Source organism: Arvicanthis niloticus, unplaced genomic scaffold (genome assembly GCF_011762505.2).
Source record: "Arvicanthis niloticus isolate mArvNil1 unplaced genomic scaffold, mArvNil1.pat.X pat_scaffold_351_arrow_ctg1, whole genome shotgun sequence".
Taxonomy (NCBI): domain Eukaryota; kingdom Metazoa; phylum Chordata; class Mammalia; order Rodentia; family Muridae; genus Arvicanthis; species Arvicanthis niloticus.
Window position 1 is genome coordinate 2,726 of NW_023046005.1, and position 70,636 is coordinate 73,361.

At 44.5% G+C, this 70,636-nt stretch overlaps 4 protein-coding genes and 1 pseudogene across 8 annotated transcripts; all 5 read right to left on the reverse strand.

The window, feature by feature from the left end:
- Positions 1-1,885: 1,885 nt before the first annotated feature.
- Positions 1,886-6,456, reverse strand: LOC117701954 (matrix remodeling-associated protein 8). 4 transcript variants are annotated; one of them, XM_076706339.1, is made up of 10 exons: positions 6,318-6,456; positions 5,395-5,415; positions 4,985-5,278; positions 4,635-4,736; positions 4,042-4,512; positions 3,549-3,707; positions 3,430-3,469; positions 3,281-3,357; positions 3,128-3,208; positions 1,886-3,012 (listed from the first exon to the last, which is right to left on the reverse strand). In XM_076706339.1, the coding sequence occupies exons 1-10, from the start codon at positions 6,364-6,366 to the stop codon at positions 2,759-2,761; spliced, it is 1,548 nt and encodes a 515-aa protein (XP_076562454.1). In that variant the 5' UTR covers positions 6,367-6,456; the 3' UTR covers positions 1,886-2,758. The 4 variants fall into 4 exon arrangements, with proteins under 4 accessions (XP_076562454.1, XP_076562453.1, XP_034349248.1 ...); XM_076706338.1 differs by having other exon boundaries at positions 4,985-5,287; positions 6,318-6,455; XM_034493357.2 differs by having other exon boundaries at positions 2,799-2,966; positions 6,318-6,455.
- An 8,679-nt stretch (positions 6,457-15,135) lies between these two features.
- LOC117701955 (small ribosomal subunit protein mS38) lies at positions 15,136-16,628 on the reverse strand. The gene is made up of 4 exons (XM_034493358.2): positions 16,477-16,628; positions 16,123-16,210; positions 15,401-15,846; positions 15,136-15,304 (listed from the first exon to the last, which is right to left on the reverse strand). Exons 2-4 carry the CDS (start codon positions 16,175-16,177, stop codon positions 15,203-15,205), a joined length of 603 nt encoding a protein of 200 aa, XP_034349249.1. The 5' UTR covers positions 16,178-16,210; positions 16,477-16,628; the 3' UTR covers positions 15,136-15,202.
- A 20,144-nt stretch (positions 16,629-36,772) lies between these two features.
- LOC117701950 (cyclin-L2-like) lies at positions 36,773-48,191 on the reverse strand (annotated as a pseudogene). The gene is made up of 11 exons (XR_004605904.2): positions 47,890-48,191; positions 47,402-47,476; positions 47,078-47,186; positions 44,894-45,014; positions 42,567-42,631; positions 40,139-40,238; positions 39,712-39,816; positions 39,484-39,625; positions 38,882-38,990; positions 38,708-38,800; positions 36,773-37,786 (listed from the first exon to the last, which is right to left on the reverse strand). The product of XR_004605904.2 is annotated as a cyclin-L2-like (transcript).
- A 3,672-nt stretch (positions 48,192-51,863) lies between these two features.
- On the reverse strand, positions 51,864-56,635 carry LOC117701951 (large ribosomal subunit protein bL20m-like). The gene is given in 5 exon segments (XM_034493354.2): positions 51,864-52,218; positions 53,877-53,954; positions 56,320-56,430; positions 56,514-56,528; positions 56,530-56,635. Coding segments are annotated over 5 exon segments (450 nt in total). The 5' UTR covers positions 56,602-56,635; the 3' UTR covers positions 51,864-52,044.
- A 7,095-nt stretch (positions 56,636-63,730) lies between these two features.
- LOC117701949 (ankyrin repeat domain-containing protein 65-like) lies at positions 63,731-68,136 on the reverse strand. Its single transcript, XM_034493353.2, is given in 5 exon segments — positions 63,731-66,280; positions 66,954-67,304; positions 67,306-67,489; positions 67,579-67,769; positions 67,910-68,136. Coding segments are annotated over 4 exon segments (1,101 nt in total). The 5' UTR covers positions 67,910-68,136; the 3' UTR covers positions 63,731-65,905.
- Positions 68,137-70,636: the final 2,500 nt, after the last annotated feature.

Below are 70,636 nucleotides of genomic sequence, written 5' to 3' on the forward strand. Positions count from 1 at the left end.
CAAGACAGGGTTTCTCTGTGTAGCTTTGGCTGACCTGGAACTTGCTTTCTAGACCAGGCTGGCCTTGAACTAACCTTCATACATGCAGTGATGGGCATGTCCAGAATGACACACATATAAGTAAGTTACTAAGTACTTAAAAGGTTGTTGGGAGCCGACTTTTAGCAGAAAGCGGCTAGATCATCTTTGCAGCCATCTGGAACCATATACCCTGATAAGAGATTTGGTTTTCAATAGCCTACAACAGATGAAGCACACTCTGATATTCCACATATTTTGTTTTGCTGTTTACTGCCCCCAGCTGCAAGGCGCACGTGGTAGTCACGCCTGCAAGGTGCACGGTGCACGTGCTATCCATGCTATAGATGCCTGTAAGGCTTTCATCATATCAACACCTGCAAGGCACGTGGCAAAAGCGTATAAATACCTCAGAATTCCCTTCAATAAATGAGACTTGGTAGAGACTTGATCAGACTTTCTGTCTTTCTTCATTCTTCGTGTCTCTTTCCCTTTATCCTCTCTCTGTCTCTCTCTCTCTCTCTCTCTCTCTCTCTCTCTCTCTCTCTCTCTCTCTCGACCCTGACCCTCGGACCAGAGCGGCAGCTTGGGCCAAGACACAGTGGTCGCCAAGCGTGGAGCGGAGCAGGCCCACAAAGCCGGGCAGTACGGGCCGCGACAAAAGGTGAGGGGTTGATGGCTAAAAAAGAGATGACTCAGTGGTTAAGAACACTGGCTTCTCTTCCAGAGGATCCAGGTTCAATTCTTAGCACCCATATAGCTGCTCACAACCATCTGTAACTCCAGATCTAGGGAATTCAAAACCTTCTTCTGTCCTCCATGGGCACTGCACACATGAGGTACATAGACATACAGGCAGACAGAAATATAGATAGATAGAGAGATAGAGATAGAGATAGAGAGAGAGAGAGAGATAATTTTTTTCAAAGGCTTTTTAATATACTTGTTTTAATTTTATGTGCATTGGTAGTTTGCTTGCATGGATATCTGTGTGAAGGTGTTGGATATAACTCCTTGGGAATGGAGTTACAGACAGTTGTGAGCTGTCCTGTGGGTGCTGGTAATTGAACCTGGGCCCTCTGGAAGAGCAGCCAGTATTCTTACCTGCTGATCCATCTCTCTAGTCCCAATTTTTTAAGGGGTGGGGGAAGAGGTCTATGGCTTCTTTTAGCTGCTTTTTCACACAACTCTGAGTCTGCTGAGGTCACACAGCCAGTGCCTAGTTTTAACTATCCCCAGGGGAACAGTACCTGAAAACCAACACCTGAGCCTATTGACCAAGGCTTGGCTCTTAGGGCTCTTTCTGCCCAAATCTCCTCAGATTTGTATCCTTGGGGAACATGCCCGCCTATCTTTTACTGTCTTTCTTTTACTCCATCTCAGCATCTGCGCCTCTCTCTCTCTCTCTCTCTCTCTCTCTCTCTTGTTTTTTTTTTTTTTTTTTTTTTTTTTTTTTTTTGAGACAGGGTTTCTCTGTATAGCCCTGGCTGTCCTGGAACTCACTCTGTAGACGAGGCTGGCCTCGAACTCAGAAATCCACCTGCCTCTGCCTCCCAAGTGCTGAGATTAAAGGCGTGCACCACCACAGAACTGGGCTAACAGCATTTCCTTCTATGGCCAATCTCTGCCCCCCCCACCATTGTATACCTCCCCCTTCCTTGTATACACACACACACTTCAGAAAAGGAGCTGAAAGCCCTTCATCATGGAAAATGGGTTCCTGTGTCATAGAACGTAGACAAAGTCCTTCTACCTAAGGGGACAAGGAAGGACAGTGGAACTAAAACAAAGGCTATGGGAACATCCTGGGGTTCCCAAGACCCAGACATGTCCTCCCTGAACAGAAGGAGAGCAGCAGGTCCAAGACTAAAAATCAGATATATCTTTTATTATCACATGAAAACTTCCCCAGCAGGAGCGAATGACAGCTGTTTGATGTGACAGTACAGGCCCTTCAGAGCCCTCTTCACCCCATCTTCAGCCAAAACAAAGGACAAATGGGGCCCCAATCCCAGACTCCAGCCTAGGGAGGGATGTCAAGGCCAAGAGTCACACGGTACTAAGTAACTGCTGGTGCAGCTCTCAGAAGACATTCAGCAGAAAGGAATCAGAAGCAGAGAAAGGGCCATGGACCAGCCCCAAGTTGCCCAAAGCAGCAAGGAGGGCACATGAATCAGAACATATGACAGCAGGGCTCTGAGCAAATGCACAGGCATAGTGCAGTTCAGGAAGACCCCCAGGACAATGGCTAATGTGTTTAACTGGTGGCTAGGAGTCTTAAAGATTTATTTATTTTTATTTATATAAGTACACTGCAGCTGTCTGTCTTCAGACACACACTAGAAAAATGCATCAGATCCCACCACAAATGGTTGTGACTATATTTCTGGGTTCAATTCCCAGCATCCACATGGTGACTCACAGCCATGACTCTGATACATTGAGTACTAGGCACCATGTGGTTGCTAGGAATGAACCCAGGACCTCTGGAAGAGCAGTCAGTGCTCTTAATCTCTGGGCCATCTCTCCAGCTCTAGGAGTCTTAACTAGAATCCTTAAGTGTCTTCCTAAGCCTAGCAGTAAGAGGCCATGAGGGACTTTGTATTTGGTGGATATTAACAAGGTGGATCTTTGGTGGATTTTTGTTGTGTTGAAGTTGGGGATACAGCCTTCAGTGGGTACAGGTGACTGAAGGGCAGCAATGACACTATACCAGAGTCCCTAGGGAACCCACCGTTGCTCACCAAGATGAGGGTGGTGATTCTAGGAAGTGCAAAGTACAGGCAACTGCTGTGCCAAGTTTAGGCCAAGTTTCTAGGTAAGTCGGACCAGCCGCTGAGAAGAGCCAGGAATACCGCAGGAGGGTCAGGGAGATGTCCTTTGATACCGAGCTGCTGGCCCAGCCAGAAGCTCGGGGTCCATTTATTTGCAGTACTCCTTCCTGAACTCTGGAAGCCAAGAAAATGGCTAATGTCTGTTCTCTGTCCCTTAGTCCTAGTGGGAAAGTCAGCAAAGACATTTGATATGACTTCCCAAGGCCTTCACAGGAAAATGGCAGGGGTCCCTGGAATGGGTAGTCTCATGTGGGGTGAGGGGTAAAAGTGCTCACCTTTATCCAGGTCCACATCCTTGGCAGGCAGGGGACTGTGGGCCAGCTCAGCCCTCTCCTTCAAGATGTTGTTTTTGTAATCTGGTTGGGGGGAAAAAATAAGTGCCACCCAAAAACATACTTCCCCTGGACCCTTGTGGCCCTCGCCCTTACCTAGCTGGATGTCCTCAGTCCTATATGGAGCCTGGTCCCTTGTGGCTACAGCAAACTCCACCATGTTCACATCCTTCCTAAAGGGAGACAGCAGTTTAGGAGGTCAGGGCAAGGCAGGTCTGGGAGGAGAGTTGGGAAGGTAAACTCACCCCTTTGATTTCCCAGCTTTTTTATCTGAGGTCTTGCATCCTGTGAAGAGAGAGTTATTGGGTCAGTCCCACTGTCCTCCATTAATCTGGGCCCCTCTGATCTAAGGGTCCAGCCTCACCTCCACTGTGACGATGGCGTGTAGCCAGGACTACAGTGATGAGCAGCAAGATGAAGAGCAGTAGGGTGGCCAGCACATAGCCCAGTTGCTGGAAGAAATGTGAATGGTCCTCTGGGACAATGACATTGATGATGCTGTGGCCTCGGGCCAGGGTGGGATCTAGAGGTAAGTAGCAAGCATCAGAAAACCTCTGCAAGCCAGGTGGTGGGGGTGCATGCCTTTAATCTCATCACTCAGGAGGGAGAGGCAGGTGGATCTCTGTGAGTTCAAGGCCAGTCTGGTCTACAGAGCTAGTTCCAGGACAGCTGAGAAGAAACCCTGTCTCGAAAAACAAAAGCAAAAATAAGAAGGAAGAGGAGGAGGAGCAAGGGGAGAGGAAGAAAGGAAAGGAAAGGAAAGGAAAGGAAAGAAGGAAGAAAGCAAGCCTCCGCAATACCTTTAGCACTCTAGGTCACAACAGGGCCCCTTCTCAGGCCGCAGGCTGTACACACACCTGGGCTAGGAGCACTGTTGTGACCAGACCCATTGCCAGGAGAAGCACGAGCTGGTGGTTCAAAGGCAGGCTCCGTGACCTGTAGGTGGAAGACTCGGCGCTCGTGGAGGCCACAGTAGTGATGGTGCAGGTGGCAGGAATAGATGCCCTCATCACCCGGCTCCAGCTCATCTATATGTAAGGAGAAGTCACCGCGTGCAAAAGCATTGGTGTTCACTGACACGCGATCACGCAGGAAGGGTGGTCCGTAGGCGCGGCGCTCGCCAGATGCATACAGGTCAAGCAAGCGGTCAGCGCGGTCGTGTGGCACCCCAGGTAATTGTCGGTCCCAATGGACCACCTGCTGCGCCTCCTCTAAGTGGTGGTCAGTCCACACGTGCGCACGGTTCACGCAAGTCATCAGTGCCGGCGCGCCATGGGCCACCACCAACACTTCCTTCTCACCGTCCCAGTATGCGCGACTTAATAGGGCTGCGGATGCATTGAGAAAGGCAGTCAGATCACCTCACAGAGGTGAAGAGGGTGAAGATTGGGAGTGCGGGGTAAGGAGGATAGGGATGGAAATAGCAAAGAAGGGTAAGGGACACACTCACGATCGTCTGTGACCTCAAGGCGCACAGCCAGGCTCTCATCCAGGTGGCAGTAGTGATGGTGCAGATTGCAGGTGTACACCCCTTCGTCGCTTCTCTCCACAGCTGCTTGGCAGAAGATAACCTTTGCTAGAGGAAACCCATCCTCCTCGTGGCCCCGCCCCTAAAATGTCCTATCTCCTCTGTGGCTCCGCCCATCTAAAGCTCCAACATTCAGAAGGTCTCTCCTGTTCTTTCCTACGTATCCACCCTCAACCTCTCAGCTCCCTCCAGCTACCCACTCCACCCTCACCCCTGCCGCCAAGGTTTCAACTTCTGCCAAAGTTTCAGCCCACCATGGTTCTACAGCGTACCGCGGATGAGCAGCGAGAAGTTGCCGTCGTGGAAGGCAGAAGGCGACAGCAGGAGGCGGTCGCGATCGCGCGGCTCGTACACGCGCTGTTCACCCGCCGAGTACATATCCACAAGTCGGCGCCGTTGGCTGCCCGGGCCATCGCTGAGGTCCCAGTGGACCACGCGCTGGCGATCAGGCAGCCGATCTTGGGTCCACACCATGCGCGGGCTCTGGCAGCGTAGTACCGCCGGGGTTCCGGCTGCCAAGCTCACCGCAGACTCAGACACAAGAGAGTTGCTGGCTGCTGCGGTCCCTGAAGGCCCTTGTTGGGAAGGGGGAGTCAGTGGCAGAAGTCGAGATAGGAGGCAGGATTAGGAGAGAAGTGGACCCTGAAGGAGTCTGGCCCACAGCTGGGTTAGGGATACTGACCTGAGGATAGGACTGCAGAGCCTGCAAGAAGAGGAGGAATAAAGCTCTAGGTATGTTAAACCTTTGCACCCTTGGGGGCCTCCTGCAGTCATGGCAGTTTATTGCCATGTTACCCACTTAACAAGTTCTGGTAAAGAAGCTGCAGGAGTCGTCCACCTTCCTGGCTACACAGACAGCTCTGGTGAGTGGGAAACCAGACATCTGGCAGTGAGTAGTAGGAAAGGATGTGACTTTCTGCAGGCTTGTTCTGAAGTGTGAACTTGAAGTAGCCATGGCTACATCATAGCAACAAGTCCACCCGAACTGCTCCAGCACGACGCTGAGACAAACAGAAGCATCTGTGCTGAGCCTTTAGGAACTTTCAGACCTCAGGCATTCATAGCCCTGTTCTACCCTCCCCCCCCCCCACACACACACACTGGGTGCAGTATGTATCCCTGCTGGCCTTTCTCAAGAGCAGAGACCCACAGTCCCAACAGATGACATGGGGAGTCGATCTGATCTGACACCACTGGCCCAAGATACAGCTGTGGAGAAGTGGCTGACGGCCCAGGCTTTTAAGAAAAATGTGCCTGGTCAGCAGGCCAAAGTGGGCAGGCCTGGGGGCTCTGAAAAGGGGAGGCTGGAACAGATTTTACTAGCCCCTTAGTTGTCAGCCCCACTCGACTTCCCTCTCCACATCAGGGAGAACTGAATCCTGAGCAGCTGACCATGGAGCCAGGGTACTCCCTCACATCCTCCCCATTTAGGCTCTCTGGGATTTGACAGTACCTGCAGGCTTCGTGCTCCCCTAAGTGAGTTGCTATTTTGAGCACCCCTGCACAGTCCTTTTCTTTGATGGGGGTTCTCCACCCCTCCCAACCTAAACCCAGACAGTTCACCCACTCTCTGTCCCACACACCCAGTCCCACTCTCACACTCACTCTGAAGAAGCACCAGTTCCCACAGCAGGACGCAGGATAGCAGTTCCATGGCGCCTGCGGAGACGGCACCGTGCTTTGTCTTACTCAGCTCTAACTCTTCAGAAAAACAGCCGACCCCCTCTCCCTGCCAGCACCCGCTGACATCACGGAGCCCTGGGCTGGGCCTGTGCCCCACCCCACTGCGCTGCTCTACTGCTTGGCCTCCCCCATCTTGACCTGGCCTATAATGCTGCAGACACCCTGTCCGGCCCCAGTTGGTGGGAGGGTCTGGGTAGACCGCTGGGCCAGTCACTGGTCAGTCCTGGGGAGGGGCAGTAGCTCAGTCCTGGGACAGAAGAGGAGGCCTGGATGTGAAGATTCCTGAGGCCATGTGAGTGCCAAGCATCTGGTAAACTTCCTGAGCTTCAGCAGAACCGGTGTTTGAGGGTGAATGATCTGTATCCCCTGCTCTCTGACATTCTCCTATGTGATCAGCCAGCTCAGAGAACCTGGGCTTCTTTCTTGTACTCTCCTGCCACATCGGGTGACTTCCAATTTCACTTTAGCTGAAGATGGTTTACTATGCCCTTCTCTGGGACCATAGTGAGCTTCCTGGGGACAACATGATGGCAATGTGGTCAGTTATCTTTAGGATCAAGAACAGCCAAACATTCAGTCAGGCATGTTGGCCCACACCATTAATTCAGGACTTGGGAGGCAGAGGTGGGTGAATCTCTGAGTTTGAGGCAAACCCCGTCCGTCTTCATGGTGAGTTCCAGATCAGCCACAGCTGCAACATGATGTTATCTTTCTCAAACAGAACAGAGAACAGCCAACCAGGGAAGTGAAGGACAGGAGCTCTAGGCACTGAGGACGGAGTGTGAGTTTGCTCACTTTCCTTCATGACCTGATGACTGGGGCTGTCCACTTTCTTAAGGCAAAACCCTAGAGTCCTGAGGCTGAGACTGGATTACTGTGATCTGGGAAACCTCCACTTGGAGAAAAGGGGAGTGGAACTCTCTCAACAGAAAGCACAAATTTGAAGCCCTGGGGAAAACAAAGTCATATAAACAAATGGGAAATAACAGAGTAGCACTGTGTTTCCAGCCTGCTCCTACTAGTTTAGTAAACCTCAGAACAAGAAAGGAAAAGAATCCAAGAAAACCACAGAAGCCCTTAACTAGTGTAGGCCTCCTCTTTGGATATAATCAGTACAGGGCCCTATCCCTGCGGGTTGGGGTGGGGTCCCCAAGTCCTCAGCCAAGCCAGAACCCTCAGCCTAGCTGGCTCTTGGAGGGGAGGGGACAACAGGGAGGACCAGCTGTGAGGCTCTAGGAAGCCCCTCAGGACTTAAGGGGCCATCTCCTCTCCAGGATCTGGGCCAGGCAGAGCATAAACTTGGCCCCCAGCTCTTCCCTGGGACTCTTATTCTGGGAAAAAAAAAAAAAAAAAAAAAAAAAAAGTTCTACCCAGCAGGCCATTCCCCAATCCTCCCTTTCTGGCTTCCCTTATGTTTTCCTAAATAGTGTTGCCTTACTTGCTACAGTGTCTGCCTCTGCCCCACACTCTCCGCCTTGACCTCTGCCTCTGATCTCTGTCTCCCCTCTTCACTCTCCCATGGTTATCCTAGGCTGTCCCTTTATCCTGCTTCTTCTCATGGAGGGAAAGTGTTCAGGAAATGATAGACACATTTCCAGATAGAGAACTGAGGAAGAGTCGCTAGAAGGAATCTGTTCTATACCTCTGCTAAGGTCTTCTCTTTGCAGACTCCCTGATCTCAGGGCTCCACTTGAGGTTTGAGGAAACTCTCGGAAACTGCAAATCCCAATAACCCAGTCTCAGGTCACAGGCCAGATGCTGATCTATCTATAGGAGACTCCCCAGAGACAGGCATATAGACCCTGGCCAATACCTTCCCTCCATCCTATCCTCTGCTTCAGGCCAGAAGAGTCACGATGGACAGCAGAAGTCTGTTTGCTCTCTTCCAACTACCTCCCCCCCCCACCACCGCCACATCCTTAAGCAGGAAATAACCACAGATGAAAACTGGAGCCAAGCAGGCAGCCTGGGCTGCTAACCAAGCCACCTGCCCCTCCCATAGTTAAGGGCATGAGCTACTCCGGCTCCTTCCCTTTGTCCCTTGCTTCCCAGACCCACCTAGAATCTTTGTCCCTCTAGGAAGAAAACAGATCAGGACAAAGCAAAACCACTGACCTCATGTCCAAGCCTCAGCCAATCCAGAGCCCTAGACCTAGGGCTTAGGGGTGTGGCCAGACAAGGGGTATCAACCAGTCCACTAGGCACAAAGACTAAGAATCTGCTGTTGGCTCCTATTCCTGGTGATTTGACATTCCAGGCAGCCAGGCTCGTTGGGCAAAAAACCACAGGACCAGAGATTCAGTCAAGCCCAACTCCCCCACCACAGGCTTCTTAAGGTCGAAAGTAATATAATCAGACCAGACACAGGCACAAACTGAGTTTGCTTATGCATCTACTGTTATTCATCCGTAAAGACCCACATTGGTCTTTATTCATCCAGCACCTACCAAACACCCACTGTATACCAAGCACTCAAGATTTAATGCTAAACTAGATGGTATACCAGTCCCTGCCCCGTTGACAGACCAACATACTTACCTTTTATAATCAATTTATTTATTGAGAAGGGTCTCTACATAGCCTTGGCTGCTGTGGAATTCACTATGTAGACTAGGCTGGACTTCAATTTACTGAGATCCACCTGCCTCTACTTACCAAGTACTAGAATTAAAGTCATGCACCACTACACCTGGCTTATGATCTTTAAAAAATATGGTGTGTGTGGGTATGGGTGTCGTATGTATGTGTACTACATGAAGTGCAGTCAGAGGCCAAAAGAGGGCATTAGATCCTCTTGAAACTGCAGCTACAGGTAGTTGTTAGCTGCTTTTTGGTGCTGGGAATCAAACCTGGGTCCTCTGGAAGAGCAACAAACACTCTTAGCCACTAGACCACCTCTTATGATCATTTCTAAATAACAGAAGTGGGATGGGCATGGTAGCACATACCTGTGACCTCAGCATTCAAGAGGCTGAGGCAGGATATCACCATCAGGAAGGTGAACCTGTCTTAAAATAAATGCCACAAGAATAGGTCTGGACCGTCTGGATAGTGAGTTGCCTGATGGCACATTAAAATACTGAGACAGTTTAGAGCTGCCATGGACAGACAAGGAAAATGGTCCCTATCAAGTCTTCATGGTTAGTCTAATTCTAAGAACCCCCAAGACTATGAACATTGGTTCTGCACCATAAAGTCCCCTGTGTGACTGTGAGCAGCATAGTCATATGCATACTTCATCAGGCTGCATAACATTAAAAGGTGAGAGAATGTCCCTGCACTGGCGACAGAGCATCTAGCAGAGCAGATGCAGAGAGCAACTCCCTCCAGTAGCTGTCCCTCCACCTAGGGGTAAGAGTCCCACTGGGTGGGCAACAGGGCAAGGTCTGAGGGTGGCCTTTGGAAGTCCTAGTCTGCAGCCAAGACAAAATATCTTCATCCCTACAGCTTGGAGGAATGAGATTCTGTAGTGATGTCGGTGGTCTAAAAGTGGGCCACCAGACTTCGGGGATACTCTGACTTCAGGCTTTTAAGACCCTGAGCAGAGCCAGACTGTGGATTGTAAGGAAACAAATACGACTTGTACAGTGGTAGGGGGTCAACACAACTCCATAGTAGGAACAAGTACAAATTTCATAGGGAATGATTTTACCAGTATCTACACCCCCTGGTTCTCAATAAAGATTGAGTAAGATGAGGGAACTAACATGGGCAAACTGCTGGGTCAAAAAAAAAATCCATCTGGATCTTGCTAGGATCTGTATGAACCCCTCATGTCAAAGAGCTGAAGACCAGAAGGTCCATGTATACCCCAGACCATAACATTCACCATTCTACCCTCAGACTGGTTCAGGAGATTTTTGTGAAGGAGTTGAACCCAAGCCTTTGTACATAAAAGCAGACACTCCATCACTGAACTGCATCCCTGGACTGTTCTCTATGAGCTCTGACCCATTTCCAAGAAGTAGTCACTTGCATGCATATCTGTTGTTTCTTCAAGGGTCCAGACCGTTTTCCCCATTGCATTTCCTACACCACAGGCAGACTGCTCTGTGGACCCCATTCCAAAGGCCTGGGTATGTCTTTGAGAAGGACTGTCAGTTGCTAGGGTTCTGTTACTCTGGGAAATCCAGGAGCTGCTGACCAGCTGAGAAAGACCGAGACCAAAAAACAAACAAACAAACAAACAAAAACAAACATAGAAAATTATTTCAAGGGCCAAATTTTTTATGCAGGCAAAACGTTAAGAAACCAAGACCAGGGCTAGAGAGATGGCTCAGTGGTTAAGAGCATTGACTGTTCTCTCAGAGGTCCTGAGTTCAATTCCCTGCAACCACATGGTGGCTCACAATCATCTGTAATAGGAATCTTATGCCATCTTGTGGTGTGTCTGAGGACAGCAACGGTATATCCACATACATGAAATAAATAAATCTTTTAAAAAAGAATTTATTTATATATTATGTATACAGTGTTCTGCCTGCAGGCCAGAAGAGGGCACCATATCTCATTATGGATGGTTATGAGCCACCATTTGGTTACTGGGAATTGAACTCAGAACCTCTGGAAAACAGCCAGTGCTCTTAACCTCTGAGCCATCTCCCCAGCCCATAAATAAATCTAAAGAAAGGAAGAAAGAAAAGAAAAGAAAAGAAAAGAAAAGAAAAGAAAAGAAAAGAGAGAGAGATAGAAAGAAACCAAGACCAACACTTTCAACAGTCAAGGTAGACCTTATCCAGTAGTTTCTGCTTTAGTGTCTTCTGCCCTGTAGGTCAGTGAGGCCAGCTGATGGTGCTCCATTGTTGAGGACAGGCATCTATGCTGCCATTGTCCTATGCTGTGATATATATGTCTTTACTGAATCATCCATCAGCTGTTTTTAAAAATGTTTTTTAAAGATTTATTTATTTTTTATTTATATGTGTACACTATAGCTGTCTTCAGACACACACCAGAAGAGTGCATCAGACCCCATTACAGATGGTTGTGAACCACCATGTGGTTGCTGGGAATTGAACTCAGGACCTCTGGAAGAGCAGTCAGTGCTCTTAACCACTGAGCCATCTCTCCAGCCCCAAAATGCTTATTTTTATACGAGTGTTTTGTCTGCACGTATGTATATTTACTACATGTATGCCTAATGCCTGTAAAAGCCGCAGGAGGGTGGCTGATCTCCTGGAATTGGAATTACAGACAGTTATGACCCACCGTGTGCACACTGGGAATTGAATTGAGGTCCTCTAGACAAGCAGCAAGTGCTCTTAACTACTGAGCCATCTCTCCAGCCCCTCATCAGTTTTATTTTTATTGTTGTTGTGTTAGGTATGCATATACCTTTAATCCCAGCACAGAGGAGGCAAAGCCAGACTGATTTGCATAGTGAGTGCCAAACCAGCCAAAGCTTCATCGTGACACATTTTATAAAATGAAAAGCAGAATCCAGGCATGGTGACACAAGCCTTTTATCCCAGCATTTGGGAGACTGAGGCAGAGAGATCTCTGTGAGCTGGAGGGTAGAATGGTCTACACAGCAAGAACCCAGGGCTTCAAGCATGCTCCAAAAGCACTTGACTACTGAATGACATTCCATCAGTTTATTTTTCGTGTACGCCATGGGGTGTGTGTGTTATGGTGTACATGTGATCAGAGGACAGTTCGGCATCTGGGGATGGAACACAGGTTTTCAGGTTTGGTGGCAAGTAACTTTACCTGGTAAACTGTTTTGCTAGTCATAATCCATCAGTTTTAAAAAGAGAACAAAGCAGAGGTAACTTTTGGGTGTGCTGGACCTCATTCTATAGACCATGCTGGCCTCAAACTCGAGAGATCAGCCTGCCTCTGCCTCCCATACCCGGCAACCTTGAATTTCTAATCACTCTTTGAGTACTGAGTCTCAGATTCAGGGTTTTGTGAATGTTTGGCAAGTGCCTACCAACCAAACTTACACCTTCAACCTGTACTAGAGTTTGTAGTACTAGGAGTCAGTACTGCTCCTCCAAACCCCAAGCTGAGTTTATAGGGACCTCCCTAGGCTTCTTGATCTGGGATTCTGTAGCTCTACACTGCTCAGTTCTCCTAGTAAAAGTAGGTTGGAGAAAGAAAGCCTAAGCAGCAACCTCAGTCCTAGACACAGGAATATTTTCCCAACTTCCAATCCTAACCCTAATTCATGTCCTTGCCAGGACAACCCAAGCCATGGACCATGGTCCAAGGGAACATCCTCCTTCTATGTTTTTCCTCTGTATAGGACATACTGTCCTTGCCAGCCACACACTTCCCCGACAGTAGGAAGTGAGACCCATTGGAGAATCAGGCTTGCTTCATACAGCTATACACACAGAAGTACAATGCCCTGGCCAACATTACTCAGCAGAGCTAAGGACTGTTGTATGTGGAGACGCTGAACATTTACTAGTTAAGAGATATACTAGGTAATTAAATATGCTGGCAGAGCAGGCATGTGGTGGGGATAAGCTCTCAAAAGACCACACTGAGGTAGTTATTAGCTTTTAGTCTTGGCATTAAGAGTTGGGGTACCCAACATGGTTTGAAGACCACTCTTACCAATCCTGGCCTGGCTGGAATCTGAACTCTGACAATGCTAGGAGTGGTCAGGTTGAGAAGCTGGGAGCAGAACCAAATCACAAGCCTCCCTTCATAGCATTTTCCCAGAACAGGGAGATACCAAGGGGCTATGTGTCCCACAAGATAGAAGGTAGGATAGAGGCCCTATAGCAAAGAAAGGATAGCTACTTGTGACCTGGGAGGAGGTACCAAGATTATATATATATTTCTTCAAATTGTCTGCTGAGATCCTGGTTGGATAACGTCTTCTAAGCCATAGGGAATAAGAATCGCATACTCAGGACTGATTCTATGCATAGGATTGTGTGGCAGTCATATGTTCCTGTCTTGAAGGAATCCAGCAATATCCATTTGTCTCTGACCCCCATTCTAACAACTCAAAATGTCTCTAGAAGATTCAGGTCATGTTAAGAACCACTGCCCATGGGCAGACATGATAGCTTTAATCCTAGCCCTTGGGAGGCAGAGGCATGATGATCTCAATTTGAAGGTAGCCTAGTCTATATAGTCAGTTCCAGGACAGCCAGAACTACATAGAGACCATGTTTTAAAAAACAAAACAAAACCAAAAACTGCCTATTATTCTGTAGGAACTATGAGGTGAAGTAGCCCAGAGCCTCTTCTTTTCCAGCTGGCACCTTGGGTGGAAGCCAGCATGGCAGCTGAAGCTCTTGGGCCTGGGCCACCCAGGCCACTCTCCCATCGGTATTCACATTGAAGCCCACCTCCCTGGAGCTGTTCACAGTGATCCCAGAGCACTGTCTTCTAACATCTGGAAGCTTAGCTCCAGACAGGAGAATCAAAACCCCATTTTTCCTCTAAAAGGAAGTGTGGGGTGAGCCACAGGGCAGCTCCTGGGCAGGGCTGGAAGGAAATACCAGGAGCAGCTGTGGACAGCCAAAAGTGCCAGCAGAATGCAAGGAGCTACAGGGTTAGACTTGGCCAGAACTGGATCAGAGACAGCATGTTCCACTTCAACAAGGCTTGATCTCTGAGGCCCTGGCCCTAGGACCCCTGGTCCACTAACCACAGGAGGCCCAGACTCAGAAAGGGTACCACAGCTGGGGAGCCCTGAAAGGAGCTTTCAGTCCAGCTGCTCTTGGTCCTCTGCCAGGGTCTATGCGATGCCAAGAGCCTGGCTGCTGCCCCCTTATGGTCACTAGTAAAAGCACAGCTACATTATAGGTTTTCAGTGCTCCATCCAATCTACTTCCATCTTTCTGCAGAGAGCACAAGGCCCCTTTCGGATCATGCCTTTAGAAACATGTTCACTAGTTCACATTCATTGGTCAGGGGTCCAGTTGGATCCCCAAGGGACATCTGGTTATCATTATCATCTAGTCTAGCCTAGATTTGTTAATTCAGGTGATATCGGAGAGCAGGGTACATGAGGGCCCACATGACCTAACAGATGCGCTATTCAGTTTCCCAAGCTTATACCTAGCCCCCTCATAACTTGGTGAACAAGGGTCTTTTCAGGCCCTCAACTATTCAGAACATACATTCCTCTTGATACAGAGATACTGGAATCATGAGGGTCTCTACCTCAAGCTAGACCCTAAAACAGCATCTTCCTAAGTAAGCTGACAGCACTGAACTTACCAAAACATACCATCCAGGTAACCTTCCTGACTAGTGCTCCAGCCCACACTGAGGACTCCAGAACACAGCTGACTGAGGAGCCCAGAGGAGGCTGGAACATCTGGTAAAGCTGACAACCCATGCCAATCCTCTGTCCCTGTGGCAAGATGAGATCATTGCAGCCAACAGGGCAACTTAAAGGGCTCATTAACTACAGAGGACCATGTGCCATCTCTTGAGACATCTGAGCTTCCCTTTTCTGCTTCCCTCCTGAGTCCTCACAGATCATCTCTTATTCACCATTCCCCCTAACCCAGGTACCCCTCAGCTCCAGGCCACCCAGGCCACTCTACCATTAGTATTCACACTGAAGCCCACATCTCTGGAGCTGTTCACAGTGGTCCCAGAGCACATATCTCTAAAGGAGGCCGTCATTTCAGAAGGCAGATTAGTTAGGCTGGAGGTCAAGGACCATTAGGCACCTTTGGGCCCTGGGTTCCAATGGCAGAAGTATGTTTTTACCTGAAGAGATCTCACACCAAGCCAAAAGAAACTCTAGGCTGGCCTAGAGTAATTGAGTCCTTCCAACGTTTATTATAATGGGTCAGCAGCGAGAGAGCCAGAGGCACAGGAACCCAGACTTATTTGTTCTTCATGTATATCTTCGGGGTCTGCCAGCCCTCAGGGGCTTCCTTCAGACCAGCCTTCAGCCAGATGCGCTTCAAGTCTTTCTCAAACTTGATCTGCAAGGGCAGAGGAGACAACAAATTTATTATTGTGAGAAAGCCAAAGACTCGTAACCACTGTCAATCTAGGCCCAAGCAAAAGCCCATATTCACCTGCTTCTTTTTCAGACGTCCTTCCCGGACTTTACGACGTAGAAACCGTGTCCTCTTGATCAGTTTACGGTACTTGTGGTGGTTCATCTTCCGTCTTCGGATCTTCAGCACATTTTTGCACTGCACTGGAGTGGCATCCCAGACTTCCCTGACTCCCTGCTTGGCTTTCTCCTCCCCCTGGCTAGGTGGACATTTGTAGAATTGGGAGGGAGCCAGAGTCGTTGGGACCTCAACATTCAGTCTGGGCAATAGGTATTGAACAGTCAGCCAGCTCTCTAGAGGACTGATGGCCATCTTCCTGGGGACCAGGAACTCCTCAAGCTCTAACTGGGCCTTCTTACCAGGGAGGGAGGCAGCCCGACTTGGGCTTGCAGGCTGCAAATTGTAAAGGGGTCGAAAAGCATGGCTGCCAATCACCCCGGAGCCAGGCCAGGAACGACTGAAACCTGGGGAAACAACACAGTTACTACTTGTGAGATCACAACAGATCAGAACACCATTACTACCCAGGCTAGAGCAACACGTATACCCAAATAGGAAGATCTGCACCTTATTCTTCGGTCTTTAGTTGTGATGTACCCCTACATTCTACACAGAAGTTCACAGAAAAAAAGTTTGTGGTCAGGCTCTTATTTCCAGTAGCGACTACTTGAAGGCGAGCTGGGCCACTATGATTCCCATCCCCAACCTAGGCGTGGATTCCGCGTCCAAGAGCCTCTTACCTGCCCAGGGAACAACAGTTCTGACCAGCTGTGAAGTCAGACGCGCCAGGAACATGGTGAGCTGCTGGTCGGGCCGCAGTGCTCAAAGCTAGAATACAGGTACCAGTTGAGGTCACTCAGCGGCAGTGGGCAGTGCTCTCAGCCGTCGCCGACTGGCCAGGCCGCATGCCTCACATATCCCATCACCCTGGGTCCCCCTGACCAGCAATGAGGAGACATCTTCAGAAGTCGCTCTTGGCTTAAATCCTGTCCCTACTTATCTCCAGCAGCGTGATCCCTGTAAACCATCCACCCACTGTTTCTGCTCAGGCACCAAAACCCACAGCGCAGGGCAATATCGACACTCTCACGCACCAAACAAACGCAGGCCAACCAAGCCCCGCCGCCTGTCATCTTTTAAGCTCTCCAACAGGATCTCTCTCTCTCTCAAGCTTCCGACCCGCCTACCGAATCCCGGAAGTTAGGACTGATCATTTCGCCTATGCCCTTGACCACTTCCGGTCCCTGCTACTACTCAGCGCCCTCTGGCGCCTGATTCTGTGCTAACACGTTCCTCGAGTGCCAGCAAGCGATCGCTTCCGGTTAGAGGGAACGCTCCCTTAGCCGCTGTTCTCCAGCAGCAAGTAAGTTCAGGATAAAAACAAGCAAACCCTACATCCTCCCACAATCTCAGATAGTGCTCTCTGGGTACACGTGGCCTTTAACAGTATTTCTTTTTTCGTTGTTTCGTCTCTCCCAAGCGGGTACCTCTATGGACCGTAGGACTGAGGAAGTGACGTGTGAAGCTCCTCCTGTTAGCGCAGCAGGTCGTTTAAAAGTCCTGTGGGACATGCTGGTGGTAGGGTGGGGCTCTCAGGAACTCGGTTCTGTTCCTGCTCCACGATCCTGCCCCTTTCACTTGACAACCACTTCTCCACGCCAATCTCAAGTGAAATAGGTTCTAAATTCTAGTGTGCTTTGGGGAAAAATTAAAAATCCCCATACAACTTAAAAGCAGCTTCTTCAGAATATGGGTGCTGCTTCCCTTGGCCAAGAGCCTAGCAATCCATACTGCCACCTCTGTGTAGACCAGAAAGTCACACACGATGGACAGGGTGCCAGCTTTAGGGCACGTGCAAGACTAGGGTCCGCGTTCATTTGAGGAGCTACTTATGCCTTGCATGAGGGATTTCTGGGGATTCTTAGCAGAAAATGGCCAAATATCTCATTCTCAGCATTAAATGCCTAGCTGAAAGTTACATACGCCAGTAAGAGGGCACAAATTGCAGACTCTAGTCCCAGCTCTGTAACTGAGGACACAAAGTGATGTTGCATGTACCCCACCTTGCAGAGGTGATGCCTGAGATATTTATGTCTTTTCTAATGGTGTCTTCGAGAGGGGAGGCACAATGTGAACGAACGTGCATATGCCACAGCACACATGTAGAGGTCAGAGAATAACTCTGGAGTCAGTTCTCCTTTTCCACCTTTAAGTAAGTGAATTCCAGGATCCCATTGAAATTGTCAGGTTATGTGGCAAACACTTAACCCACTGAGCCATCCATTGCACTGGCCCAAACAGGAACAAGGTTCATGCACATTAGTCTCTACATTCAGTTCACAGACTCTTCCCCCTGGGTTTAGCCAAAAAAGGCAAATGTGCCTTTTAGATTCCAGCCCTCACCTTGGTGCTCCAGTCCTCAACATGGCCAGCTTTTATTTAGTGTTTCTCTTCCTGGACCCTTATCTAGTTAGATAAAAAATGGAAAACCTAAACTAAAGGCTCAAGGAGACAACAGAGGTGGTCATATTCACAACAATCCAGATAAGGACAGGGCTTCTCAGAGTCAGGCCAATAAGAGAAAGGGCAAGTGGAAACTGTTTTGGAAACAGATTCAACCAGAGCATCCTCCTTACACAATCCCAGAAACTAGCTAGTTTCTGGTCTTCCAGGAGGTGAGTAAAGTTAACCTGTCAAGATCCCTATACTTTGCCAGGCGGTGGTGGCGCACGCCTTTAATCCCAGCACTTGGGAGGCAGAGGCAGGCGGATTTCTGAGTCTGAGGCCAGCCTGGTCTACAGAGTGAGTTCCAGGACAGCCAGGGCTACACAGAGAAACCCTGTCTCAAAAAAACAAACAAACAAAACAAACAAACAAAAAAAAACAAACAAACAAAAAAAAAAAAAAAAAAAAAAAAACCCTATACTTTGCTGGGTGGTGGTGGCTCATGCCTTTAATCCCAGCACTTGGGAGGCAGAGGCAGATGGATCTCTTTGGAGTTCGAGACAAGCCTGGCCTACAGATTGAATTATAGGACAGCCAGGGCTACACAGAGAAACCTGGTCTCAAAAAAATACAAAAACAAAAGATTCCTATACCTCAACAGGTTCCAACAGAACATGCCCAACTAGGGCAGGATAGCTGCTTGGCCATGGTGGCAATAAAACATGGCTACATAGCTGTGACACTGTGACATTGCACTGCTATTGTAAGCCAACCTTGCTAAGGCAGATCCAGCACTGCAAAGGTCAATCCTTCATAAAAACCTGAGGAAAAAAAGCACTGCTGGGGCTGAAAAGATGGCTCGATGGTTAAGAGTACTTCCTATTCTTCCATAGGATTTTTAGTTTGTTCCCAATCAGAAAGCATGGGAAGGTGATCTCTAAGTTCTACGGCCTGCCTGTTGCAGCCTAGGTGGAAGAGCCCTAGTATTGGGCCACAGAAGCCAAATACTGAGTGGTTTGTATCAGTCAGGTTACCTGCCTTACTTAAGCCTAAATGTGGAGGGCTCCAGCCAGCACATCTTATCCTAACAGTTAGCTGTGAAGCTTGTTGAACATTGTCCGTTTGATTTTTAATTTTTTGTTTTAAAATGTACTAGATTTATTCATTGCCTGAATGTATGTATGTTATGTACACCAAGTTCATGATTTGTGTCAATGGAGGCCTGAAAAAGGCACTGGATCCCCTGGAACAAGAGTTGTGAGCCTTACAGTGTGGGTGCTACTAGGAACTAAACTTGGATCCTCTCTGGAAGAGAGACACCAAGCCTTCTCTCCAGCCCTTATTATTTTACATTATGATAAGGTTTTTTTCAAGTCACCCAGTCAGTCTCAAATTCACTATACAGCTCAGGATAATCCTATACTATTGATACTCCTGCCTGTGCCTCAAAAGTGCTAAAATTATAACCATGTACCACCATACTTGGCTTAGGCAGTGCTGGGGATCAAGCCCAGGGCTTTGTACAAGTGAAGCAAGCATGCAACTATAGTTGAAAGTTTAAAAGCCATTGTACCCGGCATAAACTCTGAGTGATGGCATACCTAGACTTTGAAATAATCTTTTATAACCAGTTATTGTTATCTGAGATTCATGGAGTTGCTTTTCCTATAGGAGATTCAAAAACTGCATGACTTCATTAGCAAGACATTTCTGGCAAATCAGAAGTCTTGTAATAGCTGATAATTGCTTAGGTAATGTGCTCCTTCAAACAATTCTCAGATCAGATCAAAGGATCTGGTATTCATTGACTTCCTGAAGATACCTTTTGTGTAACAATCAATAAAAACACTTCTGCAGAGGCTGTTCGCCCTGTTCCTTCAAGGCTTCATTACATCTTTCTCTTTTCTCTCTTTAATTGTCCCATGTGAAACAGTTTACCAGCATTTGTGCCCAATATGTGGGGTTTGAAGGAAAGAGAGGCGCAGAATACTCCAGGAAGAGGTAAAGCACACTCACAGGTAAGCGAGACTCCAGGATTTGGTAGAAACACGGGGAACTTCCCATCTCAGGAGTGTTGCTAAGATGCCTGTTAAAAGGTAATGGAGTAAAGAAAAACAGCTTACAGAGCTTTTAGTACTAATCAAGTAGCATTGCTATTGGTTTCAGGCAACTCACATTCAATTAAAAGTGTTGAGAGCTTTGAGGTGAGTTCATCAAAGAGGAGAAGCTACACCTAAAGATTTGGTCTTCACATAAATTAATTTCCAATGCTTTGGAGCTGCTGCAGAGTAAAGAGAGAAGGTGCTATCAGATGTGGAATAGGGAAATGAGGAGGAGGACATTCTGGCCAGGAACTGTCAGTCAGCAGAGAAGGATGTTGTCTAGAGGAAGATAAAGATGTTTCAGGGCTGGAGAGATGGCTCAGCTGTTAAGATCACTGTCTGCTCATCTAGGAGTCCTGAGTTCAATTCCCAGTAACCACAATGGTAGCTCACAACCATCTATACTGGAATCTGATGCCCTAACCCTGGGATGCCGTATACATGCAGATAGAACACTCACACACATCAAAATAAAGCATTGTTTTGTAGGAAGACATGAAGAGAGTCCAGAAGCTAGAGATTAGAGATGAATCTCCTATTACATGAACACAGACTTAGAAAAGGGAAAAATTGAAAGTGTACATGCAAAATTACAAATTTCAGGTAAGGCTTCAGAGACTAGAACTAGAGAAGGAAAAAGGATCTTCCTGGTAGAATTTTTTTTGTTTGTTTGTTTGTTTGTTTTTTCAAGACAGGGTTTCTCTGTGTACTGGTAGAATTTTTAAATCAGGTACCTCTAGAGGCTTCTTATGAAAGAACTGAGTAGTACTTTCCTAAGGTCATAAAGAGACTGCCTCATGTGTTTCCAGTCAGTATCCAGCAAATGCCTAAAAATAACCAATATCCTCAAGGTTATGTTCAGATTAGTTGGAAACCTACAGAAATGACACATCTGAGGTGATTTCAGGAAGCACCAGTGGCATACAGAAGGTATTCACCCTCTGTAAGAGATTTGTAAATAATACTTAGAATTAAGATTAAGGAGTAAAGGGCAGCTGAAACTCAAGGCTCTCTAACACCATTGCAGAGCATAGGATTCCAAGGAATGACAGGAGAACCTCCACTGTTGCAGCAAAAGCTGCTAACACAACTGGACCAAAACTTAGAATTTTCTTGTTACTTGATTTTTGTTTAATTTTTTTTTTTTTAATTTTTCCCCTCATGTTGTGGTAAATCTTTTGCCCATAGGGAGTCCAGAGAATAACGACACAAGTCAATAAGTATCAAATGAATGCTGCATGCCTAGATTGGGCAGATTTACCATTAAACTACACTATTCCCGGGCTATGAGAGCTCTTAACAACTTGCGGTTTCCTAGGTCAAGGCCTTCTTCGTCTTCTCTCTCTCCACCAACTGCCCTCTAGATTCGACCAACTGCCAACTCTGCTCCGCGCCGCCTTCTTTTTCTTCGCTCTCCTCGTCTTCCCTTTTCCTGCCTCTGGCTCCTCCCACTCCTCTTCTACTGCCCAATCACTGGCTGTAGCCTTTATTTAACAAATTTGATTGGACAGAAGGTTTACAAGATTCACTCCTCCTTCGCAGCCCCTCCCAGGAGTGGAGTTACCATGACAACAAGAGGCTAGGGCTATCCACCACATTTCCCCCTTTTTGTCCAATAATAAAAAAAAATTTTTTTCTTTTCACATATTAATTGAACATTAGCTATTTTACCATGTTGTGTTTGTTAAAGTACAAGATAAACCTAACACCCAGTCCATCATTTTTGTTAACTAAATAGAACCTTTGCCATCTCTCTCAATTAAAAAACTTAGTTCTGAACCTGGCTTATGTCCTGTCTTCAAAATGAATAGCATCTGAAAATCATCTTCTCAAAGTAAATAGCCTGGGTTGGCTGTGAGATTATAAATCTTCAACCCCATCAGAAATCCAGGATGACTAGTTAATTAAAGATATGGGAAGCACAAAGCGTGGCTTCTAAAACTCAGCCAATTTAAATAGACCACTGAACATCTAGACAGTTCCTTATTTTAAAATGTTGGAGCATCTGGTCTTCAGCCTTCTGGCCCAGGAATCATCTGACAGACCTAGTAATGCAGAATTACTAAGGGCTGATTACTCTGTCTTGGCAGATATAATCAGTCGACTATTCTGCAAGTGTGTTTCTTTTTTTGTACACTATTTTGTCTGTAGATTAAAAGAGGCAATTCTTGCCTAGTGGCTGTCATACCACAACTGGTGTAACTCCAAAGATGCTCGATTTCTTCTTAGAATCCAAGACTGGGAAGCTGTCAGGATCAGATAGGTCTCCAATAAAATAAATGTTTATATCAGAATGTTTGTAATGTCAATTCTATGGATTTCTGACGTTTTTGAAAATCAACTATGTAAGGCAATCTGAACAGTTGTCTGTTAATTCCTTTCCACTAATGTTTTTTTTTTTTTGTTTTTTTTTTTTTTTTTTTTTGATTAAAAAGGACTGGGTCTAAGCCTTGTATTTCTAAATAAGATATACAGGTACAATGTCTACATGAGAGTAATATATTAATCTCACTTTTGTATTAATAAGAAACTTATGTCAGTGAAAATCCTAAATTTGTATAAAATAAATTCCATATTAATGTAAGAGATTATAATTTCAACCTTGTAACTATCATAAAGATTTCTTAACAATGTAAGATATACCTATTTTTTTTTTTAAACTGGGTCTAAGCTTTGTATTTCTGTATGAGTTATACAGGCACAATGCCTATATAAGAGTAAAATATTAATCCCACTTAATTTCTGAGATTTAGCTCTCTAATTCCCTTCCTGTCTGAAGCTACATTTGTAAAGTATTCCTTAAATTACAACACATGTATAATTTATAAAGTAACCAGAACCATCCACCCCAACATAAGGAACTGGGGCGATGATCTCCTTTTGTCTGCTTCCAGCTGAATTGGGGCGAAGAATTCCCATCTGGGGGCCCAAAGGGAAACAGGAAAATTGGCTTAGTCAAAGGAGAGCTAGCTGGCATCATTTGCCTTGAAGTCACTGTGTACTGAGAAAGTTCATAGCAAAGCTGACACCATAACTGTTACAGTCAGAAAGGTTGGACAGGCAAGCTAGATGTTCTGGAAAAGTTCTGGAAGCAAGTCCTTAAAAGAAGCGGCTTCGATGCAGTTGCAGTAGAATCAAGCACGAAGCTGGAATAGGAGGTCCTAGAGACTCAGAATCCTCGAGTATAAATCATGCTAGGGCTGAGTTTTCTCTTCTTTCATCCTGTAACATATAAAACTTAAGAGCAACAGGTAGTTTTCTAAAAACATTCACGTGGAATATGTAGGGCACACAGCTTTGTCAATGAAGATCAATAAAGAAAGGCCACTGCCCTCTTCAGGTTAGTTTGATTACTTAATCAAACTATATATAACTTAAATACATGCCCTCATAAAGGATGGCATGTATTAAGTCATGAGAAATTATTACCCAATTAAATGTTCTTGGCTTTGCATTGACATTTTAGTCCCAGCCAGTTAAGTCCATATAAGAGACATAACACCATATATACATCACCCATTTGGTTGGTTGAGTTAGTCTCCTTTTTCTTCTGTGTCGACTAGTGCTTCAGGGGGTCTCCCTTTGTCATTTCTGATCTTTATCATTTTGGAAGGAACCCACAGCTTTTCTTTTCCTGTGGAAACATAAACATAACCTCTCCCCCAGCGTAATACATTTCCCACTTTCCATTCTGACGTCATAATATCCTTAATATAAACAGGTTGATTTAGTTCAGAAGTTTTTTCCACAGTCCAATGTCTCTCAGCAGCTGTGGAGTTTTGTTCATTAGCATTTTAAAAATTTAGAGTTAATAAAGCACTATGTAATCTATCTTTGGGGGTTCTTATTGATCCCTTTTGCCTATTAAGCATCTCCTTTAGAGTTTGATTGGATCTCTCCACAACTGCTTGTCCCGTAGGATTATGTGATATGTCTGTAACATGTTTTATATTATAATATGTAAAAAACTTCTCCATCTTATTAGAGGTATATGCTGGACCATTGTCTGTTTTAATTTGTATGGGTATTCCCATAATGGCCATGACTTCTAACAAATGTGTAATTACCGAATCAGCCTTTTCTGATGCTAATGCAGTTGCCCATTGAAATCCTGAATATGTGTCTATAGTATGGTGCACATATTTCAGTTTGCCAAACTCTGTAAAATGAAAGACATCCATTTGCCAAATGTCATTTCTTTGAGTACCCTTAGGGTTAGTTCCTGTAGGCAAAGGAGTTTGGTTATATAATGAGCAAGTAGGGCACTGCCTCACAATTTCCTTGGCTTGTTGCCAAGTAATAGAGAACCCTTTCTTTAAACCTCTGCTATTAACATGATGTTTTTTATGAAATTCTGAAGCCTCTAGCACGCTTCCTATCAATAGCTGGTCGATATCATTATTACCTTGTGCTAGAGGGCCTGGCAGACCTGTATGGGATCTTATGTGTGTTATATATATGGGGTTACTTCTATTTCTAATAATTTGTTGTAGTTGAAAAAATAATGAGGTCAATTCAGAATTATCTTGAATAAGTTCAGCAGTCTCTATGTGTAAAACAACCCTTTCGGCATATTGAGAGTCAGTTACTATATTAAGGGATTCTTGAAAATCTGACAATACCATGATTATTGTGTATAATTCAGATTTTTGAACTGACTTATAGGGACTCTCAGCCACCTTACTTATGTCTTCTGATTTATATCCTGCCTTTCCTGATTTACTAGCATCAGTGTAAAATGTAGGGGCTCCAGATATCGGAGTTCCTTTTAAAATACGAGGGATAATCCAATTAGTTCTTTTTATGAACTGAAGCCGCTTGCTTTTAGGATATTTGTTGGTAATCTCTCCCAAAAAGTTACTACATGCTCTTTGCCAATGTTCATCTTGTGCCCATAACGAGGTAATTTCTGCATTAGTAAAAGGTACTACAATTTCAGCCGGGTCCATTCCAACTAATTGTCTAAGTCTCATTTTTTCCTTTCAGTATTAATTCAGAAACCTTCTCAACGTAGGTTTTTAATTTTTTACTCTGTTTATGGGCTAAAAATATCCACTCTAGAATATAATCTTCTCTCTGCATAAGAATTTCAGTAGGAGAGTGAGTAGAAGGTAAAATAACTAAGATGCAGGCCATTTTTGGATCAATACGATCTAGATGTGTATCCTGCAGTTTTCTTTCTACCAAGGCTAACTCCTTCTCAGCTTCAGGAGTCAATTTCCTAGGACTATTTAAATCTTTATCACCTTGTAAGGTTTGAAATAAATTACTTAGTTCTTGAGTGGTTAAGCCAATTGCTGGTCGCAGCCAGTTTATATCTCCAAGTAGCTTCTGAAAATCATTTAGGGTTCTTAATTGGTTTCTTCTAATTTGTACATTTTGTGGCTTAACCGTTTGTAGACTTATCTTATACCCTAGATGATTAATAGAATCTCCTCTTTGTATTTTTTCGGGGGCTATTTGCAATCCCCAGCAAGGCAAAATTTTCTTTACTTCATCAAACATTTTTTCCAAGATATTAATATCTGAATCAGCCAACAAAATATCATCCATATAATGATAAATAATTGATTTGGGAAACCTTTTGCGAATTATCTCCAATGGCTGTTGTATAAAGTATTGACACAAGGTAGGACTATTTACCATTTCTTGTGGTAAGACTTTCCAATGATATCTCTTTATTGGGCAATCTTTATTAAAGGTAGACACTGAGAAAGCAAACCTTTCCCTATCACATTCATGTAGAGGAATTGTGAAGAAACAATCTTTCAGATCAATCACTATAATGGGCCAATCCTTAGGCAACAAGGAAGGCAATGGGATACTGTAACGCGCGCCCCCAAAATCCCTTTTCGCCCGCGAATAAGGACAGGAGGCGATACGGGTTTACTGCCACGAGGAACTTTTTACTACCGCACACGATAAAGCGGAAAGACCCAAGAAACCGGAAGAGGGTCCCTTAAATACACCCTAGAGTGACGTATTCACTTCTGAAGGGCTGCTTGCTCACTACCCAGTATTACGCCTCGGGATAGGCCAGTGGTTTGGCGCTCTTTCTGCCTAGCAGCTGCGCAGAATGATTGTTTACTGCTGGGGAACCATGCGGCCAGCGCCATGTTGGAAAACGCACGTGTGCAGCCACAGCGGCTCACTACATCTCTCCCTGTTTAAATTATTAATATGAAACAGCCTTTTGCCTATTAAATGTAGTACCAAATAAGATTCGAACTCAAACCCGATCAAGCAAACTCCATCTTGGGGGGGAGTAAGCGATCAAGAGCTTATAGCCCGAAGATTTTTTCCTTACCCTTCCAGGTGCCATGGAAACGAGTCCTCTGGGTGCATGGGCTAAGGAAATATAAAGAGAATTGACACCCATCCCTGTGCAATGGAGTATATATATAGCTCCCAGGAGTGCAAGGGCTGTCAACCTATTATCTGGTATCACAATTATTTAGGCAAGAGCTGACTGGACAAGACTTCTCATCTACCCAGTGCAAATGAGCCGAGCTCTTGGGGTGCATAGACTGAGAATGTCTCTGTCATAGGCTATTTCTAGCCTAGATCATCAAATTTCAGGGAGGATGCTTGCCCCAAGGCTGCGCGTGCTTAGGCTTAGAGCTACCTTGTCACGTTTTTGCTGGGCTTGAGCTTACAAACCATCCATCTATGAATACTAGTTCACATCCTAGAAGTGTATCACGCAGGCCTATTCCGGCTCTTAGGAAAGAAAGAAAGAAGGAAAGAAAAGGCAGAAGAAATTTATTTTTAAGAAGTAAAATCTCCACGGGCAGCAGGTTTCATCCGCTGGAAATCCGAGCTTGTAATCACGGCTGTATCTGGTCCAACTTCCCATTCCACTTTCCTTTTAAGTAAGCAGAAAGATTATGGCTTTAAATAAATGTATCATTCACAAATCTCAGAGGTGAAATACCTGGATATGGGGTCATTGAGACACAGCTCATTTGAGCCATATCTGCGAGCTGTATCAAGTGTGCTTGGAGCGAATAAACTCTCTGATTGACCAACACATCCACTTTCTGTGGGAGGGTCAAAAGCCTCAGAGGTTTTTTCTGAAATTTGATTAGCAACAGTAGCTGCTGTGATTTGATTAACCATGTCTGAGTCAGCTGTTACAGCTGCAATTTGTAGGGATGGTAATAGCAGCGATAAGGGCTGCAGTTATATTAGAATCTCCTTTCTTGTCAGGATAAAATCAAGGTCTCAGACGTCTGAACGGGGATAGGGATCAGAGTGGTAAACTGGCTATTAGACCTGCTTATAGAAAAGCAGACCAGCACTGTAATATAAGGCGAGTTACATTGGTACAAGTTAGCAGCAGCAACGCCTTTTAAGAAGGCAAGGGCATAGGTTTTTGAGAAGCAGATAGGTTAACCATCTAAATTTACTGTATATACTAGGAACCCGATTTTGGAGAGTCCAAATGGGAGCTGAGAGCGTCTGCAGATGAATCCTTCGGGGGGTCCTTTTCAGGAACCGCGAGTCGCCGCGTCAGTCGCTCTGGCAGCCAAAATGGATTGTCTTCCCCCTGTGGAAACACACAGACCGCTCCCCGGGATCTTATTAAAATAGGATCCGGGCCTTTCCATAGACCAGTCAAAACATCTTTCCATTCAAATAAGTTTTAAGGGTGCGGTGAGCACGCTCAATGATGCCCTGTCCCTGGGGGTTATAAGGAAGACCCGTCAGGTGTGTCACTTCCATATGGCGACAAAATTGTTTAAATTTTTGAGAAGTGTAGGCTGGCCCATTGTCCGTTTTAAGGATTTTAGGCTTTCCCCAAGCACTCCAAGCTTCGAGGCAATGTTGAATAACATGGGCCGCCTTTTCTCCGGTCAAAGGAGAGGCAAATATAACTCCAGAACAAGTATCAATAGAAACATGCAAATATTGTAATTTACCAAAGGATGGGATGTGGGTAACATCCATTTGCCAGATTTGTAAGGGCCTGATTCCCCGAGGGTTAACTCCTGTATGGGGAACAGGTAGGAAATGACAGCAGTTTTGGCATTGAGTAACAATATCTCTGGCCTCCCTTCTAGAGATGTTAAATCGACATCTTAATGTCTCAGCTGTCACATGAAACCTTTTGCGAAAAGCTTTAGCCAAATCTAACTTTGGCGAAAGGGCAATTGCAATTAACCTTGTGGCTCGATCTGCCAGGTCATTGCCACGGGACATAGGTCCCGGTAAGCCTGAGTGAGCCCTAATATGAGTTATAAAGACCGGGGATCTACGCTTAGCCAGGGTAAGCTGAATCTTTTGAAAAACTTCCACAAGTCTGCTAGATGTCTTAATTAACCCAGCAACTTCCAATGCTTTTACTGCATTAACCACATAGAAGGAATCTGAAACAATATTTAAGGGACCTGGAAATATTTCCAGAACCTCTGACACCACTAAGCATTCCACCATTTGAGGTGAGGTTTCATGATATTGTTTGGATGTAACTTTATCATTAACCACATAGGCACCTATTCTTGTTTTTGACCCATCCGTATAAACTACCATTCCATCTGGGAGCGGCTCCTGAGCTGTAGAGCTCAGTCTGCATTGTCTTAATTCAAATGTAAATATTTTTAATCTCCCGCCTGTTCTCTGAGGCCTGAACTGCACATTTTTTTTTTTTTAACTTTAAATTTAAACTTTAAATTTTAAAAGACACGTGTTGTATCTTTTTTCTATAAACATAGGCAAATCAAAAATTTTTAAACTCTCGGTTGAATTATCAACTGTAGCCAATGGAATATTGGCAGTTTAACTATGTTTTTAAGCCTCTTTTTTAATGTTAGAGTATAACCATATTTTTGAGAAACAAAACCAATCTTTAACGATGTAAGCAATTTATATTCTTTAAAATCAACATCAAGTAAATTACCTTTATGCTATAAAGTTTTGCTGCCAGTTCTTATATGTAGATGCACGATAGTGCAGCTTTAAATATCTCACCAAAGAGACACTGTTCTTAAATCTTATCTTTACACACCTGGTTTTTGAATGACTCCAACCCTGAGTCACCAATCTTAAGCCAGCCTTTTTTATCAAGGTTGTAAACCTTTTTATCATATCCAATAACTTTAGGCCAATAATTTCTAAAAATCAGTTGGAAGCAAAAATGAAATGACAACACATCTTATATATTTAAACCAAACAAAATTTCTCGATTTCTCTAGCTGTAATTTTAAGATAAAAGCACCTTGTCACTTTGATTTTTCTAGGACAAACTCTTAACTTCCTTATTTAATCCAAAAACATGTTGGTCCCTAGAAAAGGCAGCCTTTCCAGCTGAGCTCAACTCTTTAGCCACTGCTCTGCTTATTAAAACTGCCTTTGAAAACCAAGTTAGACTAGACCAAGTGTTGAATCAAGCAATTTTAACAATCTTTTAAACATTAAACATAGAACATGAAACATAGACGACCAATCATTCATACGAGACACGTGGACAGAAAATACAATGAGACACACGTGGACATTGGTGCACCAAGGACAGGATAATAAACAAAAAAGCAGAACTAAGGATTTCTCTTAGTTTCTCTTATACTAAGGCATCTCCTGGAGTCATGGCGGCTGTAGCTAACCTCTCTACTTGGGCTACAGTAAAGTTAGCTCCAATTCCATATGCGCGCACTGCTTCCGCTAATTCTTTGACCTGTCTATAATCTACGGGAGCATAAACGCGGGCGCCTTCTGCCGCTTCAAAGACCGGAAATGCAAGCTGTAGCTGCCTCTGATCCGCCGGGCTGAGGAATGAGTTAGGGCCTCCGCCTGAATCGTAAGTTGGAGGCAAGAGTGGGGCTGAGGAATTCAAAGGCTTTCTTAGTCTTACTTTGGGACCTCCAGCCTTAGTACAGGCCGCTGGTTCCTGCCCCAGGCCCTCTTCCTCTCCTTGTGTTAGATCTTCCTCGGAGCTGCTAAGGTGTATGGAAGCAGGCTCCTTAATTGGGTGCGGGGGTTCCCGCTTCTCTTCACCAGCCGGTGAAGGTTTGCTAGCTTTAACAGGCCCTGCAGTGGCCTGTATCCCTCCTGAACATTCTTTCCTATAACCAAACTCTCTGGCCAGTCTCTCTCCAGACTTCTTCGTCTGTTTCTCTTTTCCCAACCCTATGGCTGAGCACCTGTTGCCACATCCTGGTTCTGATAGCTTAGAGCAGACCTTTTTTGAAACCTCTCCACTCCTATTAGCTGTGCCTCGAGCTAGTTCCTCACAACAAAAATAGACTGCCAACAAAAACCACACAAGGCCAGCTACTATAGCAGCGGCAGTGAATGAAAATTCGGTCGCAACAAAGGTCTCCACGCCAAGCATACCTTCCAGGATGCACCTCGAGTTCCGCAGTTTGTAACCCGTCCCCAAGCTTGGGTGGTCTCCCGCAGCGCCTTAAAATTTCCCGGGTTAATCGGCACCAGATGTAACGCGCGCCCCCAAAATCCCTTTTCGCCCGCGAATAAGGACAGGAGGCGATACGGGTTTACTGCCACGAGGAACTTTTTACTACCGCACACGATAAAGCGGAAAGACCCAAGAAACCGGAAGAGGGTCCCTTAAATACACCCTAGAGTGACGTATTCACTTCTGAAGGGCTGCTTGCTCACTACCCAGTATTACGCCTCGGGATAGGCCAGTGGTTTGGCGCTCTTTCTGCCTAGCAGCTGCGCAGAATGATTGTTTACTGCTGGGGAACCATGCGGCCAGCGCCATGTTGGAAAACGCACGTGTGCAGCCACAGCGGCTCACTACAGGATACCAGGCTGCAAAGAACCCATAGGCTGAATAATCTTATTAATTGTTCTGAGATCTGTCAACGTCCTCCATTTGCCAGATTTCTTTTTAATGACAAATACTGGAGAATTCCAAGGACTGGTAGATTCTTCAATATGCTGAGCCTCCAGTTGTTCCTGGACCAGCTGTTTTAATACCTGTAATTTTTCTTTTGTCATAGACCACTGTTCAATCCAAATGGGTTGATTAGACAACCACTTTAGTGATAATGTTGTTGGTGTCTTGGTAGCAATGGCTCTTTGGGGTAGAACTAAATTGTCGGCCTCTACCATATGTTGTTTATGAACAGCTTGGACAGTGTGAGACTGCCTTAAATAACGTTTTTTAACAAATTTTAAATTTTTATTAGGAGCCTGATGAATTTCATGATTAAACATTGACACTGAGGGAATATTAATCTGGGTTTTCCACTGTTGTAATAGATCTCTTCCCCATAAGTTAATGGCTATATCAGCCATGTATGGCCTCAATTTTCCTAGCTGACCTTCTGGTCCTATACATTTAAGCCATCTGGTGCTTTGTTTTATTTTGGATAAAGTTCCAAGTCCTTGAAATTGGATGTCTACTTCATGAAGTGGCCAACTTTCAGGCCAAGAATTTGGAGAAAGAACAGTGACATCTGCTCCAGTGTCAACCATCCCCTCAATCTCAATATTATTCACTAGTATTCTTAGTTTTGGTCTTTGATCTTGTATAGAAGTTTGCCAAAATATTTGCTTTTGACTCCCTGTGAGGCCTTTTGAATTGTCTATAAAACCTTCCTCAGCCTTATCTGGTCTTATAACATTTGTTTTTGAAGCAGTGACATTTAATTTTCCTGGGAAAGAGAACTCTTTTTGTCTGGCATTGGGGCCTGCAAGAGGCCCCCCTGGAAGTTTTTTGGCAGGGTATTGCCCCATTTGTCTGTTGTTGCTCTACATTCCCTGGTCAGATGTCGGCCTTTGCCACATCTTTGACATATTCCAGAAGGCCTAGGCCCCCATTTCCTATTATTTTGATTTGTTCTGTAGTCATTTCTGAGATGACCCCATTTACCACAATTAAAACATTTGAAATCTTGGGTCATCTCTAGGTTTCTAGTTGCAGTTTTTCCTATTACTGACATATCAGCTGAGTGAGATCCAACATCAGCTGTGTATCTAATCCATTCATCTATTGATGTTGACCTTGCCCTCAGTGGTCTGATTACTTCCTTGTACTCAGCAGTTGCATTTTTAAAGGCTAAAGACTCAATTATTGCCTTTCTTGTTAATGAATCTGATATACTCCTTTCGACAGCTGAGGTTAGCCTTTGTAAAAAGTCAGGGAAGGTTTCTTTTGGCCTTTGTATGACTTGAGTAAATGGTTCAAGTCTCTTCCCGGATTCTGCAACTTTGTCCCAGGCATTTAAGGCTGACAATCTACACAATGTCAGAGTTTCTTCATCATATACAGCCTGCACCTCTATTTCAGCAAAACGACCTTTACCAAGCAGTTGGTCTATGGAAATCTCTCTTCCTCTGGCTCTATTTTGTCGTGCTATCTCCCTCGCCTCATCTCTCCACCATGTAACCCATTGTAAATTTGCGGCAGGTTCTAATATAGCTCTTGCCATATCTTTCCAGTCTTGGGGGATTATTCTATTTTTAATAGCCCAAGAAGTCAGAATTTGTTTAACAAATGGTGAGTGCATACCAAAATTATTGACACTCTCCTTAAATTTTCTCAGATCTAACACATCAACAGGTTGCCATTCAAATTCCTCATAATCCTGTGGGTAAACAACATTTGGAGGTCTTTGTTGTACCGTAACCGGATAGACCAAGGTGTGTTTTCTAATAACTCTTGGTTGACTTTCTCTATTTACTTCTGTCTTAACCTCAGTATTTTCCTCAGCTGAAAATTTAAATTCCTCCCTTAAGGTTTGTATACATGCTTCATATGTTTTTTTATATTGTAATTGTTTCCATTCCTCATTATTTTCTATCTGTTTTTCCATCTGATCTGTGAGCTGTTGTATGTTCTGTTCGATCATCTTTTCTAGCTCCTGTCTCCCAGTTTCATTTTCATCTTTCTGTCTCTTATTCTGATCTATAATTTCTTGTGTCTTTAATTCATTATTTTTTATCTGTTTCTCCATCTGATCTATTAACTGCTCTATCTTTTGTTCAATTATCCTTTTAATCTCCTGTCTCCCACTTTCATTTTCATCTTTTGTTCCTGTAACTTCTGTTTTAAGCCCTGCTTCTATTTCTCATTATTTTCTATCTGTTTCTCCATCTGATCTGTGAGTTGTTGTATGCTTTGTTCGATCATCTTTTCTAGCTCCTGTCTCTCAGTTTTATTTTCATCTTTTTGTCTCTTATTTTGATCTATAATTTTTTGTGTCTTTAATTCATTATTTTTTATCTGTTTCTCCATCTGATCTATTAACTGTTCTATCTTCTGTTTAATTATCCTTTTAATCTCTTGTCTCCCACTTTCATTTTCATCTTTTTGTTCCTGTAACTTCTGTTTTAAGCCCTGTTTCCATTCCTCATTATTTTCTATCTGTTTTCAAATTTCATTTTTATCTTGTACCAAAAGTTCTATTGTTTCTTGTAATCTCTTTTCTAAGGTAAAGAATTTTTTATCTAGAGCTTTGTCTTTTGAGAAGACATAGTATATTAAAAAAATAAATATAGTAATATTGATAAATAATAAAGTGTTTCCTAAGTTGATTTCTGTCAAATCATTTGAAATTTCATCATATAAAGCCCAAAAGATATCTATTGTTTTTGTCATCTTTATCAAAATATGTTTTTTTTTTTTATATTAAAAAATTATCTGGTTTGGAGCCCTCAATTCACTGTTTCTACCTGAAAACTATCTCGCAGGCAGTTGTTTTCTAGGATCAGCAGTTCCTCGTTATAATTTGTTACTCTAACCTTTCTATTTATCTGTTTGGCTCTCTTGACTCAGAGCAGCCTGTAATTTATTCCTCGCAACCTTAAAACCTTTTACATCTATTTATCTGTGTCTATTCACCTTTTTTTAATTTAATTTTTTAATTTAAGTGACCTACTGGTCTGGCTATAATAACTTTTGTTTCACTGTTGAATTTTCGGAAGACCCTTCTTTCAGTTTTCACAGGGCAGTGAGTAAGTCCAGCTGTAAGCTGAGTGTTGTTCTTGACCTTGGCCGTTGGGGAAGTTTTGGTATTTTGTAACTTTTCTTTTGTTCTTTTGTCTCAAGTTAGTTGAGTTTTAAATAATATGTTGGGCGCCAATTTGTTGCGGTAAATCTTTTGCCCATAGGGAGTCCAGAGAATAATGACACAAGTCAATAAGTATCAAATGAATGCTGCATGCCTAGATTGGGCAGATTTACCATTAAACTACACTATTCCCGGGCTATGAGAGCTCTTAACAACTTGCGGTTTCCTAGGTCAAGGCCTTCTTCGTCTTCTCTCTCTCCACCAACTGCCCTCTAGATTCGACCAACTGCCAACTCTGCTCCGCGCCGCCTTCTTTTTCTTCGCTCTCCTCGTCTTCCCTTTTCCTGCCTCTGGCTCCTCCCACTCCTCTTCTACTGCCCAATCACTGGCTGTAGCCTTTATTTAACAAATTTGATTGGACAGAAGGTTTACAAGATTCACTCCTCCTTCGCAGCCCCTCCCAGGAGTGGAGTTACCATGACAACAAGAGGCTAGGGTTATCCACCACATTTTTTTTTTTTTTTTTTTTTTTAATCAAATGAATGCTGCATTCCTAGATTGGGCAGATTTACCATTAAACTACACTATTCCCGGGCTATGAGAGCTCTTAACAACTTGCGGTTTCCTAGGTCAAGGTCTTCTTTGTCTTCTCTCTCTCCACCAACTGCCCTCTAGCTTCGACCAACTGCCAACTCCGCTCCGCGCCGCCTTCTCCCTTCCTCGGCTCCCTCCTCTTCCTCTTTTCCTCCCTCTGGCTCCTCCCACTCCTCTTCTACTGCCCAATCACTGGCTGTAGCCTTTATTTAACAAATTTGATTGGACAGAAGGTTTACAAGATTCACTCCTCCTTCGCAGCCCCTCCCAGGAGTGGAGTTACCATGACAACAAGAGGCTAGGGCTATCCACCACACCCTCATAGCAGGAATAACTAACAACTATCAATGATTCCTTCAAGGGGAAAAAAAAGATCAAAACAAGCCCAACTTATACTACTGAAACAATCAAAACCAGAGTATAGTACTAAGCCAACACTTAAATTTCTACAGGTATTAGTCATTCATGACATGATGGTCATCTAATTAATAATTAATTGAATGTTTAATTTTCATAGTAAATAAACTCAGAGCAAAATTCATAAATTTGAACTGTATCATTGGATACGCTCTTATCTGTTTTATACTGAGGATTTGTCTCTGCACTTTGGTTGTTTTCTGGAAACTCTTGGTTAAATTCTATAAAAATGTAACACCTGGAATAGAACAGCTTATTAAATAATGTGGCTGCTAAGGTGATAGCTCATAGAAATAATCTCTTACTGATAAAAAGCTTACACTGATTTTTTTTTATAAAGATTACTTCAAAGCCTAGGTGCACCATCACTCAGGGTTAGTGTTAGGGAGTTTACGCCAGGTACAATGCTCTATTAAATGCCCCACTACATTCAACTAAGCTACATTCCTCAACCACACTTTTTATTTGAGACAGGGTCTCTCTATGTACTATCCTGGAGTTCACTATAGAGACTAGGTTGGCCTCCGACTGCCTGAGTCTCCCAAGTGCTGGAATTAAAGGCTTATCTCCATCACAATTACCAATTCTTTTTTTTTTTTTTTAATAGTTAATGTATCGTGCTGGTTTCTTTTTTTTACACTATTTTCTATGTTCTCAAGAGTTACTGGAGTACTATACACAATGAAGAAAAAGCTATATAGTGAGTGCCTCCTGCATCAAATAAAGTGACCAGTGAACAACAGTATCACTGCCTGAACCACAGGGTTCTTGATGCAGAGTATGTGGACAAGGCAAAACATCCAGTGGCTTCTGTACCCTGTGCTACACGGATCTCCTTAGAGCAGTGGTTCGTATTCTTCTTAAAGCTGTGACTCTTTAATATAGTTTAATACTGTTGTGATCCCAACCATAAAATTATGCTCATTGCTACTTCTTCACAAGCTTAATCTTGCTAGTTATGAGCTGTAACTTAAATATCTGTTTTCTGAAGATCTTCTGCGATTCCTATGAAAATGTCATTCAACCCCAAAGGGGTAGAGACCCACAGTTAGGAACTACTGCCTTAGAGGGAAGGAAAAGGTTGATCATACCACCCCAACACAAGGGCTACCTGGATAAACTGCTTTCTCTCACCAGGGCCCACAAATGGTATATATTGGTCAATGGTCCCCATGACCTGGGAACCACTGCAGTTGAGTTGACTCACCTCTTACTCCTTTGTGTAGGGACAGGGAACCATGAAGTTGGCCTGAGCAGGATTTGACTAGCCCCAGCATTGTTACTCAGACAATATAGGCAGGCTACATGTACGCTCTGGCTACTGAGGCTGCAGTGGGGTAGGGGAACAGGCTTATACTTGTCTCTGTAGATGCTGGTCTACGAAAGTGGCCCTGGAAAAGAGCCAGTCCCTTTTGACAGGAAATATCCATTCAAAGAGTATGCTTACTCAACTCCTCTTTCTACTGTCCAGAGGTTCAGATGCTAGTTCTGAACCCAGGAGCCTTTCTTGGCTATCCCTGTGGCTATCACTACCACATGAGTGATGATAATAATAAAGCCATGAATGACCCTTAGGCTGGGGCCCTTCAGTTGCACATTGATAATGTATCTTCCCTCCCTTCAACTCTAAGGACAGATGGTTTCAGGATGGCACAGAGCTCATTACAAAATCCAACACTTTAATCAGAACAGGGAGCAAGGACCAGGGAATGAATACACAGCTCACACAGCCCCTAGAATAGCCAAGCTGGCAGTGCACAGTTGCACACAAATACTCCCACCAGGCCTGAGTCCCACAGCCAAGCCCCAGGCATGCACACAAGGAAACAAGCAGAATGACAGTCCACAAAGTCTTACATAACAAGTGTCCTGAGAATTGTTTATTCAACCACATAAAATTTCTCTCGAGCTGGTGGCCTGCACTCAGCATTGCACAGATAAAAATATATGACTTTCAACACAGACCTAAATACCGTCACATTTTAAAAATCTCAATTTTTTATACAAGTGTTAAGCTAACAGAATCAAAATTCCGAGTTCTCATATATAGCTTTCACTTGTATTAAACATGTTTATTTACAACGTGAATAGAGAACAAGGGGGCTATTAAGGCCATTTTCTCATTGTGAACCACTGTAAAATATGTACACAAGTACAACCTAATATAGGCAAAGATTTGAAAAATCATCTTTCTTGTCTTAACGTAATTGAGTATCAGTTTAGGAGTGAAGAGACAGCTTGTCAATAGCACCAAGCCACGCCAACGGAGACGTGTGCCTTTGCTGTTCCATCCAGCTACCTGAAGGTCTGCAGTTGAGGTGGACCATTAACTGGGACAGATGTGCAGCACTCCCCAGGCCAGCCTGAAGGGCACCTTGCCCACTGTCTCATCAATCAAATTCACCTCAAGGTCCAATCAAAAACATTTTCAAAAAACATCATGCTACAAGGCCACTGAAGCCAAGGTGTGCCCAACAGGGAGGGACCAAGGGCAACCACCAGGGAACCTATCTCACCTCCGATGCCTGCTGTGTCCAGGGTGGTCCCTCTCATAGCGATGGCCTGTGCGCTCATATGACCTTGAGCGCTCTCGTCTTTGATCTCTATAGTAATGACTTTTCTTCTTGTATTTTCCAGAATTGTCTGTCCGCTCTCGTGACCGGCTTCGGGAGCGAGAGGAGCTCCGGCTACGAGACTTGTGTGGCTTCTGGGTGAGGTACTTGCAGTCCTTGGATTTCCGGGAGACCCGCACTTCTGAACCTTTGTAGGGAGCACCACGGTGTACCTGCCTTGGAGGAGAGTCACTGCGGCTCCGAGAACGACTCTGTGACTTGGACCCACCTGAGGTAGAGCCACTATCACTTTTCCTGTGGAGAGGAAAACATCCTTGTGAACAAAACTATCGTCACCTGTCCTAGCCAAGCCCTAACAAACAAAGCAGAGGAGGTAGCAAGGGGCACCCTTTTTAAAATAAATATATAACAACACACACACACACACACACACACACACACACACACATTTAGATTCTTTGAAACATGGTTTCTCTGTGTAGTCCTGGAATCCATTCTGTAGACCAGGCTGGCCTCAAACTCAGAGATCTGTCTCTGCTTCCTAAGTACTGGGACTAAATGTGTGTGCCACCACCACTGGACAGCAAAGAGACTCTTAAATTCAAATAAAGAACCACATCAGATTAAGAGCCGCCTCCCCCTGGGTGTGGTAGTGCACACCTTTAATCCACGCACATGGGAGACAGAGGGAGGTAAATCTCTGAGTTCGAGGCCAGTCTACTCTACAGAATGAGTTTCAAGACAGCCAGGGATAGAATACAAAAAAAGAAACCCTGTTTCAAAAAAACAAAGAAAGAAAACATATAATTAAAAACCCAGGGCTATAGAGATAGCTCAATGACTAAGAGGACTGACTGTTCTTTCAGAGGACCCAGGTTCAATTCCCAGCACCTACATGGCAGCTCAAAATTATCTTGTAACTCCTGTTCCAGGGAATCTGACACCTTCACAGATGTACATAATACAGGTAAAGCACCAATACATATAAAATAAAAATGAATTATTAAAGCAAAGAGATAAAGGATTCAAGGCCAGGCTGGTCTACAGAGTTCCAGGAAAGCTAGGGCTACAGAGAAAGCCCATCTCTCAAAATAATCAATCAATCAATCAAACAGGAGCCAATGTTTCCACGATCCCAAGAGACATCTACATGCCCTGCTATTACCCTGAGAGAACACCTAGTTAGGGTCTTATGGGTAAGCTCCAGGCACACACCTTCTCTTCGGAGAAGCAGACCGTGACGGGGACCTTGAGTAGCTCTGCTCACGACTCCTGCTTTGACTTCGACTCTCCTGCCCTTTTAGCAACCTGCAAACAGGAGTAGAGTAGTTATAGACCAGAGCATCTTCAGCTTTCAATGTCTGTCCAGGCAACAAATGAGCCTCTTACCCATTGACAGGGCTGTCACCCTTGACTTTCTTTGGGCCTTCCACTTTCCGTTTGGCATTCTTCACAGAGAGTGGGGAGGACTTGCTTCCTTTACCTTCTTTGGGGGATTCTACTGAATCATGTAAGGAATTAAAAACCATAATCAGAAACTTCTTCAATCAAAATACACTAGCAATATAAGACAAGACCCTGGGACAAGAATGAAAATACACACGAGACTCAGACAGGTCTTTTGTTCAGATAAATTTTCCTCAGAGCCCAGGGAATGAGGATCATATTCCATGTTCTAACAATATAATCATAGAGTCTAAGTATAAAACCTTAAATCAGCTGACAAGTCAACTTGATAAATGTGATTTAAAAAAATGAAACAAACCAGCAGTTTAGAATGGCTGTGCATGTTAATATAAAAACACAACCTTTAGGGCCTCCTTGACTTATTTTAAGAATTACTAACAGATTGCTAGAGATTCTAGTACCAGCATACTATTGAGGTAAGCTTCAGGGTCAACTCAAAGAAAGCTGAAGCACATACTCCAAAACCAAAGTTAGAAGGTCACAAATTGCTGTCCCTTTGTGGGAAATAAACTCTGGACACTCACCCAGCTTGGGAGCAGGTGAGAACCCTGCAGCACATTCCAGACCTGGCGCATTCCCTGGGAGCAGACCCTTTGCTCGAGCCTTTGCTTCTTCGATGGCATGCTTTCTCTTTTCCACTTCACTTTCCAGATGTGTCAAATCAACCTGAAAAGCCAGAATCATCCATTCAGAACCAGATGCTTCTGGCCAAATACAAGTACATAACAAAACACAAAAACATACAGAGGAACCTTTTTCCGTGTATAAAGCTGCAAGATTTTAAAGCAGATTTCTTGAATTTCTTCTTCAGTTGCTCCAAACAAAAGAAACCAATGTGGACGATTGGGTAAAGGGATCTGTGAACACAAGATATTGTGTTACTTTGCTTAAAAACTTCAAGGCCAGGTATAGTGGTGCATACCTTTTAATCTTAGCACTCAGAAAGCAGAAGTAGGTTGATCTTTCAGAGCTACATAACAGAGACCTTGTCTCAAAATAATACTACCACCACCAAACACTTCAAGGCCAGTAAGATTCTTAGGGCAACACCTGAAAATGGCCTGCCAGTTACAAAGAAACCGTTGCAAGTGAACCTAGTTTGACAAATATATTAACATTTCCTACAGGCTGGAGAAATATCTAGAATCTAAACTAAAACCCAGACAACCACATACTTACCTCCAGTGTCCTAGCAGCAAGATAGATACAGGCACAGGCAATACTTTCAGGCTGGAACCGCACAAAGACATCCGTGCGAAGGCTGTCATTCATGTAGTTCCTGAAACCAAAACCAGGAAGACTGTAATGCCATGGGCAACTATGCTACCACCTGTCATCAAAGGTTGTTATTCCTAAGGGTTCTACACTAGGACTGTGCTGGGTACTCTGGGAATCCCCATAGGTAACAGGGGACAGTCTGAATACACAAAAGAAATAAATCACTGGGGGGAAAAAGCTGGCTGAATGTCAGACAACGCTGCTATGAACGAGAACCGACTTTAACTTTACTTTTCCTTCTCTATGACCTGCTATCATGCAAAGCACAGTGCGTAGGAAGAAAATGCTACTTAGTAGTTAAGATGTAGTTGATTAAAGAAATCTAAATGTTCAGAATCCATAGTGCAGAGAAACATGCAAACTCAAATGAGAAGGCTGAGCATGAAGCCTCCCAACTGTCGGACAAGCTGTCCTCCTGTGTTCCTTTTCTTCAGGCAGCATTTGTCGCCCGGTCCTTCTCCAGATGACTGAGCCGCAGCTCCAGGGAGGGAGTCCACTTGGAAAAGGGAAAGGCCCTTGGGTTCAGTTCAGATGCATGGGCACATCATGTTGAGAGGTCAACACCCAAGGGAATCCTCTTCTCAGGCTTATCAAAGAACGAAACTGTCCCATTTCAACAAGGAGTCTTAAAATGAACATTCATTAAAATCAGACAACAGCAACAAAACACTAAAAGTGCCATCAGACTAAGTACGCTTAAAAATGCTATAATACTTTAGATGATATGTAAGTACAAAACTTCACATTTTTAGAAAAGTTAAAGGTCATTTAAAATTGACTACATCTTTAATATTTTCTTTATATATTTAAATTTTATAGGCTAAAACCAAAGGGTATACTAGCTTTATCAACAATGCAAAAACAATTCATGAGAAAACACATCATGAGGTTATTATATACACCGCCCAACATATCCAATGGTACAGCATACCCTGTCAGTCAGGCTGTACCACATATGAGAGAGATTTAATGCTCCCACCCAGCATCTCTGCCCTAAAACCTTAGAGAAGATAACATTCAAACCCACTCTGACATTTTAAACAATACATTCTACAGATGCCTGTAAGAGGCAGCTGGCCCAGGAAGGGAAGCCAGAACAGTAGCGGTGCTGCCCATCTCCCAGGAGCCATTCTGTAGCTAAACAGCTTAAACATTCACAGATAGAACCATCAATAATTTTACTACTAGTAAGGAAATTTTAGTATTCAAATATATTAATTCATTAACTTTGATCTAAAAACAAGTGAAAGCCTTCAAAGGTATATTTAAACTTAATGCTACATTTGAAATAAATTACAATATTTTAACTTAAAGATGCACACCTTTACTGTAATGAGTCCCACTTAAGCTGCTGAAAAGAGCAGGTTGAGAGAATAGATGATAGGATCCAGTAACAGCCTGAATTTCCACCATGCCAATTTTGTCACTTCAGGTCTTATAGCTTTCTATACAATTGTTTTTAAAGAAGGTATTGCATCTTTATTGCACAGGTACAGCAGTTTTAAAAGAACAAAATTCAAGTCAAGACAGTTATCAATTCTAATTGATACAATTACCAAGCATGACAGGATTAACAAGAAGCACAATCGTCAGAGAACCACAAGCAGCAGTCGGCCATTTCTATACTATTGGGTACGCATACCACCAGTCTAGAGCCAGCCTTCGGTGGAGAGCCTGCACTGGATTGGCTGAAGACGGCCGCTGTCCCTGCACCAAAGCGCTTGGACAGCAGAGGAGAAGTCTTAGTCACTTACCCTCAGAGGCTACCCTTTGATTGAAAGAGTACAGAAAAGAAAAGTCAAAACAGGTTCTCTATAAAGCATGTCATAGCACCAGACAATTCAGTCAGCAATATGACCCCTATAGACTTAACTCTGTGGGGAAAATATATCCCAATACCAAATTTTTACTTCAGGCTTCATTCTAGCATAAGTCTGCTAAAACCAACCCAGGACAGCAGCAAATTCCCATCTTCCCTTCCCTCAAGGGATACACATTCCCTGGAAACAATACCACTGATTCTGTGGATTGAACTATCACCTATAACATTTATATACCCAGCTGACAAACCCAGAAGGAAGCCCACTGACTACTCTCTCAGGGTGGGACAGTTGGAAATGTATGGGCAGGGGTAGGCCACCTTACCGTTAAGCCTGTCCCTGTCAATTTGGGGGAGGCTGATAAGTAATTATAGGGCAGATCACTAGGCACTGGGACAATTCCAGCCCATAACCAAGTCATGGGATGACAACCCACTGCCCAAGTGCCTTAAATAATATATTCCTCAATTGCCCTTGCTGGTCTCATGAAACAAGGAAAATCAACTCACCATGCAGTCTGGACCAGGTGTTGATTACGCTCACATTCTAACACCTGAAGGTACATAACGATTATCTGGAAGATATGGGTCAGGCAGTTATTACCAAAAACTTCAGGAGCAAGGAACTCAGATCTTGGTGTCCATGCAGCAAAAGAACCTCAAGCTATCTCAGGGTGTTCCTGGTGACATCCGGCAGACAGCTCAACTTTTGTGATGTGCTTGCTACCTGCTTTTATAGTTGGGCAGAGTGCAACCAAGAGAAAACCAAGCCACACCCCATGGCATAGAAGCCGTTTCCCATATGGCTCATTTTCATTCTCGTTGACAACACCTTTTCCAACAATCAAGATTAGTCTGCCCTATACATCCCTGTACCCCAGTAGTCAAGTTGTACAAAACATGAAAATAACATTAAACAAATTAAGAAAAGCACATAAAATATTTAGCGGAAAATTTACAAGAATTTAATGCCAGAAACTCAAATATGCAAGAAAAAATGGCAAGGCTACAGAAGTAAACATGAACAATTGTTGGGTTTGGTATGTTGAGGCCTAAAGTTCAAAATGGAGACCAGGTTGGTTATCAAACTCGGATCTGCTTTCCTTTTGCCTCCAAAGTGCTAGGATTAAAGGCCTGTACCACCTCACGCAGCTACGCCTGAACTTTTAAAGAGTTTAGCTAAACTAGATGAAACACCCATGAAATAGTACAATAAACGTACTTCTACTCAGCATGTGCTTGGACTATTTTAAAATAAAAAGATTCAGAATTCTTCCTGTTCTACCACAGACATATTAAAGCCATTACTAAAATAACAGTCAAGAATTGGGCTAAGCTCTTATGGGCTCAGTTAGTAAAGTGCTTGCCTCATAATCCCCAGATTCCATATTAAAATGCTGGGTGTGATAGCCCATACTTTTTGTTTCGTTTTTTTTCAAAACAAGGTGTGACTATTTAACAGAGCCCTGGCCGTCCTAGACTTGCTTTGTGGACAAGGCTGGCCTCAAACTCAAAGATCCACATGCTTCTCCCTTCCAAGTGCTGGGATTAAAGCTGAGTGTCACAACACCCAGCAGTGACTCACTGTTTTGTTTGTTTTTTTAAAAAATATTTATTCTTATTTTATGTGCACCGGTGTTTTGCCTATATGCCAGTGTCAGATTCCCTGGCACTGGAGTTGCAGACAGTTGAGCTGACATGTGGGTGCTGAGAATTGAACCCCAATCCTCTGAAAGAACAGCCAGTCCTCTTTACCGCAGAGCCATCTCTCTAGCCTCCAGTGATTTACATTTTTAATTCCAGGACTTGGGAAGCAGAGGGGCTCACTGGCTAGCCAGTCTAACCTAATTGGTGAGGTCCAGGCCAACGAGAACACCTTTCTCAGGAGGAAGTTTTCCTCTGGACTCCAAATGTTCTTGCACACACATGCACTTAAAAATTTTACTGTTAAAAAAAGTGTAGGTGGAGCTAAAGATGACTCAGTGATTAAGAGCAAGTGACAGCTCTTCCAGAGTCCTGAGTTTAATTCCCAGCAACCACAGAGGCTCACAACCATGGATCTGATTCCCTCTGTTGGTGTGCATAAAGAATATTTACATACATAAAATACATAAATAATCTTTTTAAAAATGTAGGCTTAAAAAACAATTGTACTTTTCAATTATTATCGTGTGTACATGATGTTACTGTTATGCTAGAGTGTAAATGAGGTCAGAGAACAACTTTGTATAACTGCTTGTTTCTTTCCTTATACCTTTACATGTATTTCAGACAGAATTCAGACTGACAGGCTTGGATACTGCTCTGTTTTATCTATACTTGTTTTTTCGTTTGTTTGCTTTTTTGAGACAAACTTCCACTACCTAGCCTCATTGCCCTGGAACTTACTATGTAGTCCAAGCTGGCCTTGAACTCAAAAGATCTACCTGCCTTAGCCTCCCAAGTGCTATGATTAAAGTTGTATGCTACCACCCAAGGCTGAGCCCTGTTTATTTTTGAGATAAGGTCTCACATAGGGAAGACTGGCCTCCTACTGAAATGTAGCTGAAAACTTCCAAGCCAGGCAAGAAAAATGTATGTTAATGAATTAAACTTCAAATGTTACCACTGCTTTTGAAAGCTGAAATCTAAAAGACACCATTTCAAACACTCTTATATTACTAAAAGTAACAATTATAAAAGGTTGATAAATAAAGGACTAATTTTAAGTTCTAGACATAAACAAGAAAACCAAGTGAGGGGGAAACATTCAGTACTCTTCAAGGCCTTCACACCTGCACACATGGAAGTCAGTTCAAGTGTGACTTGGGTGGCTGAAGGTGCCAAGTCAAACCCACCTTGTGAGGGTGCTTCACATGGACACAAAAGCCCAATTCCTTGAGAACCCGTCTCTCTGCCTTTATAATCTGGTTCTTTAGATTAACATACTCTTGATCCAGCACCAGAGGCACAGGTTTCCTGCAGAAAAGACAAAGCATATGCTCTGTACCAGGATTAATCAAACAAAATCTTTTAGATTCCATATTATAAAGTCATCCCTTAGTATACATTGTTGCTGGTTCCATGACAACTTTCACCTAATACCTATGAGTGTTCGAGTTCCTTATACAATGTGGTAGAATACCCCTATAGCCTCTTCACAGTTTATACCATACTTGGATACTTTATAATACCTGGTACACTGTAAATGTTGTTTAAGGAGTAGTGATAAGGGGCTGGAGAGATGGCTCAGAGGTAAGAGCACTGACTGTTTTCCCAGAGGTCCTGAGTTCAAATTCCCAGCAACCACATGGTGGCTCACAAACATCTATAAGGGGAGCAGATGCCTTCTTCTGGTGTGTCTTAAGACAGTGACAGTGTACTCATCATATACATAAAACAAATCTTTAAAAAAAAAAAAAAAGGAATAGTGACAAGGAAGTCTAAACATATTCAATACAAAAATTATTCCACCCTGTACTCCCCAAAACCTCTCGCCCCCAAACGCTAGTATTTTCAAGTTAGTTGAACTCTTGAATGAGAAAGCTGCAGATATGGATGATAGACTACAGAAAGAAAGACCTGGTCAGGTTTTAAAGGGCTTCTACTAAGCTGGGTATGATAGTATATTTCCCTAAGCCCAGCATTCTGGGACCAGAAAGAAGACCATCCATATGAGTGAGATCAGCCTGGTCTCCACAAAGCTCGAAGCCAGTGAAGGCTTCATAGTCAAGACTGTTTCAGAATAAAACAAAACCAAAGGGCTTCTGTGAAAGAGCAGAAAGTCTGGGACAAGGCCTAGGGGCACTGGTCTATTATTAGGGATATTCGTTTTCTGGTTCTGTTGGTATGTATGGATGCTTTCTTTTTAAATTTTCTATGGGGGGCTGCTGTAGTCAGTTGCCATCTTCCACTTCTACAATGTGGGACTTCAGTATCACATTCAGGTGCTCAGGCGTGACAACAGGCTCCTTTACCCACTAAGCTATTTCATCAACCCAGTGTGTTTGTTCTTTAAAGAATTGTATAACATTTGGTTGGTATGTGGGTTCTGCCTGTGGAGATCACAGAACATCTTGTGGCAGTCAATTCTCCTTCTACTACATTGATCCCAGAACTAAATACAGATTGTCAGGCTTGGTGACAAGTCCGAGCGTGCATGCGTGTTCTGTTTCTTTTAGGTTAAGGGGCTGTATGTGCTCCAAGCTGGGTTCAAATTCATTATGTGACTGAATGACTCTGAACACCAGACCCTTCCTATCTTCGCCTCTCATCACATCACTAGGGTTACAAGCTCACATCTCCATCTCCACTTCTGGCATGCTCTAAGGGTGCGTTGTTTTTGTTTAGTTTCTTGTTGTTTTTGCTAGATAGGATTTCCCTGTATAGCCCAGGCTATTTTGCAACTAGCTCTGTAGACCGGGCTGACTTCAAACACAGAGATCCTCCTGTCTCTGCCTCCTGAGGGCTGATATTAAAGGCTTGTGCCCCCATGCCTAGCTCTCCATGGATGTTTTAAAAAGCAGTGTTTGGAGATGAGCATGGTGGTTCACACATGTGAGAAAGATTGAGATGGGATTGCTGAGAGGTTAAGACCAGCTTCACCTATATTCAGGCCAGTTACCACTACACAGCAAGACCAGATATAAAAAACAAACAAACAAAACAAACAAACAACAAAAAACAGTCTAGGGACATTTCTGTTACAAATGGTTTCAGGCTAGGAAAGGTCAGAAGTATTGGTCAACATATTACAATGCTAGGACAGTTCAGTCACTAACAGTGCTGAGTGTGAGACCCAGGGGTCTGTGCTGGGAGGTTCTCAGCAGAACCATGGAACAAACAGGACAGTAGGATGGTGACCTGATATGATCATATAGGAATTGTTCCAGCAGGGATAGGACGGCTAGCGATCGTGCTTATTGTACTCTCCTACCAACTGTCCCAAGACAGCATCTGGAACACTTGCCAACAAAACTACTGTAAATCCACAGGTTGGTATAACAATGACAGACATTATGACAGCTCTGGAAAGGACTCACTTTTTCTCTCTCAGATGCCGAAGGCGATGGAATACATTGATGACATCCCTGATTCGTCTTGGAGCCTCTTCTATTTGGAAGCCAGGTGAACACAAGCCATGGACACATGCTGAAATGTACATTGGGACATGGGTGTTTTTCCCCAACCTGAGAACCTTCCAAGGCATTAAAACTATTAGAAACAACCAGAAGATACAGAGACAGGCCTCTAGGGGAAGAGCTGTGTAGACTTTGCCAGAACAGAATTCAGTTGACTAAGTACTGGGCAGAACCGGCCAGGTTTCCTCCTAATTCATTTCTCTGATAAAACAGAAAGAAGCCTACCTCCATGGAATGTTTCACGAAGGACTTAGTGTAAAAGAACCGCTGGAACAACACCTGCCCTGTAGCCATGGCCACCTAGAGACAGAGAAGGTTCCATCATGTTGAACGCAGGATTTAAGCTTGTGCCAGCTGAAATGTCTTGTGTGATTTTCCCCAGGACAAACAGCCCACGGCAGTTTCCATTTCCCCAAAGGATTTGTGTTTCGCGAGGCTTTTCTAGGGGGTAAAAGGGCCTTTCGCTCGAGTGGGGTGGGGGAGGGGGAGGGGTGGCCGAGCGCGGGGCCTGCTCCAAGCCGATCGGCGCTCAGGTTTGAAGCTCGGGCTCAGGTAGGTTATTTCAAGGCTGCAGAGAGGTACAGGCTCCGACCTCACTCAGAGTCTAGGAAGGGCTGGTTCCGGGACGTGAGCCAAGACGACAGACAACAAAGGCCCGCTACTTCGGCCGGGCGGCGAACGGCCACCTACAAAGCTCGCGGCCTGGCACTCACCTGCGGCAGGCGAAGCAGGATGCCGGCTGCCCTGGATGAGCTCGCAGCCCACTACGCGGAGTCCAGTCTCTGTATCGACGTCGAGGGACCGCTCGACATGGATGGGGTGAAGCGGAGCTTGTCGTCGGGCAGCAAGCAGTTTTCCAAGGTGATGAGCACGCCGGAGTATAGCCTATCACCGATCAGCACCCCCCTGAGACCCTGGGGCTGCTCCCCCCGAGCCGGAAAGAGCAGGCCGCCAACGCAGGAAGCCATCAACCCGAAGCCCCGGCCGCCGCCGCCGCCATTTTGTGCCGCCGACTCTTTTCGGGCCCTTCCCGTCAGGGCGGCTGCTCGAGACGATCATGGCCGCCCCGCCCCACCCGCTTCCATTGGCTAAACGTCACCGCTGTCTCGACGCCGTTGGCCGTACGACCAGTCCTTCAGTATCGCGTCAGGCACTGACGCCGGAAGTACCCACGGGTGGGGCTGCTCGTTAACCACTTGTCTCCGCGGCCTGGCCCGAACCGGAAGTGGTCAGTCCGGTAAAGCCCGGAGATTACAGTGCTAAATCCGGAGATTACAGTGCTCCTGCCTCGAAAACTGGGGTTCTAGAAGGGAGTCTTTCCGTGGGGTTGGGACAGAACAACTTATTTCCCCCACAGTCCCAGGCGCACAACATTTCACCGCGATTTAGTTCAGGGTCTTTAGTTCTCAACCCTCTTCTGTCCTCTGGCTCTAGTAAAGCTGTGGGGTGGATCCTGCCAGAATTAAAAGTGCAGATAAAAGCCGGGCGGTGGTGCCTTTAATCCCAGCACTTTGGAGGCAGAGGCAGGCGAAATCTCTGTGAATTCAAGGTCAGCCTTCTCTCTACAGCTTGAGTTCCAGGACAGTCATGGCTCTTAAACTAAGACACCCTGTTGCAAAACAAAACAAAACCTAAACAAACTAAAAAGTGCAGATGAAGGGGCTGGAGAGATGGCTCAGCAGTTCAGAGCACTGGCTGCTCTTCCAGAGGTCCTGAGTTCCAGCAACGACATCATGGCTTGCAATCATCTATAATGGAATCTGATATCCTCTTCTGTCCATACAGGCACAAACGCAAACACAGCACTCATATACATAATCTTTTTTAAAGAGTTACCCTAAATTTACTGTAGCAAATACAGGCCAAAAATGGCTGGGGACCTTTAAGATCACAGTGAAAAGGCTTGTAGTAGACCTACAGAACAAGATTTATTAATACTCCTGACTCCATTCCGGACCTGCCTAGTTTCACCCAAAACAGTGCTCTACTACACAGTAGAATGTGGTTATTACCTGTCACTGCTCAGTTATCTCAAGCTATTCAACAAGATTTTGGCCAGGTTCAGTGAGAGGGAACATTGGGAGGTTAGACACTAGAGTTTAAGGAGGTTCCTGGATAGGTCCAATTCAGGTATTTTGAGCTGCCAACAAGGCTGCCAAAAGTCAGTATTCCATAGTCTAGCTGTAGTGGGTTGATCTGATTCCACTCCTAAGCAAATCCAACAAAGATCTCATCCTCAGTCCTCTCACTGTAATGGCCACATTGCTGCTGTCCATCCATCTGTTCCACCCCTAGGCTACAGCTGTACGGTAGGCACAACTGCTTAGCCCGTTTGCCCATTCCCTAAACTGAAGCTGGCCAAAGGATTAGAAAAGAGTGCTCTAGTCACTCAACTCAGACTCTGGTACTGGAGAGAACTGTTACATCCACCAGGAAGAAAAACCTATGTTGGATAGGGCTGCTTGGTCACAACTCAACAGTGATTTGCAGTATCTCGACTTTATTGGGTGAAGTAGAAAACAAAGCTCGGTGATGGGGCCAAATGGATCCGTATCTCCCCTAATCTGTTCAATAACTATTAGCTAATGAGTAATATGTATTGAACACTCTGGCAAAGTGTTGAGCATATTGTAAACAAGACACAAATACCTAGTGCAATGACCTTTAGGCTGATGAAAAACCGTCAAAAAGGCCTTGTAGCAATCTTCAGTAAACAGAATCCAAACTTAAGCTTGCTTACAGTAATCATAGAGGACAGATCCAAATGATCTTTAGGGACTGGGAATATAACTGAGTTGTTAGCTTCTGTAGTATGCATGGAGTCCTGTGCTTAATACCCTGAATCCCAGAAACTAGACATGGCGGGTGCATACCTATAATCCCAGTACTTGGGAGCAGAGGCAGGAGATCAGGAACACAGAATCACTCTTGAAGTACATGAAATTGACAACAACACCACAAATTATAGGAGGCAAATTAGGGCTTGATTTTGTGTTAAAAGTGTGCATTGAGTCTGAGGGAAGAACTAGGAACAACTGGTAACCTAAGATGAGGGATGGTGTCACTATAGTACAGCATTGTTCCAACTGGAGGCAGAGACAGGCACTATGGCTTCTGTAGCAGGGGGCTCAACAAATAAAGTAGATCTGAGCCTTTCCTATATAATGTGGCTGCAATTATTTAACAATTTCCCCCAAGAATAAAACATTTAATCATGAAGAGGAAACTAGTACAGACAAAGGATGCTCTTAAAGGAAGTAAAACATTCCATTCTGTGGGTAAACTTTTTAAGATACAAGTAGCTGGGCATGGTGGCATATGCCTATAATCCACAACATTCAGGAGGCCGAGGCAGGCTGAGCTATGAGTCTAAGGGTAGCTTGACCTACAAAGTGAATACCATTAACAGCTAGGGATAGGGCTATTTAAAAGCTCAGGATACTGTGGTGTTTTGTTTGTTTTGTTTAAAAAAAAAAAAAAAGTTAATAAAATAACTTCAGGATGTCCCTGAAACTGACAATATTAGGTACCCTCTCCAAGCATGTCATGTCAACAGCTGTAAGGACTATTGAGAGACTCTCAAACAACCCAAGGTGCTTGGAGAGACACTCTCCAACCCATTGGGCTGCCTGTAAGCTGTGCAATGCACTCAGTCTTCATAGGCTACCACTCATGCTATGGTGTGCTTTTGAGTCATTTCTGCTCCCTTAAGTAATTCTGATCAACTCAACGGCTACACCAATTGGGCTTCAGTAGTATCCTTCCTCCTGGTCAATCAACTGGTTCCCTCTCTAGGTGAGCACCCTTTTGTTCACATCTCAGGAGTACTGTCCTAGCTAGAAGAGAGAATGGAATAATCAAGGAAAAGGTTATTGTTAGGGTCTGCTGGGTTTTGTTTCCAGGAAATGGCTTTGGAGAGAGTTACTATGGTGAGATCAAATGTAGACCAATCATGTGAAACAAGCAGTGGACACAAGAATGAAGGTAAGGGAGTACAAACTATAGAATTTGACAGAGGCGTGGAAATTAGGGTGTTTAAGAGGATGGTGGTCTTTGGGTGAAGCAGGGTCCCAAGACGTCAGGATGGACCTGACCTGAACACATCATATACTGTAGGAGGAAGAGTCTACATCGTACAGCATCGTCAATACAGCTGCTGAGGTACTACTGCTAACAAGATTGTCCAGAATTTATCCTTCGAACCTTGTGAAAAGACCGAGCTATATGATATAAGTTTGGAAGTTGCCCCAAACCCCCTCTGAAGCTGACACATCCTTTCAAACTGAGACCAAGAGAATCACATTCTCTTGTCACATGTCCCCTGATTTGTACCCAACTGGGAACATGGAAAAAGGAGGAAATGCAGCTAGGGGCTTCAGCAGTTGAGCCCCTGGGTCCGTGCCCATACACAAGGGAAAGACCAAAAAGGTTAATATCAATCATGTTTACAGTAAGCCTACAGTTTGAAAGTACTTAAGGCAGACCAGACAACTAGGGGGAGAGGTGTCAGTTCAAAACCTGATACAGGACCCCTACTATAAAGGGAAAAGCAGCATGCAGAGCTGAATCCTACTATTCCCACTCAGCCTTTCCCATAATAGGCAGCCAATGATGGCAAATCTACAGGCGATTCAGAAGCTTTATATCCTAAAGGTGGATTACTTGATGCCAGGAAATAACTCACAAGTTCAACACTGCAAAGGCTTTATTTTTACAATCTTTATAGGACAGTCTGGGGCTGTGCCACTGAGTAAAAACCTGTCACCTCAGGCCTGTTACTAAAATGTAAATAAATACAAATCAGACTTACTGGTGACAATCCTTTTGGTCCTATCTTGTTTACAACAGTTTCTATAGCACTGCAGCCTTCAGTGGTACTGTACCACTCTGGAAAAGATACCTTCAGGCTCCTTTCCATCCCCCAAAGCTGCAGCAAAGCCTTCCTGCTGCCTCCTCTTAGCCAAAGCAGCCAAAGATTTAAACGTCTTTGGTTCATAGATGGCCAGGTCCACAAGTACTTTCCTGTTGAGCTCCACCTGACACTGGAAAGACAAAGAACCACAGCCTATAGTGAGCATCAGAAACTACATGAGAAAACTAGGTGTGGTGGCACATGCTTTTATTTCCAGCACTGTAGCGCCATTGGCAGGCAGATCCCTGAAAGTTCCAGGCCAGATAAAAAGTACCCTGTCTCAAAAAATAACAATAATAAACCAACAAAAAGAAACTACTACAATAGAATACAAGAAATACCATGTTGGGACAGGAGAATGCAGCCACAAGACCTCTACTGAGTCTAGAGTAGCCAGCCAACACCCTATTAGTGTGGAACACTTAGGAGCTGTGGGAAAGGCACAAAAGAAACATCTTGCATGGAGAACATAGCAGGATTCTGTAGGATAAATGTGAGTGAGGACAACGAAGGGTACCACTAGAGGCTGCAGCATGGAAGAGCCAGATGAAGCCCGGGTCCCATGGTTAGGGGCAGGAGTCACCTGGGCACTAAAACTTCTGGCCTGGGCTCTCTTTACTGTACTTTAGAGATATACAAACTCATTAAGCTGTGATTCCTATCAAGTAAGACTACAGGATTGACAGATATAGGTGATTTCAAGGTGAGATTCTGGCTCAGAGGAGAAAGGCTATTAGCCTAAAAGTGTAACTGACTGATAGAAGTCATATACACAAGGCCCGGGGTTTTAGCCCTAGCAATGATGATAAAACAGGTGATTTCAGAAAGCAAGAAAAGAAGAAAAGGGGGATGGGCCATATATATTAAATACTGTTTTCAAGCATAGAGTGGACTCTACTATGTGACCTATGACTTACTGACTCTCCCCCTCCCCCCTCCTCCACCCCCACCCTGTCTCTCTGTCTCGCCTCTATTTTTCCCCCAAAGTCTCTTTATTATATAGCTCTGGTTGTCCTGAAACTTACTACCTAAACCACGCTGGCCTCAAACTCAGAGATCCATCTGCCTCTGCCTCCCAAGTGTCTGGACTAAAGATATGCACCATCACACCCCATAGACCTGTGATTTCAAATCTACTTTCTGAACTTCAGGCCCACATAAGTAAAATGGAGGATATAATATCTCCTCAGGTCACCCAGAGAACACTTATAAAGCACTAAAACAATGTCTGTGATAAGGTGGAAGTGGAATGCCTACCACTGGACTCTTTTAAAAGAAAAACCATGGGCAGCTAGAGACTGCTCAGCAGTTAAGAGCACTTACTCCTCTTCTAGAGGACTTAGGTTTACATGACAGTTTACAATCATCTGTAACTTAGGGACCCAATGCCCTCTTCTGGCATCCAAGGATACCAGGCACAGATGTAGTACACAGACAGGTAAACAGACAGGTAAACACATACAGGTAAAATAATTTCTGTACATAAAAGTATAAATAAACAAAAAGCCCCTCAAATCCTAAAATTAAAATCAGTTTTCTACCTTTTTCCTTTCCTACAGAAACATCCACGTTGGCAACTGTATGACATGCTCTGCTCACAGTATGCTAAACTATTAGCAGGGCTTGTTGAAGGCAGGTAGGTTGCCAGAACTGCATCCAGACAATAAGTAGTTTAGGATACAGCCCTAGTAGCACTAATGTCTACCCCATGGATTACTACCAGGTTGGCTCACATCTGATGGCATGATCCCTTTATATGCTCAGCACCTTGATAAGGCCTCAACTTACCTTAATTAAGTTGACAATAAATGCTGGGTATTGTAAGCCATGTTCCTGGGAGGCAGCTGTAATTCGATTAATCCAGAGCTAAAATTAAAACATGAGATGTTTAATACTGATTCTTTCTTTCTTTCTTTCTTTCTTTCTTTCTTTCTTTCTTTCTTCTTTTCTCCTTCTTTCTTTCTTTCTTTCTTTCTTTCTCTCTCTCTCTCTCTCTTTCTTTCTTAACTGGGTTTTACTATACATCTCTGGCTGTTCAAGAACTCACTATGTAAACCAGGCTGGCCTCAAACTCACAAAAATCCTCCTGCCTCTGCCTCTCTAGTGCTGAGAATAAAGGTCTGTACCACTACACCTGACTCCAGGATGGTTTGATATTGATTTCTGAATGTTTTATCTGTATCTTGTTTATAGCAAAGGTTCTGACTTCACTAAAAAGGGCTTGTAAAATAAGTAGAAAAGGTAAGATGTTTCTTCTCAGAAAAACAGGCTTTCAGAAAAAACAGCAGCAAACGTTGATATATTTCATACAGACAAGCTCTACTATGAATCACAAGCAGGCAGCATTCCAGGAGTTACAGCCAGCCTAGGTTACATATTGAGACACTGTCTCAAAAAAGCAAAGCACACAGCCAGTCTTGGTGGTACAAGTGATGCCTTGGAGCAGAAGGCAGATCCCTGTGAGTTAGAGGCCAACTTGGTATATATAGCAGTTCCAGGACAACCAGAGCTACACAGCAAGACCCTGTCTGAACAACGCAATACAGCACAAAACAAAACACAAAAAGTAAAGCAAAAAGTTCCTTTATAAATGACAAGCAAGCTAGGATGATAGTGCATGCCTGAAATTCCAGCACTTAGGAGGAAGGCCAAGTTTAAGGCCAGCCTGGTATACCTAGTGAGTTTTCAGGGCAGGTAGGGCTATATGGTATGATTCTATCTCAGAAGCAAGCAAGCAAGCAAACAAGCAAACAAACAAACAATAAATAAATAAGACAGGCAGACAGGCAAGGCTAGGTCTGGTAGGGTAGCTCTGTAACTCCTGCCCCCAGTATAGCTGAGGCATGACTACAAGCCTGGGCAATAGCATGAGTTCAAGTTGAGACTCAAAACTTAAAGAAGTGTTCTGTGACATCTGGTTTCTCTAAAGCTTGGAGGGCCAGGCACCCTAAGATGTTCAGGTCCCAATTGGAATCCTCATTTCAAAAACAAACTAACAAACAAACAAAACCAAAACAAAACAGGGCGATAGCTGAGGAATTAACTCTTCAAGCTGACTTCTATACACCACACAGGCATATAAAAATGCGTGGATATAGCTCCCAAATTCATATGCCACAGAGATGGTTCCTACTACTGTGCAATCCTGAGGACCTGAGTGCGGTCAATACTTGGAACACAAAAACCTGGATGCAGGAGCATACACCTGCGATCCTAGCACTCCTATGGTTGAGCCAGAACTTCATGGACCAGGTAGAGAGAGAGTCTAGCAGGAACAGAAAGGCAGATTCTGCCTGAACAAGGAAAAGGCAAAAACAAACTCTTGAAAATTACCCTCTAGCCTCCAGTTTCGTGCATATGCAGGAGTATATACACACAAGAGAATCTATGCCTAGCATGTTCAGGGCCCACCACCGCCCGGGCCGACACTTTGGGCCTAAACAAATCAACAGCCAGGCAGTGGTGGCACACACCTTTAATCCCAGCACTTGGGAGGCAGAGGCAGGCGGATTTCTGTAGACCAGCCTGGTCTACAGAGTGAGTTCCAGGACGGCCAGGGCTACACAGAGAAACCCTGTCTAGAAACAAAACAAACAAACAAAAACAAACAAACAACAACAAAAAAAAAAACCCAAATCACCAGGTTCTGGGGCAGCACCACTCTACCCCAAAGGCCTGTGCAGCTGAGAACAAACAGAAGCCCAAAATAACACTGTCCACACAGTGAACACACCATCATGCTGTACCCACATTCAGTTCATGGAGTCCTGTATTTTTATTCTAACTTATATAGGTATGTTGTGTGACAGTGTGTGAGTGGGTGCACGTGGAGACTAAAATGAGTCTGATCCCTTGAAGCTAGAAGTCTAGGCAGTTTTGAAGTCCAGCAAGTCCTCTTATCGGCTGAGCCTTTAGGGAACACTTTCTTACTGTCAAGGTCAGAAATGACATTTCTTATGGCCCTGCTGACTTAGCTCATAAGTACTTACAAGAACTATTGACCCAGGCCCCCAAGTGCAGCTTTCACAAAACGACAGAAAAACACTTCACAAAGCTTTTGTCCAAAGATTGTAAAGGGAATGCCCTGGGCATGAAGGCCAACGTCCTGTGGATACAGAAGGCCAAGCTCTGGGGCATGGAGGGCTGAAGCCGGGTGTGGGAAGAGAGCCTAGCACTAGAGAGATGAAGGATAGCTGGGGTTGGGAGTCGGGATGCCAGGGTCTGTGCTTACGGTCCTCAGGTTCCGCTTCTTAAGTCTGCGGGACTTCGTGCACTTAACGAAGGCTCTGGTCACCGCCCTGACTGCCAGCCGGTAGCAGCGATTCTTCCTTCCCCTAAAATGCTGGATGAAGAAAAAGAAGGGTGTTCGGATGGCAAAGCAGAACTTCACCCGTGTCCCCCTGGGACCCCGACATGCGCACTCACCCGAGCGTGTTTCAGCCACCTCCTGAACCCGCCAATAGCGGTCAGTGAGGCGGTTCCGCAGCCAGAGCCGCGTCGTAAGGAAGACCATGATGTGCTCCCCGAATCCAGAGGGGCTCCCATAAACTCTTCCGGGTCAACGGTCAGAAAGGCCAGCCCTCCTGGGTGTGTTTGAGCACTGTCTTCCGGATCGCCTCTAGACTCGCTCCCTGAGTTCCGTTGTGCCATATGGTCCGCACGCAGGTGAATAGCTAGAGCTGATACCATAAACTGGAGGGACCAAGCTGGCGGGGATGATAATGAAGTTGATAGAGCAGTCCGGGACGAAAATCGGACTTACAGAAACGACCAAAGAACCCTCTTGTGTGGGTATCAATTGACCATAAATGAAAGTAAAATTAAATCAAGTAAACCCATTCAAAAGACAACCAGTTTAAGTCACAGGCTCAAATGAACTGTCCTCGAGAAATGTGCTGGGGATGAAACCCAACCTCCCACAGGGATGCTCCAGGAGCTCTGAAGGATGGAGAGCTGAGCTCCGGGACTTGTGGGAGATCCAAGCTCTACTGAGATGAAGACTAAGAACAGCAGAATTTAGTTTATTCACCAACTTTATCAGAGTAAAGCCCTGACTAAGAACTTGGCTACCAAGCCAGATGGTCAATCCAAACACTCAGGAAGCAGAAGGAGGTGGATCTCTTGAGTTCGAGGCCAGCCTGGTCTACAGGACAAGTCAAAGAACAGCCAGGGATACACAGAGAAACCCTATCTCAAAACACATCCCCCGCATACACACCCCAAAAAAAACCCAAAACAAAAGTTATTTACAGGAGCTTCAGAGGAGGCTCAGCAGTTGAGAACGTTGTTCACAACTATAGTGCTAAATGATTTGACATCTTATTCTGGCTTCCTCAGCCACCTTGCACACATGAGGTGCACAGATAGGCATTCAAGCAAAACACCCATGTACATGGGATGAAAAAAATTCTTTTGTCATGGTGGTAAAAGCCTTTAATCCTAGTACATGGGAAGCAGAAGCAGAACACAGAGAAACCCTGTCTCAAAAACAACAAAGTAGTCCGGGCAGTGGTGGCACACGCCTTTAATTCCAGCACTTGGGAGGCAGAGGCAGGTGGATTTCTGAGTTCGAGGCCAGCCTGGTCTACAGAGTGAGTTCCAGGACAGCCAGGGATACACAGAGAAACCCTGTCTCGAAAAAACCAAAAAAAAAAAAAAAAAAAGTAAAACAAATGTCCGTCAGGTTCCAGATAGTGAAGTAGACATGAACTCTCACCCCCCAACCAAGAAGCTATCTTCAATTACCAGCTGCTCAAAAAAAAAAAAAAAAAAAAAAAAAAAAAAAAAAAAAAGTTTTCTAGAGGAGTCTTACACAGTATACAAACCACACCTTAAGGGCAGGCCCCACTCCCAGATGGCCAACAGAAAACAAATTTAAAGGTATTTTGGGAGATTTGTTGTCTCATATTGTTTTGTTTGGGCATTTTTTTTTAACTTTACTGTTCTGCTTATATATTATTGATGGTAGGCTATTTCTTCACAGGTGAAATGAGCCAATTCAAGCCAGATTAGAACATATTAAAGGCAGGTTTATTGGGAAGCTCCTCTCTAGTGAGTTCACTGGCCCAAAGGATTGAGAGAGGAGTGCCAAATGTCTGAATTATATAGGGAGGAAGCTCTGGCAGAAGGGCAGCCCAGCCCCTGGGCTGGAAAGTTTAAGGTTGAGGGTAGGGTGTGCCAGGTAGGGTCTGAGGGATGCTGGGAGAACCTGAAGGCCAGGTCTGCTTTGATATATAAAATATGCAACTCAATCCCTTGTCCCAGGGTTTGAAACCAAACAATTATGGTTTCTGATTTTGAGTTTTTATGGGTTTTGTTTGCAAATGTGTGTCTCTGAGTGTTTCTCATGCTCTTTCCTAGTTTCTTTTGTTTTTTTTTCTTTTTTCTCCAATAATTTATTTTTTTATTCACTTTACATCCAGACTGCAACATCCTTTCCTCACAGTCTCACTCTTACAAATCCCTCCCACTATCACCCACTCCCCCTTCTCCTCAGAGAAAAGGGAGCCCTCCTTGGGTACTACCCCACCCTAGGACATCTAGTCCCAACAAGACACACATCCTCTCCCACTGAAGCCCAACCAGGCAGTCCAATAGGAAGGAGATCCAATGTCAGGGAACAGAATCCAAGTCAGCCCCTGTGCCACTTGTTAGGGGAACCACATGAAGAGCAAGCTGCACATTTGCCTCAAGTGTATAGGGGGCCTAGTCCAGCTCTTGCATGCTCTTTGGTTGGTGGTTCAATCTCTGTGAGCCGCAGTGGGCCCAGGTTAGTTGACTCTATAGGTCTTTTTTATGGTGTCCTTGACTCCTCTGGCTTGCTCAGTTTTATCCCTGACTCTTATACAAGACTCCTGATCTCTACCTGATGTTTGGCATCTGTTTCCGTCTGCTGCTGGATGAAGCCTCTCAGGAGACAGTTATGTTACATTCCTGTCTCTGCAAACATAGCAGAGTATTATTAGCAGTGACAGGGTGGGCTATCTCACATAGATGGGGTGTGTTTCAAGTTGGGGCAGTCATTGTTCCCTCAGTCTCTGCTCCATCTTTATCCCTGCACATCTTAATAGGCAGGACAAATTTTGGATTGAAGGTTTTGTGGGTGGGGTTGATGTCCCACTCCCTCCTCTGGAAGTCCTGCCTGTCTACAGGAGGTGGCCATTTCAGTGTCTATATCCCACTCAGGTAGGAATACACACATATATACATATACAAGAAAAAAAAAAATATATATATATATATTTGGGGGTTTTTTGTTTGTTTTTTGAGACAGGGTTTCTCTGTGTAGCCCTGGCTGTCCTGGAACTCACTCTGTGGACCAGGCTGGCCTCGAACTCAGAAATCCGCCTGCCTCTGCCTCCCAAGGAGAAAAAATATATTTTTAAAATGAAATAGTCAGGTCTCATGGCAGAGGCCTTTAAGCCCGGTACTCAGAAGATGGATGTAGGCAAACCTCTGTGCATTGGAGGCCAGACTGTCTACATAGTTAGTTTTAGGCCACCTATGGAGACACAGTGAAATGCTGAAAATAAAGAAATAAACAGGGGGCTGGAAAGATGGCTCAGTGATTAAGAGTACTGACTGATCTTCCTAGAGGTCCTGAGTTCAATTCCCAGCAACCACCTGGTGGCTCACAAACATCTTTAGTGGAATCCAATTTCCTCTTCTGGTGTGTCTGTAGTACATACATAAATAAATAAATATTTTAAAGAGAGAGAGAGAGAGAGAGAGAGAGAGAGAGAGAGAGAGAGAGAGAGAGAGAGAGAAACAATTGATAAAAAAAAATATCTGTATGATATTATAAGTTTGATTTATAGACTTATTTTCTATATGTTTATGCCTGTAAGTGAAACTGGGAAGTAATAACTCAATGTTATAAGAATCTACTAAACTTGTTTAGAAAATATTAAGCTGCATGAGGTAGAATTTAGCTGAGGGAGTGGTCAAGGATGGATAGCATGCTACCAGAGCTTTTAGAAACCGTAGAAAAGAAAAAAATGTGTACTTATAACATAATTAAAATTTATATTTACAGCCCGGCGGTGGTGGTGCACACCTTTAATCCCAGCACTTTGGAGGCAGAGGCAGGCAGATTTCTGAGTTAGAGGCCAGCCTGGTCTACAGAGTGAGTTCCAGGACAGCCAGGACTACACAGAGAAACCCTGTCTCGCAAAACCAAAAAAAAAAAAAAAAAAGTATGTTTACTAGGACTGGAGATATGTGCAGTAGTTAAGAGCACTTGTTCTTGCAGAGGACACAAGTTCAATTCCCAGCATCCATATGGTGACTCATAACCATCCATAACTCCAGTTCCAAGGATCCAACACCCTCTTCCAGCCTCCAGGACACTGTATGCAAATGATGCACAGCCATACACCCACACACAAAATAATAATTTTTTGAAAGACATTAAGTTTACTGTAGTGAGAATTCTGGAATTTTGTGTATCTATGGCTTTTTCCACCTGCATCCAAGTTCCCCAAAATAATGACTCTAAGACTTATGTATGAATAAATGCCTAGGCCAATAGCTTTGGTGCCTTCCCACTAGCTCATAACTCAATCATTCCTTTTGACTAATCTAAGTCATGTCACATGGCTAGTTACCTCTCCTTCAGTTTCATGCGACCATCTTCCTGAGAGTTCAGGGTGAATCCTCACCATGCCTGATTCTATCCCAGAATCCCATCTCTGTACCAGAACTTCCACCTCCCTATTTCCTGCCTAAGCTGATAAGACAACAGCATTTTACTAACAGGTGATGCTCCCATACATTGCACACAAGTTTCTCTATACAATTTTGGTTAAAAAAAAAAAAAACCACAGAAATATTATTTGAATGTGATTTTGTTTAATCCCAGGTGTGGGGTTAAGGGGCTGCTGGGACTGTCGGCAGCAACTGACTATGATTTGTCTGCTGCTCTAGCAGAGGCGTGGTTTTACCAGCTGCAGATAGTTTCTGTGATTGTGTGACATTTGGAATTCTGGGGACTTTTCAGAGGCTATATAAATGCTAGGGCCCCTAGAGGCAGGGTTGGTAGTTGTTGGTCATTCAAGGGGGTGGCTGAGGTTTGTTAGTAGTCATGCTCAAATAAGAAACAAGGAAAAAATTAGATTCAGCTCTCTCTCTCTCTCTCTCTCTCTCTCTCTCTCTCTCTCTCTCTCTCTCCTGTCCTATCTAGTGATAGGAGGTAAAACCAGGGGCGATAAAAAGGGTGGGTGGGAAAAAGAAGAACCCACAAAGAAGCAAAGGGCAGCTACACTTTATGGAACTGGACAATGGTGGTGTAAGCCTTTAATCCCAGAGTTTGGGAGGCTGAAGCAAGTGAGTTCCAGGCCAGCCTGGTCTACAGGATTAGTGCCAGGATAGCTAAGGCTGTCTTGAAAAACCAAAAGCAAAGGGGGTGGGGGAGGCTTTTTTGCAAATATGTTTCTGTTAAGATTTGTTCACTAGCAGGGTTGGAGAGATGAATCTGTAATCAAGAGTACTTTCTGCTCTTCCAGAGGATCTAAGTTCAATTCCCAGCCCCCACCCACATGACTGCTCACAACTGTTTTTAGCTCTATTTCCAGGGGATTCAATACCCTCTTCTGACCTTCGTGGTCCCTGAAAGCACTAACTACACAGACATATATACATGCAGGCAAAATACCCATACACATAGAATATTAAAATAAAAATAATTTTGTTAAAAACAAAGATTTGTTCACTAAGATTAGCAGCAATTGGCTGCAATTCCCATAACAAAATGAGACAGCCCTGACTTACAGTTGCCCATTGGGCCTATTCCCATATCAAAGAGCATGCCATTATGGGACAGTTCAAAGGAACAGAATTGGATAAGGGCAACCATTAAGTCCTGGTTCTCTTACCCAGAAGATCATAATTCTGCTAGGCAGGAAAGATGACCTAGTTAACAATTGTCTGGGAAAAGAAGCCTGGTATGTCTAGACGTTAACTATGATAATAGTTTTACATTATAAATCTCTCCACTTGCCCAAACAACCAAACCCTGGAACTTCTGTTGCTGCAAAACAACATTTAATTTAATTATAAGCTCAACGTATTGCTTGGGGCCATGAAACAATATTAGCTGGATGGATTTATGCATTACCCAGATCAAGTCATACACTATTATTAAAAAGTTTTTTCCTTATTATCTCTAAGTGCTAGAGTAGTTTTTCACTGGGAAGGCAAAACACCCAGAATCCTATAAAAATTTTCTCTAGTGAAAAAAAGTCATGGTTGGAAAAGGTTAAGTAAACTTGACCTTATCTAGGATCCATACACAACTTTTGCCAATGTTCTTTATAGCTTTTCTTTCTGTTCAGGAGTCAGTCCAGCTGATTCATTCATTACCCTTGATACTTACTTGTTGTTTAATCTCTCTGCCCCCCCCTCTTTCTCTCTCTAATAGTTAAGTCCAAAAACTGTAGTCTTCAATCTGAGTTATTAGTTATTATTCCCTCATGCTTAGAATCAAGTTGTTTTGTTCTTTTGAGACAGGGGTATACAGTTCTGACATAGCACAGAAATTATAATGTGTCCTCAGTATCTGGTGCTAGAAATCTGTGAATTCAGTCAATTGTACCAACATCTGTCACGTGAGTCCTTACCTCCTGATTAAGACACCATTAAAGTGTGTGCATAGCACCCTCAGAAGAGGAAAAGAGATGGGGGTCTGTTACAACATCACAAATCCAATAGTTCTGAAGCCAAGATAGCCCAAGATAGGGTGCTGTGTTGGGGGGAAGTGAGCAGTTTCCATGACCTTACTAGCTATGGTGGGCAATTGGGAAACAGATACTATCTTGAACAAGATGTTTAAGCAACACTTATCTGTAGGAAGCTGACCTGACAGACCTGACGGCTGGAAGGCACCGCAGGTCTGTCATGTCAGCTTGAAAAGCGGGCCGATTCAAAGCTGCTAAAAGCGGCGGAACTGCCGCCACTTCAAAGCAGCTACCTGTTTTTTCTTACGGTGCAGCCGCCGACTCAAGGCGGCTGCCCGTTTTTTCTCTCGGCGCCACAGACTAAAAGCGGCTGTGGCTGCCAGCCGAGAGAAGCAGCGCCGCAGCCTCAAAAGCGGCTGACGGGCTGACATTCGCCCGTCAGCCGCTGAGGCGACTATCCAAGATGGCGGCTAACTCAAGGCTTTCAGGGAAAACCATCAGTGCACTGCGCATGCGCAGTGCATTTAGGAACTTGACTCCAGCCCCTCCCAAACGGGGCATGCAAATAAGGTACAACTAGGGTACCACGAACCTGGCCAATCACCCCGCCCGGGCGGGGTATGCTAATGAGTATGCTAATGAGTCATTGCAAATTGACCAATCGGACACCTCCATGTGCTTTGCCACGCCCAGGGCTGGGGGTATATAAGTAGCCCATTCTGAGCATTCCAGTGAGTCTCTCCCAGAAACCTAAAAGAGCGCTTCCAATAAAGGCTGTTGAGAAGAATCCGGTTTGTCGCGTCTTCCTTGCTGGACAAGCGGGGCGCGACACTTATCCATGGCCTTGGCATTTTGAGATGATGTAAATGGTCTGTTCCTCATCAGATTCATGCCCACTAATTTGAATATTCATTGATTGTCTGACTTTCCCATCCCTTCCACATTTGCTTTAAGAAGAGCTTTCTGGACTAGGTGTTGGAGCACATACCTTTAATCTCAGCACTCAGGAGACAGAGGCAGGGGGATCTCTGTGAGTTGAAGAACAGCCTGATCTACAAAGAGAGTTCCAGAACAGCCAGAGCTATTACATGGAAAAGCCCTGTCTTAACAAACAAACAAACAAACAAAAAGCTTTCCTAACTGGGAATAGTGATTTACACCTGTAACTCTGGTGCTCTGGAGCCCAAGACAGGATGTTTGCAATGAGTTCCTGCCAGCCTGGAATATAAAATAAAATTCTGCCTGAAATAAAAAATTAAAGCTACCCTGGATTACAGAGCAAGTTGCAGGAGAGCCAAGGCTACACAGAAAACCCGTGTCTTGAAAAACAAAACAAACAAATAAGTACAAATAAAAGTGTGTACCACATCACCATGCCCAACTTCCTAAGGTTTTCTCATAACAGAACAACAACAACAACAACAACAAAAGCCATGAACCAAGACATTTCTGAATACATTTGTGGAAATGTCAAAAAGGCATTTACAGCAAGATGGGGGGAGCTCTCCCTCCTACGGCCTCAGATGCTATCTGATGACATTTTTAGTTTTGGGGTTGGTGGAACCTTTATGCTTTTCCTCTGTTCTCGTAAGTTCCCTGTAATAATAACACTGTCTAATAACTGAATATGAAATTAAAAGGTTTGTATTACATGCTCCATCTGTAAAAAATTAAGTCTTTCCTCCTGACCACTTAACTCCCAGACTTAATGTATATAATTAAATTTATATATATTGTATATTTATATGTATATTAAATGCCTAGGCCATAAGCATTGGCTTGTTCTCTGACTTGGCAAATCTCCCCCTTGCCTCTCACTGTTTCCTAGAATCCTCTCGATCCATGCCCGATGTCTCACCACCTATTTCCTGTCTCAGCTCACTGGCCATAAGCTTTTTTTTTTATTGACAGGTGATGCTTATAAGCGATTCTACAAAGCCAGTGGACTACTAAGTTAATTCCAAAATATTCCTATTATTCACAGGTTGTTAGTTCTAACACAGAGGTGGGCAAGGAATAGGTGGCTATTTAGGAGCTAAGGCTGTCTTGAGATAAAATAATCTGGACCAGCAACGTTCCTACTCCTCTACATCAATGCGTTGCGGTCCAGTCAGCCTTTGCAGGTATACACAGCTTCTTTCTCAGAGCTCACTGACATTTGCATGCTAAGCAAGCATTTAACCAACTGAGCCATGTTTATAGACTGGACTGGTCTATGAGCCAAAAGTCACTCTTTGAAGTATCTTATCACAGAGATAAGAAAGGAAACTAATATGAAAGACAAAGGTAAACAGAACGTCTGCACATAAAGCAGGGGTAAGAGGGAGTCCCCACAGTGAACAGACAGAGGTGGAACCATGAGGTTTTAGTAAAATAAGTTGCCAAGACTTAACCCCACCAGTATGTGGAAGTTATACTCCTCAGGACAGAAATCAAGTCACCATCGACACTTTCTCTTTCCAAGAAGAAGTGGTCTCTCCACAGAAGGAGGAGTCAGGAATGTTCTTGTCCTGTTATGGTCAAAAAAGCTTAGCCTCACAGAAGGAAAATCAGGGATGGTGGGGGCTGTGGCGCTCAGTCAGCCAGCAGGTTGACTGCACCACTACCAACAACCATGAATTTACTTCAGGAATTCAGGGACTAATGAGGGGCGGGGCTTTAATAATGGGTTCTGGCTAACACCCAAAGAGACATCACCCCTGAATAGAAATTCTTTGCAGCTTACATAGATTTTGAACATTTCATGTACACTGTCATCTGTAACTCTCATTTAGGTTCCAGCACCAACTTACATTTTAAGCATTTAAACATGTTTTACAGAGCTGGAAACTGCGAGTGAGACCATTTTGAAAATATGGGAGATTTACACAGCAAAGAAATATTGTCACAGTTATTTCAAAATAAGCCTGCTTGTTTTTAAGTTGTTAACCACTGTTATCTTACCTGCCTGGCAGAATTATAATCCTTTTGTTGGGTGAACATGATGTAATTCGTAGCAGTCTTTGTAAATAAATCTTAAAAAAATATTCTCTATAACCAAACTCTTAATTTTGTTAGAAGTACAGCCCTGCGTTTCTTATCTTTCTGTAGTTTCTAAGAAGATTGGTTAGTATAGGAAATCAGGCAGTGCCTGGGGCAGACATCCTATGAAATCTGGGCCATTTCACCCCACTGTGTCATTAAGGTAGAGTTGGCTCCTCGGCTCAGCAAAATCTCCATAGTGGTGCTCTGGCCACACTCCACGGCAAGGTGCAGAGGGGTCTTGTGGAGCCAGCCAGCTGCGTTGACTTGTGCACCCCTGTCCAGGAGATGGCTGACAACTTCTACATAGTCTCCCCGAGCAGCGTAGTGCAGAGGTGTGAGGCCCAGCGAGTCTCGGGCATTTACTTCAGCGCCCTTAGCCGCTAGCAGCTGTGTAACATGTAAATACCCACCAGCGGCAGCCCTGTGGAGTGCAGAGCGGTTGTTCCTGTCCCTGATATTTGGGTCTGCCCCATGGCCCAGCAGCACCTCAACGTCCTGGAAAAGAAAAGGAAGAAGATGAGAGAAATTACCTCGGTCCAGCGGGGTGAGGATCTGAGCCTGGTGTCTACCTCATCCAATCCCTATGGCCTCTTTTTTCTTTTAGGAATGAATGGGATGGAATCTAAAGCAGCCCCAGATTTTTTGATCAAATTCAACACTGTGCAAAGGCTGCCATCCTCTGGCGCCTCCTGGGCCCAACTAATCTTGAGCTCCAGCCAAATGTTTTACACAGATATTTGTTGCCTGGCATGGTGGCCCATACCTTAAATCCCAGTACTCAGGAGACAGAAGCTGGAGTACCTATGGAAGTTCAGGAGCAATTTAATCGCTATAGAGAGCTTCAAGCCAGTCAAGGCTATATAGTAAGATACTGTCTCAGAAAACCAATCTATCTATCTACCCATCTGTTCACCTAATACATTGTTATGGACCACCAGAACAAAGTGAGCTTGTCAGGTATGGGACACCTCCCCCGGTGCCGTTCAGTAGGGAAGTTATATAAGGAAGGCCCAACTCGAAACAGGCTCAGCTCCCAAACCCTCCACCCTGCCCACCTGTGCATCTTTCTACTTTGTTCCTCTCCTCCCCAAGAGCCTATGGAAGTAAGTGTAGGGGATGAAGCCCTTTGGCTTCTGGCACAGTCATTGCAGATGAAGGCTGGACCTACTTGGTGGTGGCCTAAGCCAGCTGCCAGGCTCAGCGCAGTGGCTCCCGTACTGTCCAGGGTGTCCACCTTTGCCCCCAGTGTCAGGAGAAGCCGCAACACTGACGCACTTCCAGCTATTGCCGATACCAGCAGGGCGCCGTCCAGGTCTACGCTGCCTCCAGCAGTCAGCAGCTCCAGCACCGGCAGTTGCCCACAAGCCGCTGCCCAGTGTGTGGCAGTCCAACCTCTTATGTCTTTCACATCAGGGCCTGAACCTGGAGCCGCCATGAGGCATGTAACCAGTTGCGTGCGGCCCAGAGCAGCTGCCCCGTGCAGGGGCGTGAGGCCCGTTTGAGAGCATGCAGCTGCTGAGGGCCCCACGTCGCAGCAATAGTTCTGCCACGTTCGAGTGCCCATGCCAGGCAGCCTCGTGCAATGGTGTGCGCCCTGTATGGTCAGCTGCACCTGCCAGGGCCCCACGCTGCAACAGTAGGCGAACCAGTGGTGCGTGCCCTCGCATTACAGCCAGATGTAGCAGAGTCCTACCTGTGTGATCCCTGTGGGGTGTGAAAGAAGTCATCATGCTGCCCAGACGTTCAGCCCCAGCCAGAGAAAGAGTCTAGAGCTAATTAGTCATGAAGCTCACCTCTCCTCCACATTGGCACCTTGCCTCAGCAGCTGCATCACCAGGCTGGGAGCACCCCACCACACTGTCTGGAACAGAGTACTCCAGCCCTGAGATGTAAGAGGTCTTTCTGTCTTGTCTTCTGGGGCCTCCTCCTCCTCCCAGACCAGCTTCATCCACTGTAATTCCTGCTCCAGCTTGCTGGAATCCATCTGGGGGGAGAGCAGAGACCTGCATCCACCCTAAGGCCCCTGGCTGGTTTACCTTACCTGTCCCTTGTCACCATGTCACCACCCCACCAGGAGGACTCATATATCCTTTAGCTTTCTGTCGGGCTGTGGACTCCAATTACCTCCAGAGGGAGCTGGCACAGGAGCTCTGTCTTCTGGTTGACTCTGGTTCTCCCTGTTTTATTTCTAGTCTAGCCTCATTCTGGGAGACTAGATTGGGAGGTAAGACAGGGTAAAGGGCTGATGCTTCCTTTTGCACCATGTGAAGGCCACCAGACACTGTTCATTTAGTAATCTGAAGGGAGTCTCTGCCTGCCAGGTAGCACCCCTAGCCCGAGCACCTTGGTCCCTTGCTGACTACTAAAGCTCTTGGCCACACTCCCAGGAAGAAAGGCCAGGACAGGTTGGGAAGGACAAGCAGGAACATGCCCTGAATGACAGCCCCTCCTTCCTCCCTTCCTCCAAATAACACAAACTTTAATATGTTCTGACTTGCTCCCAGGTACCCTGAGACTACCTGCCCCCACTCCAACTTGGGGTTGGAACTACCTCTCTTCCTGTTCAGATTGTTGGGGAGGGGACACAGTAAGGTTCTATCCTTTTTTTTTTTTTTTTTTTTTAATAAGAAGTTTTGAAAGAGGAAAAGGTTCACCACAGACATCTGAACAGTGGGGTTGGAAACTCCTGGAGAACAGGTTAAGACAGGCTAGTGCAGACCACGAGAGGGAAGAGATGTCTGGGTGGGAAGAGGCAGAAGCAAGCATGTTTCTGGAACAGGAGCTGTACGTATGTCTAGAGGTAGAAAGGGGGCTGTAGGAACAAGGCATTCATGTGGACCCTTGACTCTGGTCCTGGAACAGAAAGGGCAGGGTTACCCACCTGGCCAGATTCTAGTTGTGGGCAGCAGGGCCTTGCTAGTGGATCCCAATGGCTAGTCCCTGTAGTTCTCTGGAGGAGACTGTCCAACAATGAGTAACACAGCATGGAGCTGTCCGTTTTTATCGCCAGCTATCCAAAGAAAGAAGTGTCTTAAGAGACATATTTGGACTCTCTTCATCCTGGGAACAGCAGCCCTTCCAAGTGGTACAAAGAAGAGTCTCCAAACAACTGTGTGAAGAAGACACCCCCCCCCCCCCCATCTCTGAGGCCCTGCCCAATGGAACGCACCATTCCATTTAGATGCCACTTCCAAGGGCTTAGAGCCTAACAGCCAAACTGAAGCAATCTTTACCTCTGACCCGGTTGTTTTCTGTCAGGGGCAGCTTTGCTTATACACTGAAGGCCTAAAATCAGCCATAGGCCTAAGTCAGCCTGGTAACATAACCTCGGGTCTCTGTGGAAAAACACTGAAACAGATAGCTATAGCTATCTTATATCTTATAAGATACTGTAAACAAGCAGCTTTGGTGGAAATTTGCTAGCCTAAGTCGTCATAGACCTTGTAGATGGGTAACTTTAACAAGCAGCTTTGGTGGGAAGTTGCCAAGTCTTAGTCACAGACCTTGTAGATAAGTAACCCTGGTGGACAATAGCAACTTAGATAAGGACAAGTGAATCATAGGTGGAGTCCCCTGTCCCCTGAAGCTTCACCCAGCTGATACTCTGTTCTGGAAGATATCTGTACTCCCCCTGAACAGTCACTTTCCTGCGTCATCCCCTTCCCCCACATTCTGCCTTTTTGTGTATATAACCCCTGTGTGAAAAAGTAAAAATTTCAATTTGATCAGACTATAGACAGATCGCCATTCTTTGTGTCTTTGTCTGTCCACCCCAGCACCATTCCCCCCCCCCCCTTCTCTCTTTCAGGTGACCTCTCCAGACCCTTGTTTAATGCCCTGCTGGACAAGACAGTTTTCATCTTACCACTCAACAGAAATCTGTCAATTATTTTTTTTTGTTAGCTTGGTTTTGTTATTACACACCTTTAATCCCCCAGCACCTGGGAACAATTATTGATTTTATTTATTTGTGCATGGTTGGGAGTTACGTGCCCAGTGGAGGTCTGATGACAACCTGCAGAAGTCAGTTTTCTCCTACCAGGTTATAAACAAGCTTACCTGCAAACACCCCTACCTTTTGGACCATTTCACTGGCCAAAGTCTGTTCATTTTAAATGTCTTTCTCTCCTAAAGGTAGATGCTACTTAAAAGCATGTTTCATAGGCTAGTCAACAAGAAGCCAAGATCTAGACCAACATAAACATTCATAGTGGGATGTGTAGTGAGAAGTTTCATTCCTTTAAAAAACACAGAAATATATCATATCATTTTAACCCCAGGTATGGGATATGGGGCTGCTTCACATTGTCCACAGCAGCCAACTGTGATTTGTCTCATGCTCTAACAGGGGTGTGATTTTGTCAGCTGCAGATAGTTTCTGCAATTGTGTGACATTTGGAATTCTGGGAATGTTTCAGAGGGTATGTAAATGCTAGCTAGGGCTCTGAGAGGCATTGTTGTTGTTGGTTGTTGGTGGGCTGTTGTTTGTTATTTGTTAAGTAGTTGTCTTAGGGTTTTACTGCTGTGAACAGACACCATGACCAAGGCAACTCTTACAAGGACAACATTTAATTGGGGGCTGGCTTACAGGTTCAGAGGTTTAGACTATTATCATCAAGGCAAGAGCATGGCAGCATCCAGGCAGGCATGGTGCAGGAAGAACTGAGAATTCTACATCTTCATCTGAAGGTTGCTAGTGGAAGACTGCCTTCCAGGCAGCTAGGATGAGGGTCTTAAAACCCACACCCACAGTGACACACCCACTCCAACAAGGCCACACCCACTCCAACAAGTCCACACCTCTAATAGTGTTACTCCCTGGGCAGAGCATATACAAACCATCTCTTTTTC

Excerpts from the sequence above, each read along its gene's own strand:
- LOC117701954 (XM_076706338.1), bottom strand. The coding sequence starts at position 6,366 with ATGGAACTGCTATCCTGCGTCCTGCTGTGGGAACTGGTGCTTCTTCAG. Across the intron at positions 4,513-4,634 it reads CCTTGAGGTCACAGACGATC|CCCTATTAAGTCGCGCATAC; the intron begins GTGAGTGTGTCC and ends ATGCATCCGCAG. Across the intron at positions 3,708-4,041 it reads CAACAGTGCTCCTAGCCCAG|ATCCCACCCTGGCCCGAGGC; the intron begins GTGTGTGTACAG and ends ACTTACCTCTAG.
- LOC117701955 (XM_034493358.2), bottom strand. The coding sequence starts at position 16,177 with ATGTTCCTGGCGCGTCTGACTTCACAGCTGGTCAGAACTGTTGTTCCC. Across the intron at positions 15,847-16,122 it reads AACTGTTGTTCCCTGGGCAG|GTTTCAGTCGTTCCTGGCCT; the intron begins GTAAGAGGCTCT and ends TTGTTTCCCCAG. Across the intron at positions 15,305-15,400 it reads GACGTCTGAAAAAGAAGCAG|ATCAAGTTTGAGAAAGACTT; the intron begins GTGAATATGGGC and ends CTGCCCTTGCAG.